Genomic DNA, 71,090 nt, shown 5'->3' on the forward strand with positions numbered 1-71,090 from the left:
TGTAAGAAATGCATGAGTTAAATATGGTGCTGTTTTTTTAGTTTTAGTCATCTGTACTGGCCTTGTTTCTCTTTATGTGCAGTGAAGTCCAAATGTAGAACCCCCAATGCATCATGGTGAAGAATTCTAGTAAATACACTGCACTTGGTCTGCCTATCCTATCATAAAAGTACCAAGAAACGATGATTAATCCATTCATTGACCAAGTTCTGCGTCATTTATATGTTGTCTTCCATCACAAAAACAGACAATAGGAATCAGTGATTCTAGGTTTCTGTGCCATGTGAGACTATTACTTTGGAAGAAAGACTCATACTTCAAATGTTATTGAAAAAAAATAATACATAATGCCTGTAGATAAATAGTTTTAAAGTTTTAATCTGTATTGTTCATCCATTTCAGATATCAGTGTTGATCAACATTAGAAATAGATTTAACTAAACAAATTTTTAGGCTCTTCTTGTAAAGAGCTGACTCATTGCCACAATATTAATGTATTAGCTGCTTACCCAAAGTTGGAATAAATGCTTGAAATTTCAGTTCATTGTGCAGTATTTAGCATTGCTGATGTCTGTGGAGCTGATTTTTCAGTTACAAAAGTAATTTAAATAGTCATATAAATTTTATTTAAGCCTCTTTTTAGAGAGTGTTAGATTTCAAAAGAAATATAAACCCCAAACTCTGGACAGAACTGAGTGGGTGGTTCCACAACAGCTAACTGAGATAAAAGAAGAAACTAGAGTGTGTGTATTGTTAACTTATGTCCATAAATTAAATGAAAACAGAGGTGTCTGTCCACACGGCAAGTCTGTTCACTACTATTGCAGGCAGTCTGCAATATAATCTCACCATACTTCTGAGATTCGAGCTCCAACACAAAAGTATTTAAATTGTTCTCAAACACTAGGCAGGAAAAATCATAATAAAGCTGTGTAAGGAGCAGAGCTGAGGTGGTGCTGAAGGGAGCACTGTTTCTTATCTGGAATTGAGGACAGAGACAAGAACCATAGGGAATGGGATGAGCACAGTGATACAGATGGTGAAAGAAGTTTCCCAGAAATTCATTGTCTGAGTTTCTGTGCTGTCCTATCAGCTGGTTTCTCTTGCTTTGCCTTTGCTTTCTCTAGCAGCTTTGAGCCAGCTTTAAAATTCTCTGCAGCTAACAAGAGGATTTTTCCCTTTATTTGCCAGTCTTTGTGTCTGAGTCCTAAGGGAGAGACTGGGTACTGTTTGTGTTCTGCCTGCAGCATCTAACTTGCTCTGGTATAAATGAGTTTGGTTCAGTGCCTGAGGGTCAGCTCAGTCTTCCTGCCAAAATGCCCCCAAAGCCAGAGGTGGGTGACCTTTTCTCATGAATGGTTTTCTTTGAGAAAGATACAGGCCTGGTCTTTCCAAACATTGTAATTTGTAATTCAGAGCTGAAATCGGTAAGTAACAGCAATGAGCTACATCATACAGAAAATACCACAGAGGTGTTTCCCTCCGACATTTCCAAATCAAACAGGTTTTATTGTCTAATGCTAGATTGCTTAGAGTCCCTTCGGGGCAGTTTGTGGGCATTTGGCACCAGCCCTACCAGGGAACAGAGCAGCTCATCCCTGAACTGTGCTGGAGACAGGCTCTGTCAGGATCCCACTCACCTCCTCTGGAAGCACATATTGCTTCTTGGCTCTCCTGTGGTTCCAGGTCTGTGCTCCAAATGATCCCATAAATGAGAGGTGAGTATGGCCAGACACTCCCTCCAGTTAACTGCAAGATGATATAAAGTTATTTTCCTGTAGTCCTGAGCCCACAGAGGTTATTTTTGGTTTGATCCCTTACTCGGAAGCTGTGCATCCGAGGCTGAGGCATATCCATTCCTTTTAGCAGGCTTTCAGCTCCTGCAAGGGGATGGATATCAGTATCAAAAGCAAGCCAGAGACATTAAATGAGGTCAAGGTGACCTTTCATAAGCCATAGATAACACAATAATTTAAAATGATGAATGAAATATTTTAAAGAATGTTAATTATAGCCTACAGTGCAGACACAGGATGGCCCTGGTAGCACGGGCTGTGCAAAACTGCGCAAAAAAACCCTCTGGCAGCTGGGGGCAGGGGGGGAGCAGCAGGTACACTGACAAAGCAGCTTTTTCACTCTCCTTTCAAAGAGGTGAAATTCCTGCTGTCCTTGGGCTAACCAGTGTGGGGTGGGTGGGGGAGGAAGAAAAAAGAGAAATAGATCACTTTCACAAATCAAACGGGAAAAGACAAAGCTAAAAAATAATAGAGTTACATATTTTTTTTTTAACCTAATGACATTTAACAGAAAACACCTGGAAAGACTGGATTAAAATAATTTTCTTGCTAAGGTCCATTTGTGGTCAATACTGAAGAAGAAATTATTCAACCTAATGGTAAGTAGAGAAGTGTAACTTCTATTTAAGACAGCACTTGTTTAAGACATCACAGGACATCAGAGGCAGGAAACCAGGACTCTGAAGCATTATGTACTAGACTGTTTTATGTTAACAACTGTGGAGTCTGATTCTGCAAACACTAAAACTTGTGAGAATGGAACTATTCTCCTGAACACAATATATATGAGTACAGCAATACAGATTTAACATATATAATTATTGGGGTCTTTGTCCTCACTATAGTTTGAAATTATTGATCTCTGTTTTTAAATCTCTGTTTTAAACTGCAGGAATATACAGAGGAAATACATATCAGGAATGCTGGTTGTGTTTTGTTGCAATAAAAAGAGATTTTGTCCTTTTATACTGCAGCTTCATGAGCTTTCTTTTAAAAAATCAAAATCTTGTTTGTTGTCAGAACTAGTTCTTAACTTTGCTTTTTAAAATTTTATTCAGAAACCCCTTTGACACATAAGATAGAACACATGGAAGAAAGTCTTTCTCTTTTCTTTTCCCGCCCTCTTTTGTTTTTTCTTTCAGAGAAATAACATAAAATATGTGTGTGGTGTAAGAACGTGTGCTAAAGTTTCATGTTTCAGGTAATCTCCTTTAAAATAATGGCAGTCTAGATTGCATCAGTTAGTTTAAAAACTGCTATGCTATTGGTAGGAAGAAAATGGGATTTGAGCCAAAATTTGCCTGTGTTACTGCCAAAGTCTGTATCAGATTTAAGACACATGCTTCTGCAAGCTTCCATGAAGGTTGTGAAAAAAGTTTTCATACAGAGTTGGATTACAGCTCTCGGCTCCAAGCACTGGCCATTACACACCATCTTAACAGCCTGCTGTAACACCGAGCACAGAATCGAGCAGATTTCTTACACTTTCTGGACCACAGATGGATTTTGAATGTCTCCTTGTGTCCTGATGGGAGATATATTACCTTCATTAACTGGAATCCATACCTGATCGCTCGTGAGTGTGTATGTGTACACATACAGATAGATATCTATTTAAAACCTCATCATGATTTTATTTCAAGTGTATCTAAGATCTGCTCTAAGAAATTACATTCTCTAGAGGAACTTACAATTGTTTTGAGCAGTGAAGAGACAGATATTTACTCTCAGATGTTGGAATCCTTTGTGAGTTTATGAGAGAAATTCTGGAAGCTTTTCTGTGTTGGTGGTAGAGAAATGCCTTTGGAAAGAGACACTTCCAGCTGTACAACAACGACTGCGCAGTAACCTGTGGATTTAAACATCAGAATGTACAAACCGTGGGCAACTGTGAATATTTTCATAATTTCTTTTCTACATCTGCTGCAAGGATCTGACTATGAGAATGCTTCTGTGAGGGTAAGTGAACTTTATTTACTGTGATTCTTAATAATACAAATTTCCAGAATTAGCTGCATTTAAAGTGCAAGGTAGTGGGTTTCTTGCTGTTTTGGTAATGGATTGTTGGTTTTTTGTTTGGTGATGGTTTAGTTGCAGAGATGTTTAGCAGCCCTAGAGGAAAATGAATCTACAAAGAATTTAAATCCATATTCTCTGTTTCATATTTTATTACTTTTCTTACTAGTTATTAAGTACTTATTGTATACTTTGCTCTTGAGTTAAAATTTTAGTTTCAGTCATGGAAAATAAAAGAAAATTCTGAAAAAGAAGCCCGAGTCAGAGTATTTAGACTATTTGGTAAATGCACTTTTTTATTTCAGGTATTTATAACTGCAGGAACTAGTATGTTGGCATTGAAATTTTCCCTGTAAGAACACGTGTTCATCAGTTGTTCACTTGTTTGGCAGATATCAGAGAAATATTTTTCTTTCTCTTCATTAGAAAAAGTTATATAGGATTTTAAAATAAATAGCAACTAGTAATAATAGAGCACATTGCCTGGAAATTAACTTTTCTTTTGAATATAGTACATGAAAAAAAATTTAAGCTGAACCCTCACCATGAGAGAAGGATTTTTCAGATCTGGCTTTGAGACAATGTGAGAACATCCATGACAATCATTTAGAAAAATCAGAACAAAAACTGGAACAAGTTTCTACACGTGCAGTCTGTCCAAAAATGATTAATTGTGTGTGGTCCAGAGCAAATTATTTGTTTTTCACTAGCAGAGAAAAACAAGCTAATATTTTTTTTCACTTCAGAAAACCTCCTGCTTGCAAGCAATGACCACACACTATTCTCTGAGCCTGCTGCATGCTGACCTATGCTTTAGGAAAGAAATGCCAGGTTGTGTGCCTAATTGCAGACTGCTGCTGCCAGCCCAGTAAGTCAGCAGTGCTGAGCAGTGTGTGCCTCAGGATGACTGATGCCTGCTGACTGCTCAAGCTTTTAATTTACAACCCCAGCAATCAATGCTTTGAAGGCATTAGGACCAGAGTAACAAGCCTTGTTTAATACATTAACTGTGTGCACTGCATGACAAATCACTGGTTTTGTACCTGCAGGAATCACTTCATTTAAAGCAGAACGTGCTTTCTAACACAGAACAGTAACCATTTCATAATTGGCAGGGGTGATAGTTCTAGCCACATGTGGGATGCAAGTTTGCTCAGCACAATAGTAAAACCACTAGAAAGCCCTTTCTTTGTAAACTTTGAATCCATATCCACTTTGCCTAAAGTAAATGCAAGAGCTCTTCTTGCTAGCTTATACTGGCTTACAGTTCATTCTCTGTGACAGGATTGTCCATCCAACATAGGTGCAATTATGATTATTTTCACTGAAATTTGGTTACCACTGTCAAGCAGCCAGCTTAGCCACAGGCTACTGTTCTTGTAGCAACTCACAGGGAGTTTCCAAGACTATCTTAAAGGAATCTTACAGGTCACACTCAAAAAGGTATCACACTCAAATGCTGTATTTCACTTGCATCGGCTGCTGATTGCCAAAAAGAAAAGACTGCTTGTTCTGGCTCCTTTGGTATAGACAGAGGCTTTTGGCTAAACCATTTGTTTTTCTTTTAATGTTCTACATAGAATGTTAGCTTTCTGGGCTGTTTTCTCCTGTATGACCTGTGGGCTTCTGTGTGTGTACACATGTGGAAATACACCACAAAACTGCATTTTACAGTGTTGGATGGTACATAGGGTTATGATTATTTTTACCATTTACACCTCAAATTGAATTTGCAGTACCCCGAAATGATGTATTGCATTCACTTACCCTAAATCATTTTTTTAAAGTTCTTTAAGATCAACAGCAACACTGCCTGGATAAAACCCACAAGGTCAGGATGCAGCTAATACACAACTGATGAGACCTAGGAAGGGTAAAGCACCAGCAACCTGCTCTGCCCCCTGTTATATGAATCCAAGTTAGGTGAGCTCTGCCCAGGACACCTGACATTTTAAAGCTCTTTATGCTTCAAACCATAGGTGGCATCAGCTTGGTATCATGCAAGAATTTCAGGGGGCTAAGGGTTTAAATACTTTCTTTTCCCCTTCAAATATCCTGATGAAAGGCATGAATGTTAAAAAGCTTATGTACAAGCTGCTGTGATCCAGCATCTCCATGGCAGTTGGCTTTTCCTAACCCTTCAAAAACTCCATCCTCTTCTGAGCACATGAATCTCTTTTCCCCACCATGTACATGTGTATTACTTGCCTGTCAGAGCTCTTCCTTCCCCTCTCCATTCCCAACCTGTTCTGCTCCCAGTACTTGGCCTGTGTTCCCTCACCTCCAGGGCTCAGGGACTCAGTTTTCCAATTGGTCTTTTTGATGTGCTATCCAAGTGTCACCCTCCTTCCCACTTGCTTCCTCCCGGATGGGGACATCCTTCTTCTGTCACAGACCCTCGGGAGTTTTGTCCAAGTTCCTCAGCAACATCCCTAATGGACACTTTTGTTTTCCAGTCATATCTGACCATGGTTCCTCCTTCCCTTCTCCATCCATAGCTTCCTTCTCTGTCCCTGTGGTTTAACTGCCCCAGCTTTCCTTTTCCTGACCCATTTTTGTCCTGATCTCCAAAGAGGATCTCAGCCTCCTTGGCCAGGCCTTGCCCTCCTCCATGGGTATTCATTTCCCTCCCTCCCACAGGCAAATCCAGCAGCTCCCTGTCCCTGGATGCCAGATCCCTGTGGCCTGAGGGGGAAGAAGGGAGGTCCTGTGCTTCCAGCCCCATAGGCTGGACCTGCACCCATGGGTGGCCTGCACCCAGGTCCTGCTCTGCTCCTGAATGGAACCAGCACAGCACCCGACTGCTGCAAAGCCCTGGGAGGGCTAAGTGGGCTTTTTTCAAAGATAGCAGGGTACACATCTGAGGAAAAAAAAAAATTCACATCTGTGATTCACAGTAGGGAAACAGAATTTTTTTTTTCACAGATAAAGGAGGAGGTTTTTTTTTCATCCTCCACTGCAGTCAAACCATTTTGACAGAGAAAGCAAAAAAATATTAAATGAATTTTGAGGCAGACATCTGGTATGGAAAGTTTCAGCCTGAACATCAAATGTGTGCCAGTCAGAAGCCCAACTGGAGCACAGGCTCATGGTGGGAAGCAGTGGGCAGCCTCAGACAGAACATCCTAATCCACACAGGTGTCCAACAGGACTTGGCTCCAGAGCTGAACTGATGTCAAGGGTGGCCCTTGCCTTCCAATGGCTTGGTTCAGGATGCCAACCTAATATATAAAGTCCTCATGGAAGAATTAGATTTCCACGTGGGTTTTCTGAAGACTGAGAATTATTTTTATAAGGTTTTTTTCATCAGGAAATGCTTTGAAAATTCCTTATTGAAGTTCTTGTCCCGCCAGTCTCTTACGTTTTGGAACCTCTCAACTAGCGAACCGCAAATTTCACTGTCTCTCCCCCTCAAATTTTTCCTCTCCTAGAGCAGAAACAGACATAAAGTACTTTTTCCAGAATTTTAAAATTAGATGTGAAGAGCTATGTCCTATATTCATCAGAGCTGAGGCAAATGTTTTGCCAAGCAAAGCCAAGGATCCATCAGAGCTGCTTCTGCCTTCCAACACTAAAACTGCCTCTCTAATGGGGCAGCAAGTTTTGATCTTGGAGAATTAAAATCTCATTGCTTTCCTCCTCAATTCTGCTGTTTCACATTATTAATAAAGCATTGGGGCAAAGGCAAGAGAAAGGAAGAACTGATCAGTTCCAAGTTAAACAGACTCAGAGCCTTTTCCTTTTGCAGAGGTGTTCTCCCCTTGTTGAACCCTCCTTTGGTTTTGTTAGAGAGAAACCCACAGTGGACAGGCCTGAGGACTGTCCCTGAGCTACAAAGCGGCTTTCTGATCAAAATACCAAGGGTGGGCTTAGCTGGGAGGTAAATATGGCTGCTCTCGCTACATGCATTCCTTTTCCACAGCTAAATCTTTTCTACTTCTGCACTAAACATTGTTCAAGCCTCCTGTGGTCGCTCTTGCTCAAACAGATCTTCTTCATCTCCTACTGTCCCTGTGAACTGTACAGAGCAGAAAGCCACTCCAAACCCATCTGGTACAGAGTCCTCGTCCACTGGGGAGAGGGAAGCAGCACTTCCCCACCCTCCTGAGGCCTGGACCACCTCAGTGGGGAATGCCTTGCCCTTGGGAAGGCATGGAAATACTGGAGAGCCATCACACCATGCGGAAAAGATCAGGAAGCTCTTTACATCTTCTTTCTGAGAGCCAGCTGCAGTCTGTCTGTCTGTACAATTGAAACAGAGCTCTGTGAGGAAACCTGAGCAGCAGAGCTGGCTGTAAGCTTTTGTCTCTGTAATTATAACTGACACTGGTTTTCAGACACATCTTCACAGCTTTCTACAATCTGCTTGCAAATGTTGCTCAGTTTCTAGAACAGTTAGATTCTAACAATCTTCTGTGTCATAGGATCTCTTCCTCAAAGGCAACTCCTGAAATTCCAGCAATGTGCTCAACTGCTAGAAAATGGAACTTGAAATGTCATTGGGAACAATTCCTCTGTTTAAACCGGGATTTTCATCCTCAAATCCAGCTTCCTTTCAAAGTTAGGAAACACTTCTAAACAAATATTATGACATTGTGGTTTTCAGAAGTATTTAGTTCTCCCAGTTTTGTCTGCTGCTTTTGATTCTCTGTGATTATCATCTCTGATAGGCACAATGAGCCAAAAATGTGCGAAAATTTACTTACAGCATTCCTTCAGAAATGATTGTGCTTTTCCTTCAGAAGGGAGAAGCTATCAGGGAAGTTGTGAGGAAAGGCAATTTGTTCTGCCTTATCTGCTACTGTCTTGACAAGGTGCACTGAAGGCAAACAGAACAATCCTGTATTGTTTTCATGCCACAGAGCATCCGTCCTTGGCTGTTATCAATTTGGAAAGGCAACTACTAACACACTGCTACTTTATCAAGAACAGCTCTTGCTCATGAGAAAGAGCAAAAAAATCCCTCCCAGCTGCTGATCCAATCCAGTCCATCTCAGCTAGGATTTTAGTGTCTGAGGACAGAGCAGAACTTGGAAAAGTACACCAGGCTGTGTAGATAATTCAGATGCAGCATTTGAGAGACCAAATTATCAGCTGTTTGAAATTAAGCACTAATTAAACTTTGCCATCAGTTGCAGCTCACATCTTAAAGTCTGTGGGACCAAGGGGAGGCAAGAAGGCAGGTTCAGAGGGCAGTGGACTATCTTTTTGGTAATTAGTGATCTGAAAGCAACCACAACAAGCCATCAGCTTAGGCTCAGCAAGTGTTGCTTATTTCTGTTTTCTGCAGCCTACTGGTGCTTTTTCCCCACAGGCATTTTTGTTGTTTATAACCAATGGTGTGGTGGGATCAATGTAGGCTCCCACAGGGGGCAAGCAGAGAAAAGATCTGCCTGAAAACAGGAAAGAAAAACTGGTGCACACTCTGGCTGGTGAGACCTCTGCCATGGTGTCTGCAGTTTTCATTCTTATCAACACTGCTGCTATTCCAGACAAGGTTTACTTGGGTCTTATCTCCAGGGGACACCATACTGGCATTTGGGAAAAATAAATTTTTACTGTTGTTGTAGGTGATAAATCCTTTATTCTAATTCCCACTTTAAAAAACTTATATTATATATTTTATAGTTTTCATACAGTGGGATCTGTGATTCTTTTAGGCCTTTCTCTCAGAGCACGTAAGTCCAGTTCCAAAACCAGCCTTTGCCCTTTCTTGGACTTGGCTTTGAGATCATCCTGCTGAGGGGGAAAAATGACCTGAGCTATGCTGCTGCAGGGAAGTAAATCTGATATGGTAACCTTCCTACAGAAACACTTATTCCTGAGAAATTTCTTATTCCTTTCACTATGTGCCATTCCCTTATCTACTTCTCCACCTGCTTCCTACCTCCCCAGCATGCTTTGCAAATCGTCATACATCTTGCTGGGATTTGAGGAATGCAAACAAAATGCTGAGTGCCCCCAGTACAGCTGCACAGACCCCCTTTGCCTTTGGGAAGACCAAACAGAATTTTTTTTAACATCCTGGTGAAAGAGTGATACATGGGCTTCTGTACCAATGAACAGCAGAAGAACTGCACAGGCTATTTTAGCTTTCTTGCATTAAGAAAAATTCAGCTTCCTTGCTTTGTGAAGGGCAGCTGAGTATTTTTGTGTGTTTTTTGCCCAAATGTGAGTTAAGGTGTGCGAGCACTCAGCTGGTGGTAGGACGCCATCTAGGGTCCCTGTGCTTCCACAAAATCCTACTGAGCGCAGTGTGGAGCTGGACTCGTGGATTTGGCAACCCAGTGTGGGCACCACGTGAATGGGTTTGGAAAGGGGTGAGCACCCTGCTCACCATCAGGATGGGTTTTCCTGAGCCGTGCTTTCATGGGAATCGGGCTGTGCTGGGTCTGACAGCGCACGGTCACCGGCTGCACCGGGCAGGGAATTCTATCTGAGTCACCGTGAATTGCAAAAAAGTTGCATCATGTTACTATATCATATGTCACTTTGCACACAGAGAATGTGCCACAAAGACAGGCAAAACTTCTCACTTTAATTAGCAGCATGACTCAGAAACCATGTTAGGATACTTTTCTGAATTGCTAGGGAAATATTACTCAAGAAAAACTACAATTCCAGGAAAATGTGTGCGTGTGATTGGGGTAACATAAGTTCATCCAGTGTTGGCAATGGCTTTGCTTTGTGAGTGACATTTTGAAACCCAGCTGTCCAATTGGCTAGCCATACCTCCAAAACATTTATTAAAGTGTCTTGGGGAAAGCCCAAAAAACAATGAAAGCACTCACTGAAGGACCCTTCGTCACATTAAATAATATTTTCAAATATTAAAAGAACACATAGTCATCTGATTTCATGCAGGTCTCTGTTACTGAGCCATTCCAAACTCACTCTCCAAACCCCAGTGACTTCCAAAGAATGGGCAAATATCAAGAGACAGTGACTACAGCCTGGACACGCTCTTTGTAAACACATTTAAGATGCTATTTTTGATGTGTGTACCCTGTCATAGTGTTGGGCCAGCACCTAACCTGGTGTACAGTGAAGTGATAATGTTCTAGCTGAGCTCTGTCTTGAGCAGAACATCTGCCTTAACACATTGCAGCAATGCAAGACATCTGAACAAGCTTATAAGCAGAAGCTCCGAAAATGTACTTTTAGACTCCCAAAGCTGTCAGCAGAACTTAGGATATATCGGTGAGTTACCACACTGGACATTTATGACAGATCATCTGTGTTTTTTCAGTTACCAAATGAATGTACTTTGCCTGATCACTGTAGGAAGAACCTAAACTCTCAATGTAGTTGACTAGGCTTGAACAGGAAGAAAATCCATAACTTAGCAGACCAAATATTTTCTTTCAAATACTGTCGGAAACAAGGTGACCCCTGTGGCAGGGAGAAATGATGCATCTGACTCCATGGATATCAGAAGGCAAATTCATTACTTTATTATACTATATTATTCTATATTATATTACACTGAATCTGAACTGAATCTGCAAAAGCACCCAACTCAACTCCAGTGCACAGAATCTCATGACTGTCAGCCAACAGTCCCAACACACACAGGATTCAATTGGTCACTGAATCACAACACTCACACCAGAATCCAATTACCAATTCCCTTCAGGTAAACAATCTTCCACAATGCATTCCACTTGTGAACAAGAGGATCAGCAATTGGATGAGCATTGTTTTTTCTTTCTCTGAGGTTCAGAAAATGTGAATCCCAGAAATATTCTTGGGAAGTTGTGCCTTGTTTTTCTCTGTGAAGAGAAATGTGGCCACAATATACCACTCCAGCTTTCCATTACTGCCAGCAAGCTGATGCACAGTGGATACTGTTACCTTCAAAATCACAATTGGAGGATGTTTCCTATGAGAGCCAAAAGACCTGGCTGTGGGAAGAAGCATCTGTTTAATGAGAGCGACAAAGCTGATACTCAAAATGTTTACTGGCTGAAAGAAAAGTGCATCAATTTGGTGTAAAGACCTAACTGGCTAAAAGTCTATAGTTCTAAGAGGTATTTTGATAAAATATTATCAGTCTCTGCTTTAAACATAAAAAATTATATGAAATTATATGAGATTTATGCTTCCACAAAAATATGTCCAGTTCTGATGTTTTCAGTTATTTGCTTTCAATATTTTGGTTTATTCAAGAGAGAATACAGCAACCAAAATATCTCATCTCCAAGGATTTTTATAATGTAAGCATGCTACTAAAGTGAAAGAAGTCTGATTTGTTTGCTGTAACACTACAAAAGATCTATTCTAGTTAAAAGGCCATTCAAAATATAAAACAGCTGTTCTCTTGAAGCCCCAGAGAAGTTAATATGATTTACTTGTGAAAACATATCATCTTCAGCTAAAGTAGAAGCTGTTTTATTATCGCCTTGACCAAGTTTAGAAAATGGGTAATTAGGTCTCCTTCTTCAGTGGAAGTTAAACTGGAGACCAAGAAGGAAGACTCTCAAGAAGGAATGTCTGGAGGGAGCTTTTTACCACATTGAACATGAGGTGGAGCAGTCCAGAGCTTCCTCCTCCTTTGGTGTTGTGTCTCAGTCATGCTGGCAGGGTTTAGCAGAAGAGGCCCTCAAACATCACAAATGGATCAGTGAGAAATGGGACAGCCTCAGGTCAATGTCCCCCTGTCAGCCCTCTGCCACCTCATACAACACCTGGCCAGACTGTAAGTTGGACCATTTTTGTTCCTCCCAACCCACAAGTGACATGTCTGTCAGTCCTTCTTTGTGTGCTCTGGCACAGTAGAACTCTACACTGCTCCTCTTACAGCCAGGGCTCTATGCAGCTTCTCTTCCAGCAGCCAGGGCACGCAGGAGCTCAGGATGGAGTGCTGTGGTCACAGTCACCCCTTCCTGAGAGGATGCACAGCCCAGGCAACACTCTCTAACTCTCAAGGCAGACTGCAGAGAGGTTTTGCACAGATTCTGGTTGAGGGAAGTGAAATTTTCCTGTGCCTGTTCTTCAGTCCTTGAGCTTTTTCAGGGAAGAAGTTCCACCCCTTTGTGGTTTTTTTTGCTATATACTTGGACAATACAGCTGCATGCTTTCAATATAGCTCTCACTGGAGAAAAACCCTCTTTAAAAAGTGACAGCTGGAAATTTGTCTCACAGGGCCCAAACTTGTCCCCACTATAAACAGAACGCCCTTTCGGGTTATTAATGTGGTAACAGTGATGATCAAATGAATGTTCAGTCTGGACAAGGCAGTGCGCTGAGAGAGATGAAACATTTTTAGAAGAGATTTGAGTATTTGTTTACAATATTTTGAAGTACTGCATGCTCCTGAAATTTCATCCATGCTTTTGAGATAACAAAGACTGTAATAGGCACTTAAAAATCCCATGACAAGCCCATCATGTTTCAGAGAATAATTTTAGTAGGAAGTCAAAATATCTAATTGTTTTGTCTCTCTATGGTCATGTTCACTATAATTAAAAATAGCTTATTTGTACTAATAATGTACACTGATGCTTCCAGAGGGAATATAGCCAGAGATGCAACTTCATATATCAGAAGTTCATAGCTGACAGAGAATCAAAAGTATGATTTTACTGGAGCTGTTGAAAAGTAAATGCTCTTTCTCTCCTTGGAAATGAAAAGTGATGATAAAATTACTGCATGCTAATATGTGTCAGACATGTGGCAGGGTTAGATGCCTCATGATAGATATTTATGGGGTGCTGGAGTTGCTTGTTGATAGGGCAGTAAGTCACTCCTCCAAGCCTCATGTTTTCAAACTGCAGAAGATTCTCTCACTGTTTTATTTCCTGTTATGCAACACCCCAGGATACAAGATGCTGTATTATAGACAATATTTGTTATGATAAAATTTGGCAATGTTTGAGCCCCTGATACCTAAAAATCATGGCTCTTCACTCTGAGTGATATCTCCTGTGTTTCCTTGGTATTCCCTTTGGATAAGTGCCTTCCTCTCTTTTCTCATATATTTTGCTTTGGCTATAGGCACCAGGTTAGCTATCATCTCTTCATTCTGTGTTTTCACCTGACTCCAAACTGATAGGAGACACAATAGTGCTAAAAATATTACAAATAATGATGAAAACCCTCAAAAGAGTTGCCATTCTTACTGGAAAATATAGTTCTTTGTGTTGGCATCATAATGGCAGGAGCTGCTTGGCATTTTCCTGCCAAGAGAGAACCAAACTTTCCATGGGAGCTCCCTTGCAGTTACTTGGCCACATCAGCTCACAGTCTGTGTGCTGGGAGCCACAGCATGGCTGGGCAACTGCACCATGGCTTTGGGGCAGGGAATGGAGTGCTTTTTCCTGCCAGTCCCAGGCCCTTCTGACCCTGGTGCAGCTGCACTTCCAGGATGGTTATATCTGTAGACCCCATAAATTGCTTGTGCTTTTGATTAGGAGAGGTTATTTAATCTCATTTGACTACTCTCAGCTGAGTGGGATTCAGTCTCCTCACTACAGCTAAGCTGGTGATCTGCCAATTCATCCTTCAGCATCAGCGAAGAGGCATTTTGGAGGCACAGATAATTCAACAGGCTTTAGAACCGGAAGAATGTTCACCTAGTGGGCCTATTTTTCTCCATTATCTATGAGAAGAGTCTCAGATAAATAGTTCAGATGGATAAATATTCCATCAGGTGAATAGAAGCATAGAACCAGATTATTTTTTATTTTTGATAATTGTGGGGTGGCAGGGAGCTGTAGGCACTCTATCTCCGCAAGATGAGCCTGCAGCTATAATCAGTTTATACACTGTAAAATCACCTTGGGGAATGCATCATGGAAGAGAAAAGGAGGTTGTTTTCAGGTGTAGCATACATAGAAGCAAAATTCCTTGGTATTTTCTTGTGGTGATGAATCATCTCCCTAGTATTTAAACTGGTTTGAATCTAGTTCTGAGATTAGCCTTCAGGCAGCACTGGAACAGGGAGAATTCACTTTCTGGTTCGGTGAGTTCTGGCATCAAGTCTTTGTCTTCTACATAACTTCTCTTGACCTGAATGCAGTTGCTGCAGCTGCATGAAGCACACAATGCTGGCATAAGGGTTCAAATGTGCTCACATGCTGCCAGCACTGTTTGTGTTCAGGTGCCCTCATTTTGAGACAAAACTTCCACCCCCCAGACTGGTTAATTTTGAAAGCTTTAGTCTGACCTTATCTAAAGCCTGTTTGACCAAGTTTTGATACAATGGCATTAAGAGAATCATCACTGTGCTATGCAGCTACAATCTGCTTTTACTGGCAAGATAAATCTGTTACCTTCTTTCTATTGCTTAGCTGCTGAGGGGATGGATCATAAAACAATGCAAGGTTATCAAGAGGTTCCTTAATCATTTGTCCTGGCCCCAGACACGGTGGTAATGCTGAAAATTTCCATTGGTATTTATGCAGCACTTGCCATGACAGTGTCTGTGACCCTAACTCAGAAAAACATTCCTTATCAGAAGAATTCTTACATGTGTTTAGCTTTAAGCAGAGGTTTATGTCCTATTGTAGAGAAAGACTGTGAGACTGGGGCTTAAGGAAAGTAATCATGTGTAAAGCTTTCAGGATGTATTTCTTGGGTCTGTAAGCACGGTTGAGTACAGAGTGAAATGCAGGCAGATTGAGCAAAATAAAAATTTCTATCAATTTTCATTTTTGCCTCCCCATGCACACAAAGTATTTATTCATCTGCATCAATGCAGATCATTCATGCATCTGTTTTCTTAAATACAACCTCATTTGGTTTTATGCTATAAGTCCTCAAATAAATTTAGGACCTTAGCAGGCCATTTTTTTACTGTTGTACTCCATATCTTTCCTCTGTTGTTCAAAATACCTCCAGGAGCTCTTGAAACACATTGTAAATGCTGCAGAAAAGAGCAGCACATGTCAAGGAAAAAACAAAAGGAGTTCTTCAAAGATAGGTTCTGCTGGCTTTCTTAGACATGATTTTGATTTATTTTTCCTAAGCAGGAAATTAGGAGTTTGTCAAGGACGGAGAAGAGATGCAAACTGCAGAGCTGCAGCCCCTGATAGGGTATGGTCAATACTAATACTCAAGAAAGAGCCCAGTTTGAACAGGGCAGGCTGTCTGTGGGATTGTGCATTTGTATGACATGATGCATAAGCCAAACATTGGACTAGCATAAATCAGCGGGGAAATGAACTCAGTGGCTGATTTTAGTCAGTGTCCAAGGTGGGAAAGGCCACTGAATGTATCACTGCTTTTTCTCCTGTTCCTTTCCAGTGCTGACTACTTTTAGGGTTTTTCTGGCATCTGAGATTACTGGGAAAAAGATAGATAGCCCATTATGGTTTCTTTTGGAAGGACAAGAGTTGTAATTATCCAAAAATCACAATGGCAACTCGCGTTATCATTTCCTGATGAATGTTCATTGCCAAAATAGAGGAAAACAGATATTCCTCTTTGAATTGAAGAATAATTTTGGAACATATGAGAGGTCAGTGTTTTGAAAAACATGTGACTTCAGTAAATTAGGAATCTGGTTTTTATTTTGGGTTATGGGATCTGTTTTTTGATAAGGTACTTAGAAAAATTACACTAATAGCTGCAGAAAGCTGAGGAGATAAGAATGAACTACTTAAACCTGCTACTTTGATATTTGTTATTGATAAATTCTGCTCAGCCATTTCTCACAGGGAATAGCATTATGTCTTTGGTGGACTATGGGCTGTACATTGATGGGTACACAAAGTTTAGGACATCTGGAGCTTTCCAGTAATATGGCTCCACAGGTAATTTTTTTCATTTGGGAGCATGGAAATGGCATTGCCATGGTCCTTTCCCAAAGACCCCTTGTCTAATTTGTTTTTCTCCCAACTCTTAATGTATATTTTATTGTTTCTGGGTCCGGAGTTCATGATTTTGGTCCCTATGTGTACATGCCAAGTGCAGTGAAGTTCTGCTCCACATCTTGGTTGCAACCATTACAACCAACAGCTTCCACAATCATGACAACTCACCTCAGCTGACTACCAAAATCTGTGTCAATGTGAAGGAAAGTTGGATTGGGGCATGGAAGGGAAAGAAAAATGATGTTCCTTTATACTAGGAGGCTGAGCAGCTCGGCCTGAGATAGGTTTCACTAGACTCCCATGTAGCTGAATATGGGGAAAGCAGTGAAAATTAACAACATAAAAGCACAGTGGGATCCAAGAAGTTCAAGATGTTGAGAGCAGAGTGGAGAATGGGAAGGGAATCTGGAAGGAAGGAATGTAGTCATGAGGGAAAGACTGAAAAAGGGAGACTGATGTCTGAAAAGTGGGAAACAGCATGTGCAAATGGCTACAGTCAGGAGAAGCAGTCAGTGGTTCTGTTCCTCTTTTGCTTTTTGTGAGGAGCTGGATCTCCCAGAAATGTCAGTGAAATGTCAGTCTGACATCTTTGTATCTTTGCTCTGCTCTGTGGCTGAGTGAAGAGCTCCCCTCTGTTCAAATGCTAGTTTTAACTGCTTTCCACTTGCTATCAAAGTGAGAGGGCATAAAGTCCTAAATCAAATGGCAGGAAAGTTTGGGACTCTGTTGAATCTAACACCCTCCTCCAGTTTCACATTTTGAAAGATTTATTCACATTTCTGTCCAAAGCTTCACTCTTCTAAGTCTTTTCAGTCAGCCACAGTATGTCTGTATCTAAAGAGAACTTGAATTTAAACAGCAGTAAATGAAAGAAGTCTCCAGACCTGCATGGTGCCCTATGGCACTTCATCCATGGTGTTATCTGAGACTGTTCTGTGTTTTTATTTGGTGCTGTCCTTTTCAAAATAGTATGACCAGAATTGAGCACTTTGGAAAGATTTGATGACAATGATCCACTTGGTGCAGCTGTGCTGTAGGAAGAGGATGGCCAGCAGAAGCAGTTCAGGCTGTAGGGCTTTGTCCTGCTGATGGAGCTGATGCAACTTTGACACTTTTCATTTTTTAAGCTTTTACTTTTGAATGCTTGTAGGTTGTGGGCAGCCACCCCTGTGGTCAAAGTGTATTACAATGAGGATGTCTTTCTGGTGGCTTAACTGTCTGCTCTATGCTTTAGCAAGCTTTTAGAACAAGATTTTGGATAAGAGCGTTGTAGTAGTCTCAAACAAATCAAAAGAAACACATAGGCTTTTCACTGTTCCTGTTTTGACACTTAGCAAAATTTGAACAAAATTTGGTGCTTCTCTTCAGATGTTTTATATCCCAGATAGCTGTGTTGAGATATGTTTGATCAAACGTCTACCAAACTGAAACCTCTTGTGAACAGGTGAGCCTGGCCCTCCTGGTCATCCAGAAAAAAGACTTTCAGTGTGATTTCAAATGAATCATGCTCTAAAAGTGTCTATATTTCTCTGTCTTTGCTGCAGAAGGAGCTCAGGGCAACCAGCTCATTAACAAAGTAGATGTCCTTGCTGTAAAATCCTGTAATTACTTGAGATTGAGACCTCCTGTAGACACCAGCAGTGCCTTCAGCTCACCATCTTGCCTAGTGTCAGCGATGCCCAGAGACAAAGACCATCCTTTATCTCTGTAGTGCTACTGTCATGGGAAAGGGTGCCAGGAAATTCTGTACTGGATAGGGAATCCTGTGAAGAAGTTAAAAGGTCAGCTGTGAAATGCGTTCCCTCTGGGAAGAATATAAGAAATAGAAGAAGCAGGAATACAATTATTCTTGTGTTATCATGGTGGGCAACAGGCAATCCCATCCAGCTGCAGAGCTTGGATAGGTGTTAGGAAACATGGTGAGAGAAGGGGCAACAGATTGACTTCAGGGCTGAATAGCTTAGGCAAGCTCATATTTTGCTCATCTAACAATCAGGGCTTGGTTTAGTGGTGAACACAGTGGTGGTGTTGGGTTGATGGTTGGACTTGATGATCTTAGAGGTCTTTTCCAATGTTAACAATTCTGTGATTAATAAAACCTCTTGATATAGGAGTAAGAGAAATTAAGAAGCTAGTCATCCCAAACTGCTGACTTTTACAAGAAGTGCAGAGATATATCTTCCAAGTTCCAGAATGCTATCATCTCATTTTACAGGTTCTCTGTAAATTAAGTCTAGTTTAGAAGTGTTGGGTGCTGATTCAGCTATAATATTCTTTTGTACCGCAAAGAGAGAGGAAAAAAGTTACTGCTTAATAGAGTTCAGTTTTGATGTCTTTGGTCCCATTACCATGCCAGTTCTGGTCCTACACTTGCATGTTTTGCAAGACCAAGGAGACAGTTTGTGAATGGGAGAGAATGGGAACATAAGCTGTGGTTCTTAGAACAAATAAGTCTTGACGCATTGACCTCAAGCTGAATTTCAGCTTTCCTGGATCAGCAAAATTCTGGGTATCTTGTTTGTAAAACTGTCTAGAAATTCAGTTACTGGTGCTAAGTATTCACATTCCTTCTGAGCTATTTGTTCATAAGTGTTGAGATGGGGTTTCTAGTTTTTACCACATATGAAATGCATGAGAAATCATTCACCTATGAAGCAGCCATCTCTATTATGAAATATGGCAACTTGCTAAAGCACAATATAATGTTCTGTACAGGCATAAAAGGAGAGCAAACAACTTTTTCTGAGTTAACTACTTAAGGAATTTTAGGTCGGTGAAAGGTAATTACCCAAAAATTAACTTGGCCCATGCGTACAGGCTAACATCTGTACTGTTGCAAACTAAATGCCACAGATGTCTTTATAACAAGTAACAGATGCACCCAGTGCTTGGATTTCAGACCTCATCTAAAAATCTTCCTGTTAGAGGTGGCCCTTTCCCTCACTCCTTCCCCAGCCCTACACAGAGCACTCACTAGTGGCTCAGGCTGCTGTCTGCTGCACACCTCATGGACAGCCTCTTGTACTACAGCTTTGCTTTAAAAGATGGAATTTTATTTGTGACAGCTGGCACTGCAGCCCTTTGTTTTCCAGTCAAAAAATACAGTTCACTGTATGACCAGAGTACAGCTGAGAGAGCACCAGCCCAGTGCAACACAGACATTTACAGAGATAACCTCTTACTTGTGTTGGAGACTGTTTTCAGCAGATCTGGTGAGTCAGTGGAAATAAATACTCAGTGCCTTGATAAAGACACAAACACAGATGTCAGAAAGCAGCAGCCAAAGAAAGCACTATTGTTACAGGATGCTGAGCAATATGAAGTGTTAAACACTCATTTTTAAAGTGAATATTAACTTCAAACTGATGGTACATGTCTTTGTAGGGCACTTTCTCCAGTGGAAGCAGAATGGTCGTGAGCATCACACAGGTAGAACATGCAATGACTGCGCTAATGCTGCTGCACAGCCACAGCTCTGAGGCTGGACATGGGCAGGGCCCAAGTGTAGTCACAATGGGAGATGGCAGATGCATCCTGCACCTTGCAGCATGTTGGATGATGTGCTTGCCTGCCACATGGATGGGCCCTTCAACTTTGTGCAGCTTCCAGCTGCATCACCTGCCCCTGCAGTGGTGTCTCTTGGTTGGAAGCAGAGTTTTGGTACCCAAGGCAGCTTGTTGCAGAGGCACATGGGCTGGGCTCACCAGCTGAACTGATCCAGGTTCCCTGTAGGGTGACCTGGGATTCCCTCTGGCACTGCAGTGATGTGACCAGTGTCTGCCAGGGACACAGTACAGTCTGCATTTGTCAAATAGTTCTGAGGGCTGTGATGAAGAGGGTGAAGAAGTGGGCATCTCCCCTTCCCAATTTATGTGGGCACAAATCCTGCACATAAGTCTGGTGCTGGGCACCCTCAAGGCCTGGGGCAGCTCTGTGTGCTGCTGTTTTCCCAGGCACACTCAGATGTCTCAGTAACATGCTGCCCTTTGGTGCAAATGCTCCACGTGCTGTGCTGGGCACAGGCTGTAAGTGCTGCCTTTCTGACCTCCCCTTTCCTTCCAGAGGACATCTCTGTCAGCACTGGAGCGCTCAGAACAGCAGATCAGGAGAGCATCCAGCCTGGAAGAGCTGCTCCACATCACTCACTCTGAGGACTGGAAGCTGTGGAAATGCAGGCTAAAGCTGAAGAGCCTGGCCAACCTGGACTCCCGCTCTGCTTCCCATCGCTCCACCAGATTTGCTGCTGCTTTCTATGATATTGACACACTGAAAGGTGGGTGCAGGTTTGTGGCCAAGTCTGAGCTCAGCTTCAAGGCCCCTCCCTGATTCTTGTGCAGTAAACTGTGAAATAAGTAAGGACTTTCCTAGAGTATACCCATACTAGAAACAACAGGGCATTTCTCAAAAATTACTTTGTATGAAAAAGTGTCAGACAACAGCCTGAGTACTCCTCCCTGTTCTGTGGCCAAATCAGGCTTATTTTCTCTGCATACTCTCCAAAGAGAAGATGTACTCTTCAGGGATTTGTCAGTGCACAAAAGAAAGAGGAGTACAAAAATCATGTCAGAATGACTGGATGAGGGGCTGGAGAGCAGCATTGTGCTACATCTCAGGACTTGCTTGCAGGCAGAAATGAATAAACTTTACTGCAGGCATAGAAATCCCTTTTTTATTAGGTGTGCTCTGATACAAGGCACTGCACCAGCAGCAGTGTCTGTGTGGGAATTGAGAGAAAGAAGGCATTGCCCTAACCTTGATCTGTTTGGGGAAGTTTCTCCAGAGAAAAGACCTCGAGGCAACCAACCAGAAACTAAAAGTGGAGAATCACAACCTACTCCTTCCATCTGGAGCAAGTCTGAATATTGCTGCTTGTAGCTGTGATGCTCAAGAGGCATTACATATTCATGCATGAAAAAACAAAGGATCAGTTACTATATTTTGGTCCAGCAAATGGACATCCTACAGCAAAGATAAACTGTATCCTAATGAAGGACAGGCTGAGATAATCTTTGTTGTCTTTATCCTGCTGTGATATTATCATATCACTTTCCTTTTGGGAAATCAGATATTACTGATCCTGTTCCAATACCACTTTTACAACAACCCCAGCCACATTCACACACCATTACTCAGCTAAATGATGTCTGAACAAAGGCCTTAAATTGCTTCTCTGAGCCACAACACAAAAATGTGTATACAAGTGCCTGTCTGAAGAGGATTTTCATATCACAGGCATGGCTTTATGCTTTTCACAGAAATTTCGTACAGAAAAAAAAGTTAAAACAAATACACACATGAAGAAAAATTAAGACAGCTTTTAATAGTGATAAACATTTTGCTTACAGACCCTTCTAATTTTACTCAAAACCATTAAAAATTCATAGTTATTAGGAGTACCCAAAGTCAAGTGATGTAATCCTCTACTCACTGTTGCTCATTTAGTGAACACCAACATTTCTGCAAAACTAAAACATCTCTTTTGTCAAAACAGCAAGACAAAAGGAGATGTTATTAAATGTTACTGAGGCACGGAACATTGAAATGGGCATTTTTCAATGGCAGAATAGTGTAACTCAATATTTATACTGTAAATAATGTTCAGATAATAAGGTCACTATGACATTTAGTGTGCTGTGAATTATTTGAGATGGTCACTGGGCTTGAGCACCTCTCCTGTGAAGTCAGGCTAAGAGAGTTGGGGCTGTTGAGCCTGGAGGGGAGGAGAGAAGGCTCTATGGAGATCTAATTGCAGCTTTCCAGTATCTAACAGGGAATCTAAGCTGGTATCTCCAGCTGCAAGACAACTGGAGAGGGGCTTTTCCCAAGGGCATGTACTGCACCTAAAAGAGGGTAGGTTTAGATTAGATATTAGGTTGCTCAGAGAAGCCGTGGATGACACATCCCTGGAGGTGTTCAGGACCTGGATGGGTTGAATACTGAGCATCCTGGTCTAGAGGAAGGTGTTCCTGCCCACAGCAGAGGGGTTGGAATTAGATGATCTTTAAGGTCCCTTCCCAACCAAAATATTCTGTGGTTCTATTTTACTATGGTCATATTGATAAAGTTTTCTTAATAGCTGTTCCAACTTTTCTGCTTGGAACTGCTATTAAGTTGCTTGCTATTTTCCCTTTGAAAGTCTAAATTGAGATAGACATGTCAGCTTTCTCACTACAAGTCAAGGTGATGAAATTCAAGTTTAAAAAAGCCCATTGGGGCTGGCCATTCTTCCATTAAAAGTGGAATTATCCCAGGACAGCAAGTACTTTTGTTCTAATATATTAATATGTTCAAGGTACTAAAGCTCCTTTTAAAAAACCACAAGCCCATAAACATGTATTTCTTTCCCACACCCTTTCCAGTCATTAAACAGTGACCTTTCTGCCAAGTGCATCTGTTTTGTTTTAATAAAATGTTTTGATGAGAAGGCTGGGTCAAGATTTATCATTGTTTCACTAGAGTATCTTCCACAGCACTCCAAATTGCATCAGGGAAAATTCAGGACTTTGTTCCTCCTTTCTAAAGCTTTAACAATGAATTCACTGAAAGTTTGTGTCACTTCACCACACCACATTCTCCCCTGATCTGCTCAGTCTCAAAGGACTGCAGCACTTTCAAGCTCAAGACTGTGTCACAGAGTAATTTCTCAGAAACTGCTCTGTGCCTGGTCTCAGAAATGACCAGGGTGACAAGATGAACAAGATGTGACACTCGGTTGCTTGGCAGCCAGTTCCTGTAGCAGCCCTTCTGCTAAACAAGTGGTTAATAAAGTGAGGATGTGTGCAGCTGAAAGGTCATCGCTGCTTGTGCTCATTGAAGTGACATCTGAAGTGATTACATGCACATACATTAATGAGCTTGGCAAACACTTTATTTTCTATTTTAATGTTAGGATTAGATTGGTGTTTTGATAGAACTAACATTACTCTAGAAAATTCTATTAATTTTAATGATTATTCTTCTCTTAATTAATGCCTTTTCTTCACAATTCAGACATCAAACTCTTATTTCTTGTACTCTCTGCATGACTGAAAAATTGAGCAAATCAACCACATTTAAGGACTTTTCAGGAATAAAGAAAATTATTTAAGTATACAAAGTCAGTTGAATAAAAAGTTAAAAATAACAAAAGGAAAGTCAGGAATGAGAAAAACAGATCTTCACCTGAAGGTGAGGAATAGCTTGTAGGTTAAAAGTATTCCAAGATTTCTTTTTTCTCAGAACTTCACTGTAAATATAGGAACTTCTTTTACAATAGTAGGGAGGTGGACTGTGCTGGAAGAGAGACCTCTTTTTTAATAGTTTAAAAGTTGCTTTTCATCTTTCACAAGCCTGATGTAAAGGGTAAAGAAGAAAAATGTTTTTCATCATTTTAAGAAGAACTTAAAGCATAAGCATTGATGACTTGTGAGCAATTCCATAACTTGAATCAAGTAAGCAAAAGGCAAAAAAAGGAAAGCCACCTCCTGAGAAAACTCAAGACTGTATTATGTTTATTAGGTAAATGTCACTTTTTTCTCTGTCTGGCTCAGACAGTTAATGCATTATTCCTTCTCACAGTCAGAATTTGACAAATCAGTCAAGCCCAGTCTACTAGTCTACAGCAATTCAAAACTTGAAAGATGCCACGGTGTTCTGAACAGACGACTCACGCTCGAATTCATATTGCTGTTATTCAGCCTGAACCCCCTGGTGGTGCTGAGGTGTGAGACTGTTTGTCTTGGATTTCACTGGGCATTTTGGAAACTGTGCTCTCTGGCTGACATCCACCAGGAGACTCAAACCCTCTGACCAGAATCTGGTAGTCATTAATGTGCTTTTGCACCAAGGCCCAGGCCCTGCTGAGTCCGTGCTGGGGTGCGCTCGGAGAGAGGATAAAGTGACAACAGGAAAGGATACCCAGGAGCAAGGGGGAACAGGGTGTGGGGCAGCCTAGCCAGACAGACACTGTGGGACTGGGGAAATCAGTGCAGCTCTACCTGATCTGCTGGAATTAACAGAGATTTTGCTCCTTTGCATTGAAAGCTAAAGGCAGATAAATGCAACAACCTCTCTGCCGGCGCAGCTGGTGTAAGTTATTGGGATAATTTTGCACTCAGAGTCCCTCTGGTCCTTAGATTGATCCAAATAAGTGCAAATTGATCCAAGTAAGTGCAAATGGCCTGCCAGCGCTTCATTTTTATTTATATAATGCTTCTGCTTCACTAATCAGGAGGTTTAGATTTGCCATGATTGTTCATAAAAATGCTGTTTTCTCCAGTCATAGATGAAGAATGGCAAAAGACTCAGTGTGTGCCAAGGGAAACCTGTGTGGAAGTTGCCAAAGAACTGGGTACAACAACCAACAAATTTTTCAAGCCTCCCTGTGTGAATGTGTTCAGATGTGGAGGCTGCTGCAACGAGGAGAGTCTCAGCTGCATGAACACAAGTACAACTTACGTGTCGAAAACGGTAAATGAGGCTATTCATCTGTTTTCTTTTTACCCTGGCTCACCAAAAAGGGAGGGGAAGGAGGATGTTTGGTTTCTGAGATCCTGTTATGAAAGATCTGTCTGCGCTATCATAACAAACAGAAGAATTAATTCTTTATCCATGTGGAGTGAATGCAGGAGTGTACAATAGCATTTTACATCCATGTTGCATTATTAAAAATTGTTTTTATGGGTGTAGAGATGGAAAATCAGGTCCTGAGAAAGTGACTGCAGGCTCATGGTGATCAGAGGTTAGATTCTTCTTTAAAATATTGTCACTTGGACTGGGGACCCCTTGAGATCATTGTCTCCTGGGAATCCTCTGTATCCAAGGTTTTACCCCAGGGAATTTTGTTGTGTTGGGCCTCTGCACTTTGACATTCTCATCTGTGCCAAGAAGGCTCTGGCTAATAATTTTGGATGTGCAATTTTGCAAGCCAAAAAAGGAGACATATTCATCAGGAGATACCAGATGCTCTTAATTAGCATGCCTCAGGATCTGAATGTCCCTGTTCACACACCTCTTAGGGAAAGAGAAGCACAAACCAGTAGTCAATTCTTAAATGGGTGCAACAGGCAATACCCAAGTTGTAATTAGCAGTCCCAAAAACTGAGCATAGAGTAGCCAGACAGCTTCTTTCTGCAGACTCCCACTAGAGGCTATGTACAGAGATATCTTGCTCCAGTGGGTGGCTGAGCAGAGCTCCAAGTTTAGTACTTTCAATCCACCCTGTGGATGAAACAATCCATCATTCATCAGCAATCTGGACTAATGGGTGTCCCCCCTGCCCATGGGAGGGGGTAAGGGGTTGGAACTGATTTTCAAGGTCCCTTCCAACTAAGCCTTTCTATGATTCTATGATTCATACCCACAGATGAAGCACATGACACTGGTCCTCTTTGATAAACCTTCATCTTGTGCATTCCTATTTCACTTGGCGTAATAAATGAAATTGTACTTAGGAAAAAGCCTTTTCTTTAAATTGTAATAAAGATCAAGGGCAATTGTTTCAAAAAGAAAATTGAAGCCCTTATGGGGAACAGGTCCAATTCACTTCTGTATTTATTTTGTGTTTGTTGGAATGTAATTCCACTGTGTCTGGTTGTACTGGAATATAGCTGGAGTAAAATAAATCAGGGCCTGTCCTTCTTGCGTCAATGCTCATTAGTTGCTTTCATTCCACACCAGAAGGGGAAAGCTGTTATGAGCTGTTGGCCACACACAAAAGACATCTGATCAGCTCAGGGAGCTAGGTCAGGCTAAGAAGTATTTATTTATTTATGTGTTTTTCGAGCAGCAGTTCATAAGTGTGTTGAAAAACTGCAATTTTGCAGAGTGTAACATTCCTTTAGCATCCTTCAAAATAAGCATTCCCTCCAAAGTCCCCAGCTAAGTTCCATTTCTGGATACACCACCATCAGTCCAGATTTATTAATCTAATGGAATTATTTCCATATTCCCATATTAGTGAGAGGATTTCTTCTCTTGGTATAAAATATCAACTGGAGGATATTGGTGCCACCTAGTTAGACACTGCAACATGTAAGTTTTAATGTCGAAGCAGTCTGCTCAGGAATACTCAGTCCCTGCAGGCGATGCAGCTTTAAGCCGGGACATGCTGGCACACCAAGATGTGCCCAACGCTTTGGTTTCCATGGGAAGGAAGCTGGTTTGAGGGGCAGAGGGAGTGTGGGTTCCTTCAACAGCTCCTACACAGAGTTGCCCAAGGAACCAGAGCCTCCTCAAGCCCACTCAGGGATCACTCAATAATCTGGATGCACTGAAAGCAGGCTGCTCTGCTCCTTCAGCTGCTGCTGTAGTCAACAGAGAGACAGTTCCAGGATGATTCCCTGCAGAAAGCCAGCTGCAGCAGAATGAACTTTCCTCTATTTACTCCTGTTTCTTCCCTGTCTGAGGAGGGTGTGGAGGTTAAGTTAGGTCCCTGAAGATGCATACTGTGATTATACCCAAGGACAGTTAAATAGGTCTCTGTAAGTAGTAGAGGCTCAACTGATGGTACAACCAAAACCAAAGTTCTCAATACCTACCTCTTTCCCATTTTGCCCTAGCATCCAAAAGAGGTTTTTGTGTTTGCTTGCAAATAATTTTGAGTAGTCTTGGGTGTTTAATAGCTGTAATACAGCACCAGGATGTCCATTTTGGCAAGTTCCTACCTTGATGGGCATTGCTTACTCTTCAAAACCCTCAGTGCACTTCTGTATGGTAACTATCTCTAGATAAGAGCAAGGGTGGGGAAAATGCTGGAAAGGAATACAGGATTTTTCTTTAAAATTGTAATTATTAATTAACTATTAACTGTAGAATGGAAGCTGAAAAATAAATGTTATTTGTGCCATCTAGCTGTTTGAGATCTCGGTTCCCTTGACAAGTGTTCCTGAGCCTGTGCCCGTCAAAATTGCCAATCACACGGCCTGTAAGTGCACATCAACCACCCAGCGCCAGCAGTACACCATCATACGAAGGTCTGTCCAGTATCCAGAGGAAGATGGGTAAGTTCCCTCATTTGCAAACTTCTACACACACTGAAATTGTTTTGTCCTGAGTTGCATGTTATAGTGGTCCCTTCTCATTCTGTAATCCCAACATGTTTTCTGGATAACTTGGTTATCACTCAGGGTTAGAAAGGACACCCAAACCATGTCAATTTTAAGTGAATGGTCATCAGAACAAACTGATGGCCAGTTCAGCAGCATCTAGAGTCACTAAGATTTTTAGGTTCTTTAGCAGGAACTCAAAGTGCTCATATTGCCACTGTGCTCCACTGGAGCCATTTGAGAATGTGTGCACAGACATTTTCAGCCTGACACAGCAGTTCTGCTTGTGCATTATTTAGCCAGGGCACACTGAGTTCTCAAGGTAAAGCCCTCTGTCACACTTTATGGCATGTTGGGTCAGAATCAATGTGAATCTTGGCTTTTCACTTTTTGATCCAGTCTTGGTTTGCATCTCTAGGGCTTGTGGGCAGGAGAAAAGCGACCTCACATCTCACTCCAAAATGTGGCATAAAATACAATTACTACTGGTGAGAAAAGGCTACATAAATAAACAAAAAGTCTAGAAACTGAAATAGCTTGAGTGATTCACTGGAAGTCAGCTCGAAAATCTCTGTCAAGCCCTGCATTTGGTCCCCATCACTGCCCTTGAGTTGCACATTGGGGCAAAGGGCCTAAAAGTCAATCTGTTCCTCTGACACTGAAACAGTCTCTTGTGCATCCATGAGCATGGGCAAATTAAACTGGAACTGAACCTCCTGGCAGCAAGGCAAAATTCAGTAAAGTTACACAACATGAATACTGCAGGACAAAGACCACTCTGCCTGGGGTAAAGCTGTTTTATGGAAAAGTGGAGCTGCAAAACTGTAGCTTTTTCCTAAGGCTGTAATCTGAAATAGGTGCTAAACTTCCTTCCTGTGTCACTGGGAGCCAGAGAGCTCCCCCCTGTCATCAGAGGCACCCAGACCCCGTTCCTTCTGTTTGCAGCAGCAATGCACATTGTAATGCCAGGCCTTCAGTGGGACAGGTGGCAGACCCAGCACACCAGCAGCTCATTTTGCCAAATGGCTACTGTGATGCCCCTCATTAACTTTTTTTGATTCCTATCTCAATTTCTTTTTCTTCTAGATGCCCCTTTACCAACAAATTTTGCCATAATGGATGGATCTGGGACAGTGACAAATGCGAATGTGTAATAGACACACAGCACTCCAACAGACGAGAAGGTAAAGATGGAATGACAAAAAGACACTTTTGCATACTCTCTCCAAACTCTTTGTCTCTCATTCTGGTCTTCTTCTCACTTTTTTTACATTGAGAGAGTTAAAGTTTTTATTCTACATCCCTACATAGACTTGGATTATGGTGTGGAAACTCATCTGAAAATAAACATACATATGTGCTTCCCTCATCTCATGAGGTTTTTTTGCTTGGATGTTTTACTCTTTCTGTATCAGCAACCTGAGTAGGACATAGGAAGGTATTTCTATTATTTTGTGATGTAGGCACCCTGTGCAAATTTTTATTTCACATGCATCTGTCATTTCCTATGACAGGCATTAGGAAATCTTCTTAACTGTAGAAAAAAATGCCCTAGAATACACTGCATGGGGCAGGTACTGCTTTTTAAATTATTATTTTATTTTTAATTCTTAAGAAAATAATTAATAAGCAATAAGATAAACAAAACCAGTCCTTCACGTTAGCTGTTTTAATGCAAAAAATCGTATAACTTTTTAAAATACTTAAGCACTTTTAATGATAATCTTAAATTATTCAGGAATCTTTCAAACAGAAATACCCTGCATACTCAGGAGCATGTCTGTATACTTCTTCAGCTCTGTGTAAGGAAATGGAAGAGGATAAAATTTGCAGAAGAATAGTAACTGCCTTTCTTCCTCTGCTTCTCCTGTAAAATTTTAATTTGTCAAAGAAAATTGCAGGAAATATTCTGGGTGATAATTGTGTACGTCTAAACATACTTGTTGGCAATAAATATTAAAAGAAATAAATTTTTCTCCAAGTCCTGTGTAAAGTTTTTTAAAATTGTTTTTCTCAGGAAATTGGTCAAAATAACACAATCATAGCACTAGAGGAAACAGAGAAGGAAACCTTGCCTTTGTGCTTTAAGCTACATTCAGCAAGAGAAAGAATAAACTACTCAAGGCAAAAATAAATGAATCTGGTGAGCAATTCCTGGACTAGCAAACTAAAATAAAGCTAAATAACCTCATAAACTGGTCTACTGATTGCAGTCTCCTAATGTTAATAAGCAAGAAATAATTTGCATAGTGGTTTCTGGTGGATCTTTTCTCACTCTGGATAAGATCCTCTGCCCATCAGGTTAGGCAGTCAAACGCAAGTTAGACTTTTCAGTTCAGAAAAAATTAGTACTCTATTTCAGACTGAGTCTGAAGGACTGAGAATAGCCAGAGCCCTCTTAACTCAGTCTTTTGTATAGTCAGCTTGGAGCATTAAAATCTGTGGCTTGCAACAAAGGCAATTATGGCTTGTGTTGATATACACTCAATACTTCCTCACAAAAATACCATTCTCTGAAGTACATTGTGTTTGGCAAGTAGCTGGGACAAAATAACTTAAAATCTGTCTTTGATGTTGAAACAAAGTGAGATTGAAACACTCAACACCACTTCACACATGCCAGGTTTTATCACCCACAGGAAAGGGTTTGTCTTCCAAGTATTTTGGGCAGACTCCCTCCTTGCTTTCAATAGGCCTTAGGTCTTATTCTGTTGAGATATTGGTTTTTCATCACTGAGTAAATAATAATGGAAGTTTCTTTCAAGTAAGGTGCAAGCCTTTTCTGGCCACTGAGATCAGGGATCAGATGGCAGAGGTGCAAGTTACATTTCACATTCCATAGGTTATGTCCAAGAGCTAATTGTAAAGCTACAGGAAATTACCTTCCCAATGACACCTTATATGCCATGACCTTTAACCAGGGATGTGCTGCTTGCATTTTAATAAAGCTTTCACAAAATGTGTTCCCTTTTTGCTAGGATTAGCTTCATATTGTGCTCCAGATGTGCATTTTCAGGGAAGATATTAGACAGTGAGTTCCCTTGGCAGTTCTGGTTTTTTTTTTCTGAAACGAGGTATTTTCTTTCATCTTTGACAAATATGAATGTGCTCCTTGTTGAAGTGCTAGGTCAGCTTGCCCCATAGTAGACATAGCATTGCTGCTAAAAAAATTCTGCAGGGACTGTGTAGTGAAGCACACATGTGATGGGTGTGGTAGTTTGCATGGATGTGCCTTTTTGTCATGGGTACAAATCCTAAATCCTAAAACTGAAGACTAAATCCTTTTTGAGATTATCCTTTTAAAACTTCCTGTCCAGTAAATATTTGTGCATTCCAAAGCATAACACTAAGCTCTTGCAATATACATCACCCAAAATTTTTTTGTGCTAAGTTCAACCCACAAGAAATAGCAGAATTAGAATAAAGTGAAATAATCAGTGCAATCCTCTTGAGTCCTTTTCTGCACAGGAAGTTGCAACAGAAATTGTGAAGTCTAGAATCTATCAGAAAGTACATGTATGAGTCCGAATAAATATAGAACAGAGTCTCTTCAAAAGCAGGATTTATCCATGTAAAGCTTACTGTTAAAAGATGTATGTGCTTTTGCAGGACTCCCTTCTCTTGCTGAGCTGGCTATGTGTGGACAACATATGGAATTTGATGAAGAAAATTGTGAATGCATCTGTAGACATAAGTGTCCCACAGATTTCTTTCAAAGTAAAGAGAACTGCAGCTGCTATTTGTGTAGGGAGAGCCAGGAGAGCTGTGCTCTAAAACACAAGATATTTCATGCTGAAACCTGCAGGTAAGTGATCCTTGCCATTCAGTGTCTACACTGCAAGAGCTGAATTAGAAATGCAAGTGCTTAATTGGCTAGGAGGTCCACTTGGGATAAAAAGCCTTGCTGAAGCTAGAGAGATGATGATGATAATAATAATAATAATAATAATAATAATAATAATAATAATAATAATAATAATAATAATAATAATAATAATTACAATACTTATAGTATAAAAGGACTCTAAGGTTTGTTTGTATTTTTAAGAAATCTGGACAAGGCCGTTATTCAAGTGTCAATACTTACTACCTTTTTATTTTTTGCTAATTTTTAGGGAATGGTGATTAAAACTGTACTACAACTGGTATTAGTTTTTGCAATGAGATAGAGTCTTGTAGTTAGGCAGGACCCATCCTGTGCCAGCTGTTCTCTGTGCCAGCTGAAGGCAATCTCATGGATGGTTAGGGACAAAGGCTCCCTAAATTTGCACACAGAGCACACAGCACATTCCTTATCCAGTTTGTCCTCAGAGCAAGTAATTTTCTAAACCTAATGCAATTTTGTACACATATAAATCTACTGAACCAGCTCTGACTCCACTGAGAAGCAGGAAAATGGTTCTGGGGCTACTATACTCCATGAATTTCCCTAATCTGTTTTTATTATTAGTTTTGAGGTATCTACTCAACCAGCTCTGACTCCACTGAGAAGCAGGAAACTGGTTCTGGGGCTGCTATGCTCCATGAATTTCTCTAATCTGTTTGTATTATTAGTTTTGAGGTTTCTGTGTCAAATCTCAGATAGAAAATGCCCTCATGGATTAGTTAAATTTTAATTTTTTCAGAAAGCTTTGGTCCAATGTAGAGGCCCAGGAGCATGCAGCAGCTTAGTCTCAAAGTTTATATAAGGATAGTCAGCATCCAGTTTCCCTGGGTGCCTTGGCAGAGCTGTAGCTCACATGGTTTAACCCCCACAGGATTCACTCCCAGTGACTTCATAGGTTCATTCACAGGGAAGATGCTGTGGAAGAATTAACATTTGCATCTTCAGGTTCAGCTTTGAAAACAAGGACAAACACAAAATATAAAGTATAAAAATAGCTAAAACAATTAGCACAGCTAAAAATGAGCATGAAAGAATTGGTTATTTATATGTTTCAGACAGGTGGGAGGGGTGCAATGTGATAATTTGTTTAATGAATTTGGCTTCTAGAAATTCCTGTAACCTGGATGCAGGATACCTTAATGCCAGACTTCCATGCAGTATTTCTGGAGGAGCAAAGCTGAACCATGAAATGAGATCAGCTGCTTTGCAGAGTCTAAGGGCAGCACTTTCCAGTGCTAACCCTCGGGACTTCACTGGTCTCAAGAAAGGAAAGCATCACTTAAGTTGTGAATCTGGACAAATGGACCACTGCAAGACATGTTGCTGTAGATAGAAATTGTGAGGCAGCAAATTCTTGTCTCCCTCTGTTGTAGGACGTCAACACCTTTCTAGTGTGTAGGGAGCATTGCAGTGTTCAATGATGAAAAATTTGAGGAATTTGACAGTGAAGAATTTTTACAATAAAATGCTTTTCTCTTTTGTGTTCTTTCTCCTTAATCAAACAGTTGTGAAGACAGATGTCCATCCCAACCCAGAACATGCCCAACTGCCAAACCAGTCTGTTCCAGGCATTGTCGCTGTCCAAAGGAGAAGAGAGGTTCTCATGGGTCCCAAAGCAGAGAAACTCCTTGACTGAGCTTCCCCTTTTCTTTGAAAATCTACTGCTTTGCAAAGTAGCTGTCACTGACTTTCAAACAATAGTAAACATGAACATCTTCCACATTAATAGCAGAAGAATTAATCCAGTCTGCATTTATTTATTAGAGTAATCACTAACTGCAAGTGAATCCTCTGGGACACTGGTAATTGTTCTCTAAGAGGTAACAACAGCTGATGAATTTCTGGCTGCACAGAAGAAAGATTGGAAAGTAGCAGTTTAATGTTACATTATTGAAGATGAAACTGTGTATTGGAAATAGAGTCACAGTCTCCAGCCAGTCGTTCAGAAATTGAGACTTGATAATCTTAGCCTCTGAATCCTTAGCTAATGCAGCTCCTGGGTAAAACTTTCTTCAGAAATTCAGTGTACAGGATTTGGCTTCTAATAGGTTCAGCACTGAGTTATTTGATCTACTGTTCAGCTTTGATTATCATTTTGTGTTTATTGTACAACTACTGTCAGATGTGCCATATTTAAGTGTATATAAGAAAATAAATACATCAGTTATCCGAGTGGATTTGATTTTTCTCTGTTATTTTAAAACTCTGCCCAACAGAAAGGAAATAAGAAAAACCCCATAGCCATTTCAAGTACAGTTTTCTTACATTTGTTCCACTGGGACTGGATCCCAAACCCAGGTTGAAACAAGGTCACTTGGCCCAATATTTTCAGTAAAAAAGAAGCATTTTTCCCCATGTCTGCTTGACAGCATGTGTGATTTATTTATTTGCTCCTGGTGTAGTGTGTTAATCTTCCTAAGGGGATAACAGCCCACTAGTTCTGACTCTTCAGTAATTTTTTGGAAAAGCACTGTTCACTAGAAGAAGGTTTTCCTTTTAGCCTACCACGCAATGAAAATATCTCCTTTGCACTGAAATTCCTCTCCCCAGTGTGAGGCCTGAGTAACAGTGCTTTAACCAGATCAGAAAAGGGCAGTACTATTTTCTGAGCCACTGAAGTCTGCTGTGAGCTAGTCCAGAGAAAATATTATGAGCAATAATCCTGAACTGGAAGTGTAGTCTTGACATTGGTATGATTTTTTCCCAGTTGCTGAATTCTCCAATTCTACACTGCACTGTGAACAAAGGGAATAGAGTATATGAAACAAAAGCTACAGAGATGGAATGTTTGACACAACACAGGGAACAGGAAATGGATTTCTGATGTGCAACTAAGATTTTTTTTTTATTCATATAGGAAAACCAGATTGCTTTATAGTAAAATTAGAGGCAAATCCCGTAAGGTTGACTGAATGGCTGGACAAAGCACCAAACAATTTAAGATGCCTTTAGTCTCAGTAAGGCATTTAGGCTTTGATCCTGAGTGTTGAGAGTGTTTCCTAAGCCAGCTGGGACCTAGGTCTCTGCAAACATACCTGTAGGCTGTTTGTGCTGCCTGTCCTGTGAGCTGGCCTGGGATCCCGTGACCCGTGAGCATCCTGGGGGAGCCCCTGGAGCATCCTGGGGGAGCGGGGTTACCCTGGTCTGCACTGGGCTCCTGCTTGTGGGTGCCCCTCCAGAGAGAAGGACATGTGCCACCAGCATGAACTCTGCATGGACAGGAAGGGGAAGGCAATCCCAGTGCAGCACCAGGTGAAGCAGTCTGGTACCACAAGCACACCCTTACATCTCTCCTGCTCCTCCAAGAAGCTCTGAATTCAAACACCTGTGAGGTCCCTGAGCTCCACAGGGGAGTGAAAGGAGTGAGTGAACTTCCCCATCACTTCTCCTCTATCCCATATGGGGGCACCCTGACCAAGCGGCTGTGCTGCCAATAAATTACATCTGTAGCACACTCCTCAGAAAGCCAGGGAGCTGCAGAGGCAAACCTGACACTTAGCTGGTAGCAGCAGAGGTATATGAAGTAAAAATGCACCTTTGTGCAAAACCACACAAAGGTATTTGTAAAGCTAACTTCTGTGATAAGAAATCAAGCTTTTACATTTCCTAGCTTATCCTAGAGTTTAGCAACTGGAATGCTGTATTAATTACATCTGTGTCTTGTCAGTGTTGACCTGTAGAGGCTTCCTTAGTTTTATGTCCTGACCAGTGAATAAATTCACTTCATTTTTCAAAACAGAATGCTCTTGCCAGGGAGACAAGTCTGCTTCTACCCCAGAAGACTCTCAGACAAAGCAGCCACTGAGGGGATGAAAACCAAGTCCCAAAGCTCTTCTTACAGAGCTAGAGAGGGATTTGAACATGAACCACCTCATCTCCAGCAGATTACAATGGCCATTAGAACACCCAGGCTGGAAAGACACCATCACTGGCCACCACTGTGAGCCCTGCTCTGAGCTTTTCACATTTCCCCATTCCACTGAAAAAAAGACCAATGCAATGCAGGACTGAATATCCCAGTAGGATGGAGTGAGATGAGATCTTGCTATATCCATATGCTGCTGTCAGTCTAAGGCTCTGGGTGAATTTAACCTTTAAGCTCAAAATTTCGCTCTTAAATCTTGTGGATTACTTTGTTCAACAGGTAGACAAATATTTTTGATAGCATTGTGGTTTAACCCCAGCTGGTAGCTAAGTACTCTGCAACTCGCTTGCCCTACCACCACCCTAGTGAGGAGCTTTGGAAAGACAAAGTAAACCTCATGGGTTGAAATAGGAACAATTTGACAATTGAAACAAAATTAAATATAACAGCTACAACAGCAATGAAAATAATAATGCTACCACTTCTAGTAGTTGTAATGGAAACGAGAGAGAGGAATAAACCCCAAGAAACACAAATGATGTACAACAGAACTGCTCACCACCCACTGACCAGTGCCCAGTGCATCCCAGTGGTGATGAGACTGCCCTTCCATAAATCCCCCAGTTTCTATAGTGGGCATGATGTTCTATGATATGGGATATCACCTTGTCCCATTGTGGTCAGCCATCCTGGCTTTGCTTCCTCACAGCTTCTTGTGCATCTGCTCTCTGTCAGAGCATGGGAAATTGGAAAGCTCTTGATTTAGAGTAAGCACTGCTTAGCAATAGTCAAAACATCAGTGTGTTATCAATATTATTCTCATACTAAAAACAAGACTGTACCAGCTACTCAGAAGAAAGTTAACTCTATCCCAGCCCAAACCAGGACAGATACAAACATGCTCAAGCAACAGAGAATTTGTGATCGTCAAAAACATATCTGGAGGTCAATGTAAAATTCAGTGTTATTTTCACTGAATTTAACCCCCTACAGGTTCTCCTGCCTGTGAGGGATTTCTGTTTTGCAGGAGCAATGTGTCTGAAAGCTTGTGGATTAGGAATGGTTCTTAGGCTTACTGTGAAGATGGAAAAGGAAACTGCTTGTGGAAACAGCATGACCTAAGCAGCCAAAACACAGGTTTTTATCTAGTTTATAGCTTGGATTCTCCTTGGAAGTTCTCAGCCCTAGTTTCTAGAAGCCTTATGAATGTACTTCTGCATGCCTCAAGCAGGGTTGTCGGCTCTGGTGATACCTACAGGCATCTTGTAGCCTTTTTCTATTACAATAAATTCCTACCCCAGCAGATCATCTGCCCCTAAGGCCCTGTGCCAGTCTCTTGCAGGGTGCTGCTCTTTGCTACCCTGCTGTCGTAACCATTAGAAAATTACCAAAGCCAGAGCATGCAGTGCAAATCTGTAACATTCACTGAAACACCATGTGGAAAAGATCAATAATTGAAGCACATTGCTGTGAGTGACAGTGCTGTGTGATGGTCTTCACTGCCACAGCCCCAAGTATACCTAACTCTAACTAACTAACTACCTCTATGCCACTAACTCTATGGCATAGCCACAAATCCTCTATGTGGAAGACCAGGACTAAGAGGAGGGTCTGGGTGAAGATGAAACACATGCAGATAATTAGATTTTGGTAAGAATCTATAAAAATTCAATGCTATTTAGTTGGTGAAATTCTGGATTTTTCATTTAAGAATATTAAACAAACTTTAAAATAGAAATGCTTTATGTTATTTTTCATATTGATATAAAAGATTAACTTTTAATTAGGATATTTAATATAAAAATTCAGAAGAATTAAATGAGGTATGTAAAATTCATAGCAGATCTGTTTTTTGACTGATGTCATTAACTCTTAACCTATGACTAAATGACCCTCAGAGACAGAAGGTTATTGAGCAGTGGAATGTTCTCTTTGAAGTTTAAACGGCCTTTTATTACTGTGTTCAGCATGACTTGCTTTTTAGGCATATGGACATGATTTACAGATTTCATAGGCAGAATAATAGTGCTAAAAATTCCTGGTGTGTCTTAATTTTTATATAGTAAGGGATGTCTTTAATGTGATATTTGTGCTATGTATGTAATAGGAATGACAGTACTTAAATATAAATTTTTAATTCTAAATAAACACACATGAAGTTTCTCAAGCCATCAGTTTTTATGAGTAGCTAGCTTCTACTTATATGTGCTTTCTTCAGGAAGGGGACAAGGAAGAATATGAATATATATCAGAAAAATATTAGAAAATATCAGAAAAATAGCTAAATATGCACACTGCTTGAAAGAGTCAGGAAATATTTATTTACTTGCAAAAACCGTACTTGACTTCCAGAAGGACAGAGGTACCTGTGGCCTTACCAAATGCTGGTGACATGGAAGAAATTGAAGCACGTCCTGAAGCATTGCTCTCATTTACTTCAAAAGCTATCACAGGTCATATGCTGTGACATTGCTTATGGCAAGAATTACTCATTGGAGGGTTGGCAGAGCACACATAAATCCTGCCATACTCATATACACTGCAAACATATAAATCTGTAGGAATCCTTTGGGCAGCCACTCCAGCTGACTTGTAAGTTCCTTTCCTGTATTCCAGCAAAAACAAATGTAAATCTGCTTAGGTTTATTTTTTGTTTTCTTGTATCACTGCAAGCCAGGATTTATGTGATTAAAGTTATTTTGTTTTACAGTAGCGTTAAAAAAAAAGGAAAGAAAAATCTTGAGAACCCAGAACTGAATCTGAGGAAGCTCCTTCAGCTGCCTATTTCCTTTGTATTTTCTAAATAACTGGTAAATGCATTTCAACATTAAAATACCAAAGAGGTTGTCATCTTCTAATTCTGGACTTGTGGAATGAATTGTTCTTTCTGCAAAGAACTACAAGGTGGATACCAGGCCAAGTAAATCTGTGTTCTCATTTATTAAAGTCTTCATTAAAAAACAAACAAGCAGGGGTTACAAGTGATGGACTGCCATTCATTTTATTTATCAGACTCCAACATCAGCAGTTACTTAAAAACCTCACAAAAACGTTTAACTCAGGGGTAAAAAATCTGTTTTAAATTAAGATAAAAGGAAAGTGCTCCTTAAGCCAATAAAACAAAATGAGTACACAAAATGATGTGTCAGGGCTTGGTCTGCATTTTGACTTCAAGGCTATTAACACTCTTCTTTGTTTCCACTTTTATCATACTTTACAATACTACTCAATGTGAAAGGTCATTCCAGGCTGAGAGCAGTCAGTGGGGGATCCATAATTTAGCGTGAACTGTTTCCTCTCTTAAATATCTAAAAGTATTTTTAAAATGTTTATGGTTGAATTAAAATTATTTAATTCTATTCTACATTGGTATATGCTATATATTTAAAAATACAACAGTAATTATACAAAAAATACCTTGCTATGGAGTGTGATTACAAATTAAGTGCCAAAAAAATAAGGTAACAAAGTAGGAAGCATTTCACTTAGCCTTTTGTTCCACTTCTTATGTTAAGTGGTGTTTTTAATTACTGAAGATTATCTCTGATGTGTGGCTTAGGATCAGAGGTCCAGCAGAAAAGGTGATGCAAGATACCTAGACTAACCCATCAGTTTCTGTTAGGTGACTCATTGGCATTTATCCAAAACTTTCCCCTGATCCCAGATCCCACCATGCACACTCATGTGCATCCTTTGATCTTTTTTCTTGGGAAAGTGTATCCTGATTCCTATTAACGGACAAACTTTTCAGAATTGTGTTCAAATATTGAAATACAGTTGCATAGTGGTTATTTTGATTCAGTCCTCTGAATAAAATCACCAACACAAGTGATGAAACACAAGAAAGAGCTTAACACATCCACAATGTGGATGTGCAGTACTTCTTATCAATATTGTCTTTGCAATAAACATCAATATTTTCCTGTAGCTGAGTTATGAAGGCATGTAATGAAAATCCCTTGAAAGTCATTAAATCTCTCTGTTCCTCCATTTCCCTATGCATCCCATTTTAAATCTACTCACAGCTCATTCCTAAAATCTTTCAGAGCTAAGAATGCCTACACTTCTCTACCTGTGCCCTGGAGTACAGTCACCTTTCACCCTGCCCTGCTCCACATCAATTAAATTAACCTCAGAGCAGCACCTCCCAGCCCCACAGAGCTTGCAATCTGTGGTTTGTGTTTCACACCTTGAGAATGCTTTGCATGCCTCTCTGAGTCTTCTAAATTCTAACAATCAAATAAAAATTACTTCTTCCTCCACAGACCTTACCTTAGTTTTCTCTTTAGATATTCAAAGCTACAGTAAGAGTATCAGTTTAAAGAAACCCTTGTCTCATTGAATGGATTTTAAAGTATAATTAAAATTAATTATTCTTGTCTTACAGTTTAAATCTGGATTCAAACTATCAATATAGAGTTAATTATAGTATCAATATATAGAACTATAGATAGCTCATGCTTATTTTTTATAAGAAACTCAGTTTCCTTTACATTCAAACTGTAGAATGCAGGCAGGTACTACTCTATTTGGTAAAATGACTACAGAGGACAATGCTAAAAATGTTCTGGAGCATTTGTGGGTAGGGGCATTAGTAGTAGGAAATAAAACATACCAGGTAAAGGTTCCTCAGCTTTGCACAGAGATATTTTGCAGCACCACAAGGAGGAACACATTTTAAGTTTCCAATAGCTCCATCTACTGTTGTCACTGCACCTTTTTTCTCCTCCACCAAGTCCTCACACGCACTCAACTTTCAGTTAGACCCATTTTAAAGCTGAAACCCACCCAACAGTTCTGCCACTCCAGTTTGTGCCAACTCTACATAAATTGCCAGAAGTTTCAAGAGTTTGTCAAGTACAGTTTTAAAGATACAAACCAAAGACCTCTAGGACAGGCCTTCTCTTCTAGCACAGCTGATACATCAGTATTAAAGTCCTCTGATGTGGCCCCAAGGCTGCAAAAGCAGAAACAGATCTGCAACTACATCGACAGTAAAATCTTGTAAAAAACAAACAAAACAACAACAACAACAAGAAGAAACCAAATTAAAAAAAAAGCAAAAAAAAAATAAAAGTAGAATCAAGTCTAGTATGGTCAAATGGTGTGGCTTCATAACTGACACCAGACCTGTGTGTTACTGTAAATCATTTGATCAAAATCAGACACAGATTTCTGCCAAATTAGTCAGATGGCTTGTTAGGGTTGATAGCAGTGTTATGCTGGATGAAGGACAGATATCCCCTGGGTCTGCCAGTACAAAACCAATTTCTGACAGGCTTAAGATGTCAGGATAAGCACAGACACCACTCTGCATTGTGTGCTCAGGAATCTTTTTCTGCCCTATTTGATGAGTATTTAAGCTGGAACGTCTGGGAAGGCAGAAGACAGGCACCATCCAGGCTTTGTTTGGCATCACTGCTCGTGCTGGGGACCAGGAAGGACCAGAGACCAAGTGTCAGGTACTGGAATGGATCCTGCATGGCAGTGGTGAGTGACTCACTGGCAGGGGGTGTGAAAGAGGATTCTTCTCAGTCACAGCCAATGCACTGGGAGCAGCTGTCCTGTCCTGTCTCCTGCTAAGAGGTGTAACTCCAGAGGACTGGAAGGTACTCCTGGTGTACATCCTTTGACTGCTCCCAAGCCCTCATGCTCTTCTTCACCTTCAGTGACCTGATTTGACAGGGAAGGGAATGCTCTGGGCTCTGGGGTGGAAGAGCATTGTAACACACAGAGGATGATAAAGTGACTGAGACCTGGGGGCATGACAGGCACAGATCACACATGTGAGAGCAAACAGGCACAGCCTTCAGCCTTGCCAATCACCTCTTCCCTTCTGTTAGCAATTGACATCCCACAGATGAATTCCAAACTGCTTGGAAGTGAGAAGTGTCTGCAAAATGGAAAACCAACTCATTTTCTGGCATTTAAGAGAGAAATCTGGCTTCAAGAAAATAAGCCTTTCTCCAGTTTGCATTTAATGGTAATTTCCTTCACAGACAGCACTGCGGTTTGTTAAGACTTCAACTTGAAGCCTGTGTTTTAGAAGTACATTAACATGCAATTTCAGCCAGCTTCTGTGGGATTCCATGAATAGGAAAACCCAAGTGCTTGAATGAGAAAACCATGATTTTTTCCTGGCTGCTTTATGGGAGGTATTCCAGCCAGGTAATAAGATTGGCTGTAAGCAGTAGAAACCAGGCAAAACCAACCTTTCCACGGAATTATAGAAATCTATTAGATCCTGTTGCCATTTCCTAGCAGCAAAAAACAACTACTGAGGTAGAGAGTTGGATACTCACTCCCCCTGTGCAGCAATCTTAGGATGACAAAATCAAGTAAAAGTAAACTAAATGGAAAGACAATTAGTCCTCTTTCTTCAGAGGAAAAATTTCAAATATTGCTTTCCTCTTTGTTTTGGAGCCTATTTAATTCTGCATGATTAAAAACTGCAAACACTGTCATTTTTCACACATTGGACTGTCTCTGGCTGTCCTGCCTGGTTTCATTACCCAGTCTCTGTTTATGATACATCTCTAGGCCACAATTCCCCATTCAGCAGTACTATTTTTCACTGATGTACTTCTTTTGTGGCTTCCAACAGTTTCTGCTTTCCTGGATCATGAAAAGGAAATGTCCTTCACTTGAAGCCACTTGTGCAGTCTCACACCACTATTCCACAAAACAAGATTTCTTTTCCAGGAGCACTGTGTCTCCCTTGTCACCGCATCAGGCTTTAGAGCAGCACTGCTTCACAACTCTTTAGTGAAGTACTCTCTGAATGACTGATAGCTTGTTTTTGTCAATTACTATTATTTTTTATAATAAATGTGCATGTTTTAGACTTGTATGGAGTGTAAATAAATGCATTAATTTAATTCACCCACTTACAACACGCAGCAAAGCCACTTCACCAAACAGTGATAGTCTTTGCTCCATACAGACATGGAATAAGAGCAGTGTCACCCAAGAGGCTGGGGGATAGAGTGGCAAATTCAGCCTGAGAGGAGCCTGAGCGGGAGTGGAAAGCACAGAGTACTTGGCAGAAAGTTTTCCTATATTTTCATGAACACTGAAGATGTCTCCTTGAGGCATGATGGCATCTGCTACCTGAACAAAGACACAGGAGTCTCTTGGAGTGTCCTCCATCTTCTCCCTCCATTAACTCAATTTATGAGATGTTTTAGAGAGCATTCAAGGACCAGGCTTGGAAGTGGCAATTACTCTGCTGTCACAGGTTTTACATCTTTGCTCTGTGCTCATTTATCCTCCAGTCTCACTCTGACCTTGTAGGTGCTCTAAGTGAGGGAGTGAATACACTGAATGCGGGATTTCCAAAGTAAGAAAATTTGATTCTTTCCTCAGCTGTTGGTACCTTCAGTATAGGCTTCACCCCAGATCAGGCCAGGACCGACTCTGGATATGACCAGGATCCGTGACAATTTTATGAATACACACCACAACACCACAGCCAGTGAAAAGTGAATGTTATCCCATCCTTGTGAACCAGCTGTGGAGACAAAATTTAGCAGCACCTTTTTCAGCTTGGCAGTGACAGATTCCTTTCCATTCCATTAAGGTTTGTCCTAGGCTCCTTGGCAGACAAATTTTTCAAGTTCCCTTGAACATGACAACAGGAGAAGGCTGCTGATACAGGGGGATTTACTGGACCACTGACAGGAATGACTTTAAGCACAACCAGACACGTCTAATGAAGAACACAGATGTCAGACCACCAAAGCCAACATGCCAGGCCAAAGGCATGAAGGTTGGCCACAATCCTGATTTCCTTCAGAAGGACATCCAGAGCCTGTGACCAACTGCCAGGAAAGTAAAGAAAAAAAAAGGGCTGCTATGTCATGTACCAGCTACGATTTCTCTTCAGACTTTTAAAGTTTGCATACCAAGAATCACAACTTCTCTAGAGGACACACATGAAGAACTAATCTAAAAAAAAAAAAATTCAAAATACTTAAAACTATAAGCATTTTTTCCCAACAGCTAAAATTGGAGTGACTTGACAGCTTGATTCTGCAGACCAGTGTGACAGCCAGGGAGGGAGGTCACCACTGCCATTTACCAGAGCTCACATGGGGTGCTGCAGTGGAGAGCCCCAGGTGCATTCCTCCTTCTCCTGGCACCGTTTTGGGGGCTTTTTCCTAAATGTAATTGAAGGCCACAGCTTTACACTCAGGCTGCAGTTTCTTCTGAGATAGCATCCTTACAAACCCCTGCTTCTCAAACTCTTCTTCTTTCACACCTTGCTGTTGCTGGTGAGAAGCTTCTCCTCTTCTGGCCTCACACTCAGCTTCTCCCCCTAGAATTCAGGTTCTTGACCCACCTGATGATGAAATCAGATTTGCCAGTGCTGGTCCCATCTTTCTGAACACATGAAAAAAATTCCATCAATGAGCAATGCTTTTCTTATTCAATACAGCTGGGGTTTTCACATCTTTCAGTCCCCAGAATGAAGTGCCTGATTTCTTCAGTCCTTCCTGGGATCAGTGCCTCCAAACCACATCTGTCCAAGCTTCAATTAACAGGGACCCAGCCAGCACTCAGCGTAGGTCAGCTTGTACTGTCACTCACAACAAGCACATTTGCATGGGAGTCATGACAGGCAAACCTGACAAAATTCATATCAGGAAATCTTGGCAAGAAGAAGGAGCTGCCAAATGCAATTTTGGGAACATACAGGAAAGGGGTTCTTGGCAGCCAGCAGCAGTCAGGAGCGTGTTGGAGCTGCAAAAAAGGCTGATGGTAAGGCTCAAGAAGACCAGGAATACACAGCAAAGTGATGCCAACCCAGCTCCTTTCTTTCCCAGTGTTCAATCTCCCGGGCCGCCTATAAAAAACATGGTTTTTAAATTTATTTTCATTTAGAGACAATAAGCTTTCAGCACTTGTGGCAGAACAGTCTAGAACATTGCGGGAGCTCCAGCTGTAACTGAGCCAAACCCACCAGAAGAGCTTCTCCTTTGGGGGCAGAGCAAAGCCTTTGGAATTTTGAGGCAATCCCATCTCCATACGGCATTTATGCCACTTTTTCAGCAGCTCCGTGCTACACTTTTTTGTCAACAGCCGTCCGGGACGAGCTTCCCACTCCCGCAAGGACATCGCCGCTGCCTTTGCGCCGGGCCCGCGGTGCCTGGTGCCGGGAACGGGGCGGGACACCGGGATAGGGATCTGGGGCGGGATCCTGGGAGGGGAGCTCAGGCGGAGCTGGGACGGGGCCGACAGCGGGGCTGGATCCCGGGATGGGAGCGGGGCGGATCCTGGGGTGGGAGCTGGGCGGGGCCGGGAACGGGGCTGGATCTCGGAATAGGACCTGGGGCGGATCCCGGGATGGGAGCGGGGCGGGGCCGGGGACTGGGGCGGGGCCAGGATGGGAGCGGGGTGGAGACGGGATGGGAACTGGGGAGGAGTCGGGAACTGGGGTGGATCCCGGGATGAAAGCTGGGGCGGGGCCGGGAACTGGGGTGGATCCCGGGCGCGAGGCCGGGGCAGTCCGGCGCGGAGATTGGCGCTGTTTTTCCCGCGTGACACCGCCCCGCGCTGTGATTGGCTGCGGCGCCGCGCCGCGCGGGCGTGGCCGCGGCGGTGACGGGCGATGGGGCCATGGCGCCGGGCAGCGCGCAGGGAGCGCCGGCCGCCGGCAGGTACGTGCACGGTCCCCCCGCCCTCACACCGCCCGCGCTCCCCGGGGCCGCCGCCGCGGGGGCCGGGCTCTGCAGGGGCCCGGCGCCGCCCCTCCCCGCGTGCGGCCTGCGCGGGACGCGCGGTGGGCCCGGCGGCGCCGCCGACACTGAGGGGGCCGGGGGTCGTCGCGGGCGGCCGCCGGCGAGTGATGGCGCCTTGTGGTTCCTTCCCCCGTTAGGAGCGGGCCCGGCATGGACGGCGGAGGCCCGGCGGCGCACAGCGTGTGCATGGTGTCGGACTTCTTCTACCCCAACATGGGGGGCGTGGAGAGCCACGTGTACCAGCTGTCACAGTGCCTCATCGAGCGCGGCCACAAGGTGCTGGTGGTCACGCACGCCTACGGCCACCGCAAGGGCGTCCGCTACCTCACCAGCGGGCTGAAAGTCTACTACCTGCCCCTGAAGGTGATGTACAACCAGTCCACGGCCACGACGCTCTTCCACAGCCTGCCCTTGCTCAGGTACATCTTCGTGCGGGAGCGGGTGACCATCGTGCACGCCCATAGCTCCTTCTCGGCCATGGCCCACGACGCCCTGTTCCACGCCAAGACCATGGGGCTGCGCACCGTGTTCACCGACCACTCCCTGTTCGGCTTCGCCGATGTCAGCTCGGTGCTGACCAACAAGCTGCTGACGGTGTCCCTGTGTGACACCAACCACATCATCTGCGTCTCCTACACCAGCAAGGAGAACACGGTGTTGCGGGCAGCCCTGGACCCTCGGATAGTCTCTGTCATCCCCAACGCTGTGGATCCCACCGACTTCACCCCAGACCCCTCCAGGAGGGATGACAGTACAATAACAATTGTCGTTGTCAGCAGACTCGTTTACAGAAAAGGTAATGGGGGGTCTAATGTAAGCTTGTTTTGGTTTCCTTTCTTTGGAGAGGTCTTGGTCAGGTACGGCTTAGGCTGTGTCTGTGGTATGGTTGGAATTTGCACTGGGAGTGGTGAGGTGGCCGTTCCAAGCTTTTGTGTTTGTGAACTCAAGAAGAAGAAATGTACATTGTTTTTGTACATGGTGGGTTCAGAGGTGTGTTTCCTTTGTAATACTGAAGAGACCAGAAGCTTTGGTCAGTTTGTGAAATGGAACGTTTGGCTTGTATTGGACATAAGATTTAGGGCCTAATCTATATATTCTGTTAGAAATGTTTTAATTGTTTTTATGTAATCCAGTGACAGCAACTTAAGTGATTTTTTTTTTCCATTTTTGTCTCCTATGAGGTCTCAAGTTGTGGTTTTTTTCATATCTTTGTGGGCAGCAGTTTAACTGTCTTCAGGAGACCTTTTTTTTCACTTCTTCTGCTTCTGAATATAGTTGTAGATGTGGGCTACATCATGAGAAGTTCTGAAATCAGATAAAATAATGGCTTGCCCTAAATTTTCTCCTCTTAGGTATTGATTTGCTTAGTGGTATAATTCCTGAGCTGTGTCAGAAATATCCAGAGTTACACTTCTTAGTTGGAGGAGAAGGACCAAAGCGAATCGTACTGGAAGAGGTCCGGGAGAGATACCAGCTGCATGACAGGTTGGTTCTGACCCTTCGAGGTACTTCAGGGGTGGAGACCTGCCTGCCTCCCTCCCCCAGATAAGCCCCAAAGCCTGAGGCTAAAGGCAAGGCAGATAAACCAGACACTGAAGACTTTGAGAGCTGGACTATGGTCCAGCAAGTTAATTCATATTTCTATGATTAGGCCCTGAATGAGCCTCCATTGAGACATAGAAAGGTGACTTAGATATAAATTTATCATGCCCCTCTCTGCAGCCATGATGCTTGGATCTTATATGGCATCAGGTGTTAACAGCTCATTTGTGCTATTGCATGTCATGGTGACTGCTAGGCATTTATTATTTTCACTATGAAAGTCTTCAGCATAGTGCTTGTCTCATATGTGTTCTCGTGGTGCTACAAACATGTTCCGTGGTGTTACCATGTTACCAGAATGTTGCCATGATACAGATACATTTATGTATTTCCATTGTGTTTTCTTGATCAAGAACAGTTTCATAATCTTGAATGTTCATTTTATTTTCTAGGTTTTTTTGTTGCCTGTTTTGTGCTTTAGTCAGTGATTTCCCCAATTAAAATTGTCAGTATCATTCTCATTTTGCCCTTTATTGTTTTCCAGTCTCTTCAAGATGACATGTCCTGATCATCATATCTTAAAAACTTTTTCCCTTGTCAGACTCAGATTGGTCAGACCTCACATTGAAAATTCAGATAATGCATTTGACAAATCTTAATTATTAACTGAGTGAAGCCATCTTTTCTTGCAGAACTAGAAGGCTCAGTAGCAATGTTCTGAAGGCAAATGTCATTAAAACAGCAACTTCTCCCACCAACTTTATTTTCAGAAGTTTCTTTCAGTGTGACAATAAAAAAGCAAGATTTTTTATTTCTCCATTGCTGGAGAAATTTAGAGAAAACTAAACTGGCGTGCCTATCTTTGTTCTCTCACTTTATAAGTGTGAACCATTGGTACCTTTTTCAGAATATGTGGCATTATTATGTTCCAAATCTAGTGCTTATCTCTGGTTTTTTTGGTTTTTTTTTCCTCTTGTATGTAGGGTGCGTCTTCTAGGAGGTTTGGAACACCAGGATGTCAGAAATGTCCTGGTCCAAGGGCACATTTTTCTCAACACTTCCCTCACTGAGGCCTTTTGTATGGCTATTGTGGAGGCAGCAAGCTGTGGTTTACAGGTAAAAAAAAAAATCTAAAAAATCTCAGTATCTAGAAAGCATGTATCCATTTTAAACAAATTTCACAATGAAGTAATATGTGCTTATCACATTGATTTCATCTGAGGCTCTGTCTTGACAGAGGTAAGCAAATGTTATCCCCATTTACAGATCACCTGGAAGCTGAGAGAGAAGGGTTAACTCCGAGAGAAATTTTGTGTAGAATTTGCAATGACGTGTAGATCTGCTCTCGGTTCTCTGAACTAGCCAAATACTGTTTTGTATGTGCTCCTTTACAGAGTTTTGGGGTAGTTGATGTTCACAAAGGTTTATTTTGAAGGGAGCTGCAGAAAAATTGCCTTCCTGTGTAGGATTCAAGATAAGTTGGAGAGAGAGAACAGTAAAAGCCCTGGCTAATTTTCAACTCAGACTGACAACTCAAAAAAGAAGTTGAGTCAGTAGCCATAAAGAATTAGAGTTTCACAATGAAAGATAAAGGAACCTTATTAAGAAGACAGACTGATAAGAGTACCTAATTTACAGTAAGTATAGAAAATGGGAGTGACTTCAATTTTTTTTTTTACTTCAGTATCCTTTGACAGCATTTACTACCTAGTTGTAGTTACTCTCTTGCCATCTCTTCTCTAGAGGTGAGGAAGTTCTGCAGTTTCTTATTGCCCAATGTTTAGAGATGATTGCACTATGTGAGTCTTAGTAATTTCTGATTTTCCTTTAAAAATAATAATTCAGATTAATGTAAATAAATTTTTGCAAGTGTTCAGTAACCTAGGAAACTGAAATATCAAGTATGTGGTAAAATTATCCTCTGCAAGTAGAGGTAACAGTTTTTTTGAGATACTGTGGAAGAAATGTCCAAAATCTGATTACACAGGTTCAGTTGTGTATTGTGGCACACGCCTTCAGGAAAGGTGTCTCATAACCACTCATTAGACCTGTCTGGTTAGTCATCTGTTTTATCACCAAAGAATCATTCTGGACAATGGTGAAGGTAATCTGCTGTGTTTGTCTTCTCTGGGGTTTGCATTTTTAGTGCACACACAGGTCAAGTTCCCAAACCATGATGTTTTCCTATTCTTTTAAATAGCTGCATCTAAACAATGTAATAGCATTGCTGTCACACAGTTTCATTTTTTATGTTACTATTTCTTTTGTTTGTTTCAAAGGTGGTGAGCACAAGAGTTGGTGGGATTCCAGAGGTACTTCCAGAAAATCTCATAATTTTGTGTGAGCCCTCTGTGAAATCTTTGTGTGATGGACTAGAAAAAGCTATTGCCCAGCTCAGATCAGGAACTCTGCCATCTCCAGAAGCTGTTCATAATGAAGTAAAGACTTTTTATACGTGGAGGAATGTAGCAGAGAGAACTGAGAAAGTATGTATAATCACTTCTTTTAAATTCTCTGAAAGTAAATTTCTGAAACAGTTCTTGCTTTGAAATATTACTAGGCACATTCACCATGAATATTCCAGTTTAATTCTTCAGCATGTTTCCTCTCAAACATACATGGTTTTAAAAGGTCGAGAAAACGTTTTTTTCCCCCCAAATAACTCCTGGATATATTTTCTATTTGTATTTGTATTTTCTAACATGCCATGACTGCTGGTAAATATTTCAAAGAAAAGCCTAGATCGTTAGTTAGATTTCTACTCTATTTGTTCAAGTCTTGACATGAAGTAACTTTTCTGGCATAACTGGAAAATGTGCTGCTAAGGTGTATGGCAAGGTAAGAGCAGTTCATGACAGAGCTTCACCATGTGCTAACAAGTAGTTTAAAATTATGAGAAGCAGTTTAATGCTGGAAGGCTGAACACAGCTGAGTTTACATAAGCTGTGGTTGTAATGAAAATTTATTTTCATAGTTTTGAATTCATATTCCAGAACTAGAGCTGCACTTCTGTAGAAAAGCTGCACTTCTGCCTTCAGTGAAGAATGTTGGCTGCAGTAATGTTACAAACACTGTGGAGCTGTGTCACTTCTGCCTTCACCTCCTGTGTTTTAGGAAGGAGAGAGTAGCTGAACCCCATGCCTCTTAAATTGTACTGCACTCAACTGTATATCTCTCACAAGCCTCCTTGAAGCGCCATGTACAACCAGTTTATTTTAATATTTTTAAGTGCCATCAGTATAATTCATTTTATGATTTTGTAACTGCAGGCGACATTTGAATTGCAAAGTTTTTACAGACGTTAGCCTAGATTTGAGTTTGCTTTATATAGTATTTTCTTAAAAAAATCCACCAATACTTCATGAAGGAAAATGGTCATAGAATTGGTAAAAGTATGCATAGATCTTAAATTGTGCAGAAGATTGTTGTTTGTTACCAAATAAGGTTACCTGTAGAATGGAGTCTGTAACATTCTTAAGGAAATAAGGAAAATAACTGTGTCCTTCAAGCCATTTTGGAGTGGTTTGTAGTGGGTTTGTTGTTGGCTGTGATTGACCTGTATAATAAGTCACTAGTAGCAAATATTTGCTTTGTGCAATAATTGAACTACTGTTTCTTTAAACAAAAATCCAGGAGCCTATTAGGATTTGGTTCATTGTTCAAATACAGAGATTTGGAATAGTGCCAAATTCACCTGTGAGTTCATCCATCATTGTGTTTAAAATCTAATAATTGTATGTTCAAGCTCTTCCTGGGACTGATATGAATATGAGATTACAACCCTTTCAATCTATTAAAACCTCCAGCCCTTTCAGTATAATATTACATGAGAGAAAAATTATGCAGCCTTCCTAGTTAATGAAATACTTCTGAAGTGTGTAAAAGAAGAGAATGTTTCGTATTTCTCCTTAAATGAATGAATGAAATATCTAGAACAAGACTCATAAATCAGCACTTAGGATCTGCAAAGCTTTTTAGGGGGCAATATTTGTCCCATCTGGTAGCTAAGACTAGATCATTGATTTTGTGGAGTGATTATAAAGTACTGCCTGATTTTTGAGGTAGAATCAATGCATTTTTAAGATGTTACTTTCTGTCTCCTCTTTGTTTAGGTGTATGACAGAGTTGCAGATGAAGTGGTTTTACCAATGAAGGAGCGACTTGACAGACTAATGACTCACTGTGGTCCCGTGACCGGGTGTATTTTTGCTTTTTTTGCTGTTCTGAACTTCCTTCTCTTGGCATTTCTGAGGTGGATGACTCCAGATTCCATAATTGATGTTGCAATAGATGCTACAGGACCTAAGGGTGCATGGACTAAACGGTATTTTTTTGGAAAAAAAAGAAGAGTTAAAGAAGAACTTCCAAACTCCTAAATTGCGCAAGGAAAGAAATGTGTCAGTCACTAAAGGTTTTAATGCTTGCTGACAGAGACATTACTCTTAAAACTCTTCAGTTTCTTTCTGAAGTTCTTGGAAAGAAACTTAGTTCAATGTGCTACCTCAATTTAGGATGATGTTCTTAGTTCAGTTTTGGATTAATGCAAATGTATGGGCATCTCTTTTGCACTGAAAGCTGGGAGGAGAATATGTGTTTTTATATATGTCAGAAGCCTTGGAAACAAAAATACAAGATTTTCCTTGATAACTTGAACATTGCAGAAAGGGATTTAAGTGTTTGGGAAAGCAAAACACAACAATTATTAGCTTAATGTAATCCCTGCTAATCCCTGATATTTACTGTGATTTTTATTTTAAGGCCTCTTTCAAAATAATTAAAATCTCAACAAAATACACCTTTTTTCTCCTAAGATGAAAATGGCACTTGAAATTAGTCATAAAGTCCATTACCATGTAAAGTTCAGAGACTTAGTTCTAGCAGTTGCGTCCCAGTGACAGTGTTTTGCCTGCCTAGCATTATTATTTTGAAGTTCTTCCCTAGTCAGAGTTGCACATTCTGTTGCTGAATCAACATTCCATAATGATTTTCTGATATTTTCAGAGGTGCTAATTTTTTCCTGTTCCCTTACACTTGTGAAAGTGATGTAAATTTATAGTGATTTTGGGTTTTGCTTTTGTTTTTCGGTACATAGGGGAAGAAATAGTATTATTTAGAGATAATACAGCCTTTAGAAACATCTCAGGCCTGAAAACTTCCAGCAGTCTGTGCCAAAGTGTGAAGTAACACGTGTGTGAGAGAGCAAAAACTGTGAAGGGCTTAATAAGCACACTCGTGCTTACCTGCTCTCTCCACCTCCCACCCACCCACTTCTTTCCCCCTCACTTCTTTCTCCCTCCCCTTTCTTATGACCAAAGTGGCATTTCAGTCCATCTCTGGGAGGGACAGCGTTCAGGGTGAGTGATTTCACCTCACCCGCATCAGAGACACTGGCTGGCAGGTGCTGCATGTGAAATCTCCCAAGGAATACCTTGGGAAGGCATTCCTTAAGTGGAAATAACAATGGCTGTGTTTTTCATGGAGAGACAGAGAAGGAGCAGCTCTGAGGAGTCTGAGTGATTTGTTCTGGGGCAGGAGGCATCACAGCATTGTGCCAATGGGTGTGAGAAGAGGTGTTTGTTTCATTTGTGTCGGCCACCTCTCAAATTGCCCCTTGTCTGAGGCACTGGGTTAGTTTCTTTTTCAAGCATCACTAATCATGACAAGCTTCCTATTTTATGACTCTGGAGTATTGTGTGCTGTTGGACACTGTATTAATATTAAAACTGTGCAATATGAAAACACTGTTTCCAAACCCTTGAAGAGCAGTATTTAACACACTCCTTCTGCCAAATTCATCTTGTTTGGGTAGAGATGTAATTACACAAGCATTTTATAATTTCATTGAACATATTTTCATGAAACACAAAGATAATGTAAATAATTGCCATATGTAAAGTCTATTCTTTTACTAGAATTTTTAGCCTTTGATATGTAACATACAGCGTGTAATATTACAATTTGAGTTTTTCAAACTCTGCATTAAAAGTGGACGTCATCTAAAATGGTGCCACAAGGTTTAAGGATAAATGGGTAGAATTAAGCTAATATTCTACTTTTTTAAGTTATTCTTTTTTTTTTTTAATATTGTTCAAGCATTGAAATTTCTAACAACCTTTTGAAAATACTGATTGCCACTCCAGGGAAATGTTATATATATATATGTGTGTGTGTAATTTTAGTAATACTTTGTTCTCTTTTAGTTCTGTTTGGTTTCCTGCAACATCTGCAAACACAAATCAAAAGGATTGCGTGTATCTATTCAAAATAAGTTTTCTTTTGTGGAACATTGTGTACTTACAAATAACATAATAAAACCTTGTTATAGTCTTGTTTACAAGCCAAATGTAAAGTTTATCTAGGGGTTTATTTACCTTTCCATAAAAAATGGATACATTTCATTAATGTGTGGGAGGATGTAATTAGAAAATACAGAACTACAAACCATAATGCTGCTTTTCACCACTGGTTGTTGGAGTTCCTATGAGAATGTTTTTTAATAATCATCTTTCTGTACAAGCTGCCATACAAACTTAACCCATAACTGGTTTCTCAAATATCACCACTTGTATTATGCAGAGCTTTGTGGGAATGATTTGCTCACTGGCTTTGTGCAGTGGAGTAAAGGATGATGCCACAGAAACATTTACAGTTTTACAAAATATCAGTGGGTAACACGAAAAAAGTTAAATAAAATAAGCAGGATACAAAGAAAAATTACTGAGATAATGAATATGGTTAGAAATTAATAAAATAACTTGTTTAAAAAAATAAAATGTTTCAGTTGTGCTTGCAGGTAACATTCAATTGTTGTGAAATACCGGGGAAATGTTAGGAAAGGGAGAGTGACACTAATTAAGCAAGGTCTTGCACAGAGCAGAGCCTCTGGTGTGTAGGAGGAGCAGGAAGACCTGTGTAGAATGTCCCCCTCCCAAACTGCAATGAAATTCCATCCCCAGGCACAAGGAGGAATGTTGTTTCCAATACATGATGTGCAGACACTGTGAATCAAGGTATTGAAAATTGTAGATTAAACCATGCAATACACCATACAAGCATCAAGTAAAGTATAGATATAAGATTAGTCTTTCAGACTGTGTTTTAGTGGGTGTGGATGTATCTGTAAGAAGGTATCTACTGTAATTTACTTGGTTTGTGGTCAAGTTTTTCTGCATCTGTTTATATTTTTTCCCTGTTTTATATTTGGTCCCTTTTTCATATATGCCTAGGCTTTTGAAAATTAATTGCAAAAGTCTTTCTGGTGCTTTCTGCTTCAGTAAAAAACAGACTTTATGTAAATAAATAAGAGAATAATCAGTCTTAAAATGGCTTAATATTTTGATTTTTTTAAATTAAAAGTATTTCAACATTTTTAGTGTTTAATTGCTGTCATTAAACTACTCTCATGATATTTGCTGTGCATCATGACATTTGGTAGTATGTTGACTTCCACAGTTTTCCCTAATGACTTGAACGTTGGCAGAGATAAAAGGTGGATATTTTTTAAGGGAATAAAACGAATGACAGGATGTGGCTATGTGTCTGAATTTATTATGTTACCAAAATTAACATTTTTCTTGTAAACCTGACAGGTAGATCAGGTTGCTTTCAGATCCTGACATGCTTCAACTCTCTCACAACTCTAGAGATGCTACTTGTGCAGGATTCATTGAACTTTAATTGTGCATGGCTGCTTGTGTTGTGCATGCTGGTTCTTCAAGCTGCTTGTTTAAGCAGGAGGGGCTGGTGCATTCCCTGGGAACACAGGGAATGCTGCTGGAATTTGCTGTCCTCCTGCCCAGGCAGCAGCAGGAGTTTCAATAACCAGGTGCGATGGGTGGCAGATAGGTGAGATCACTTGCACATTGGCTTGAGAGCAGCCCGTGAGTCACTCTCACATCTCTTTTCAAGAGGAGTGTTGTGAGTGTGCTCACCCAAGGATGCCAATAAGGCAAGGCTTGTGTGGGAAGTAGTGTCATTTATTGGATCAAACTGATAGATAAGAAGTAGCCAGGCTCTGTATGGACTCCTTTGTTCTCATCTCTTCTGTTTGAGCGTTTCTGACTCCTTTTTTTCCCCAGTTGCCTTACTTTGATTGAATACATTGGATACTCTAATCCCAACTAAATATATTAGAAATACACTGCTGTAATTCAGAGTGTGTGTAGCATAAGAATAGACCTCTTTGAAGTTCTTTGAGATCAGCGTTCCTCATCCCTTTATTTCCTTGCCAAATTCTTCAGGTCATATCTGATGTTTCTCCTTAGAAATTGGATAAAGTTAAGGTGAACTTTACTGAAAATGAGCTATTTTCTAAGCTGGATTGCCCTTTTTTTCTGCTTATTTCTTGCATGTGTGTCAACTAGCATATATAGACATTACTTTTCATGTTTTTTGGAGGATGTAGCTAAACTACATCTATTTACCTCCTCATGACAATTTTTTTGAAGGATTAATATATTTTTTGATATTTTGATTTAACAATTTAATATTTATCCTAGAGTTAAGGAAGAGTGATTCACAGAATAGTTAGGGCATCTTGCATAAATCAGTGAGGTGTGTTTTTTCTACAGGGGGCTGACTTGTTCACTCAAGTCTGTTAATGGAATTGCATAATGCACCTCACTCAGCTCACAGCAGTGATGCTCAAAAGAGCAAGGGAGAGCGATGACAATCCTGTGTCTGCACTGTCATTGCTCTTGTGTTCCGCCTGTTCTCACGCCTACACAATGTTGCTCATCTCTCTAGTTTCAAAAATACCAGAGATTTCTGAGTGATCACACCCAAGCTTGCTGTTGTTTGCCTGACTACCACCCTCACCAGTATTCTTACTTTCCACCATGCTGTTCAGCTGCCTTCCCAATGATAATTTTACATCCACTGCATTAATTTCCCTAGTGCTCTTGTATGCTAAGAGCAGATTAGGAGATTACACAAGTTTTTCTCAAATGACTCACTGAATAATTTAACTGAAAATCTTTATTTGTCTTGTTCTGAAGCCAGGAGGGTGATTTTGCTGCTACACAAAGAGTTAGTCCTTCTGGGAGAGTCATGTTCCAGTGACTGCTTCCAAGCAGTCAAACTTTCCTGTGGTTTTCTAGAGCACTTGGAGAGCTCTTTGGTATTATTCCATTAGGGATAAAAGAATTTCAGCTGCAATCACCTGATTTTCTTGTATTTTTCTGAGTTTTATGGACATGTACAGTTCCACAGGCTGATTGTGAAAGAAATCAATGATTTTCCTTTGCAACCAAAACCCTGGTTTTCTAGTTTTTTTTCTCTTAAAAGGTGTTCTTCCTTCCTGCTTGTCTCCTGTTGAGAGACAGTTTTGTAAATACTACATGAGAAAGATTTCTCCATTATTCAGGCTGACTTTACTTCGTAATGGTCTTAATATTTTTTATGTGTTCTTTTTTTCTGCATGCAACATTTTGTTCTTTACAGCTTTTACTATTTCTCTGGCTCCAGGAGGAATGTTTTCATTATCTCAGATTTTTCTGGGCTGACCATTCAGGTTTTTGGTCCACCTTCATTTGCTAATTTCTCCTCTGTTTCTTAGCTGAGGAGAATTAACTGCCAATAAACCAATATTTTGGTTTTTCTGTGATTCTTTAACTGAACTTTTCTTGTCCTGTAATCTGTATCTTCAGCTGTCTGTGGCAAACAGTATTAAAGTGATTAAATGTATTCACAAGTACCATAGCTTCTTCAGGCATTTAAAATTACTGTGTAAGGAAAGGTAGATGTAATACTTTTGTAACGGGTTAAGTTATGTAAGAATGTAATAACTTGGTTTTATTCAGAATTTTAGTAAAATTGTTTCACTTGAGAAAGTTGCTTGGAGTGTTTTATCTCTGCACATATTTTATACAGCATTTTAGTGCACCTGGGGGGGCTGAACACCAAAGACAGCAAGGTACTAAACCAGCTGTATTGCTATAAACCAAAAGAAATTGCATCTAAAATGCTCAGAGAAATAATTTGCTGTATAATTTCCGTGTGCATATCCACCATCTCTTTGAGATCTCTAAGAGAGGAATTATCCTGCTCTTTTCCTTGACAGATGTTGGAATTGAAGGCTAAGAGAACCTGGGCAAAGAGGGGAATCAAGTAAGAATTAAATCCTCCTCTTGTGGTACATATAGGAAAACAAAAATAAATAAAAGTTTAAAATAAAAAGAGATGGGGTGTTCTACATAGATTCAAATAAATACATAGAGAACCCTTTGTTCTCTATGGAAGCCATGTGCCTTCAAAAAGAAAAAAAAGGGCAGTTAAAGAAAGGGTACATCTTGTTCATTTTCAAACATTACACCTTTGAATCAATGGAGGATAATGTAAAAATATTTCTGAAACAGACAATGCTGTTTGCAAGAGATATCTGTGGACACCACTATTTATCCCTGAGTAATGGAAAAAAATGATATGTGTCTCTTGTTGTGCGATTTCAATGCATTTTTCTCCTCCTAGAATAACTTTTACTTACTAGCCCTGGCTTTGGCCACATGAATTTATTTCAAATTCTTTCATGATAATGCTTTTCTTTGATATGTTTGCCTTTGTTCTGTATCTGAGTACCAGCAAGGCCTGTTCTCTAGATGGAAAAGACAGAAAAGTATTCTTTTTGCAGCATCTGAACCATTTCTGCAACCTTCTCTATGTAGTCTTTGTAAATGAACTGCTACCTTTAAGAATAAATCTAATGTGGATGTATAGGCTTTCAGATGGTATGGAGAGCATCTGTCTGAAAACTTACTCTCATTTATGTAGGTTTGGAAAGGATTTTCTCAGTTGTTTCCTGTATGCAGAGATGTTCAAAATATCTTATCCTTGATATTGTTATTTAGCATCAAACACCTCATACCAAATAAAACCAGGATGTATTTTTGGTAACTGAGGAACAGCAGGTCCTGAAGGGTTTAAAATAGATGACATATGATACCAAGAATAGCCCAGTGCAACTTAGCCAACCTGAGAAACTATTCAAAGAGCAAACCAAAATGGAGGGCACTTCTATACTCCATTCTTTCACTAACATTTACTTTGCCATTTTTGCTTTGTTTTGCTTCAAGCTTTTAATTAAGATTTCCTTGGCTTTGCTAACCCATTTCTATATTGTTAAAGGCAACAGAAAAGAAGCTGCCAGGATAGCAGAAGAGATCTATGGAATAGTCCCAGGTAAAGTAAAAATATGGACTCTAACATTTAAATGTTTATTTGTCACATTTTTGTAACTCAAGGATTTAAATCGGCAAATTGCCATGAAATGAGGGATTTTTTGCTAAATGCAGGGGTAAATGTTTTAACCTGAAGTGCTTCCCATTTCTGGGGTCTCTGCAGTGTCAGTATGTGTTGGCATGGTTTAGGTGTGCAAAATATGAGACTCCAACAATTACCCAGCTAGAATGAGGATGACATTTGGTCAATGCACTATATATGATAAATAAAAATACTGCTCTCAGTACAAGGTGTTCTTTATCAGTGGTTACAGATTGTTTTACTAAACATCCAGTTTTACTGCCAGAGAATATTTAGGGAAAATTTTAGCACATTGATTTTCTGAAAGGAGATGCTAGGAGGATATAACTCATAACTTTATGAATCCAAGCAAAGAAGCCTTGTTTTGTTAAATCAGATGATAAAAATGAATGCAGCTAAAATTGTTCTGAAAAATACACTGCACAAGAATATGTTGTATTTCATAGGTTACTTAGCAGGTCACGGTTTTGTTTTTTTCAAGTGATTTTATTCCTTCAGATCACTGCCATAATAATGAATAGGCGTGTGATTGCATTCCTGTTAATTCCACTAATTAAAATGACACGGTATTTTCAATTTACTGCTAATGAGGGCTTATTTTCCTAGCTGCAGATTCTGATCAGCATTGTGACATCACACATTTCTGTGTGACTCATTTGCTGGGCACTTGCTTTGTGATTGTGCCATCATGAACAGGCACAGGAATGGCATCAGAACACAGATGGTGTTCTTTGGGATGGGCACCCAAAGCAGGGAGATTAACATCTGGCCAACAGAAATACTGCAGCCAAGCATTTTTGACAAAGCCTTTATGAAGCCTGTATATATACAGGCATGTTTTGGTTATTAATTTATTTTTTATTCTCTAGAATATAATTCCAGTCATTTGTTACTGTCATTTTTTCCCAAGCACCTTTATGCAATCACAGTCTGACACGTGGTGAGCAGCAGTTTTTCCTTCAAGCTTTTCCTTCAGGTACTTATTGAGGTGCCTTGAAATTCAGCGGGCTGTAACATATTTTTATCTGCAAGTTGCCATTTGCAGAAAGTCATTAAGGATAATCTTACAAAATGTAAGATCATGTGATGTTGTTGCTGGGGCACTATATCATATTACAGCCAGAGCTTCACAACCTTTTCTCTTTGCAGTGAAGTAGCACAGCAGCAGCAGCAGCAGCAGGGCTGCATAATTTATCTGTAGGCATTTGAAAAGAGCACTTTCAGTCATGTCACTCCCAGCTGAGCAGGGGAGAAGTGCTCCATATGGGAACTATATTTGCCACACGTTTCAGGGAGGTAGGTTGTGGTGGGAGTGTGCAGAGTGAGTGTTGTCCTGAGGCTGTGTGTGCACACACATGCATTGGAAATGCCCTGGAAATGCATGTGAGAACATGCACTGCACGAGCTATACTCTGCATTAAAGGTTAAATAAGGCCCTGGAGCTCTGCTTGAGTAACTCCTGAATCCTCCTGCTGTATGAGGGCTCTGGGCTTTGTCACTTGCAATGTTTTCTGGCTTTCTGAGCCGAGCTTGCCTGTTTTAGTCACCAGCATGATGAGAGGTGTGGGGTATTTGGGAGGGTTTCAGGAAGGCTTTTCTTGGTTCCTGTTTCCATCATTTTGACTGATGTGCCATTCAGAGCCTTGCCATATATTGTGCCACTGGTCTTTCCATGCCAGTTTCCTGCCTTAGGAGCCCAGGAATCGCTCTGTAAATAAATCGAAACAGAAGTAATTACTACAGTTAAAACTGTAACTCCATTAGCTGAAGAGCATCCTGGTCCTTGGGTAACAAAAGGAGACTCCTCTGGCCAAGAGTAAAACCTCTGCTGTGTCCTTGGCCTCAAGCCCCCATGGATGTGTCCATGCCTCTCATTGATTTCTCCCTGCCTTGGGTAGCATATGAAATGGAGATAAATCACCCTTTCCATTCTCTCTGGTGTGCTGCATAGCTGAAAAAATTAAACAGGACAAGGGTTTCAGATACAGTGCCCATGGACTTGCTGTACAACAGAGCATGAATGCAAACACTGGTTTTGCTTCTGTCCTGTGGCACTGGAAATGCAGCTGGCCTTTGGAGAAACACTACACACTGTGACACAGGATGGTTATGAATTTTAATATAGGACAAGTAAATTTGCTCTCTATTTGAGTGGCAAGGATTTAACCTGAGCTGAATGTCTATGCCTGTAGGTAGCAGCTAGGCTAAATAATTATTTTTCTTGGCATAAATAGATTAGGATAAGAAAAAGGTCAAGCAAGCCTACGTGAAGGAGTCTGAACAGTTCAGCATCTCAAAATAATTAAAGAAGAAAAGTAAAGCCCTCAGGCAGAATTTGTTTTTCCATGTATTTTCTGAAATATTTCAGTGAAGAGAATGATTAAACCTGTTACATGGTAGTCTGAGAGGGAGGATGTTATTTATGAAATTGTCAGTTCAGGAAATAAAACTGCCAAGGACATGCCAGAATTCATTTGATGGACAAGTCAACCCTGCTATGAGGCTCTTAACAAAGTGTCAGAGAAGCTGGGATGCAATTTGTGACGAGAGCTCCCAAGGAAAGGTGGAGGCTGATATAGTTTTGAGTAGGAGAATTGCAGGGTTCTGAAGACTCCACATGAGACCCAGCAGCATTAAATTCGTGATCTTTGCTGAAACATGTTTTTAGCTGTTCTTTTAAAAGTTCTGCCAAGAAGCTTTTGTTTAGATTTCTTAGTGAGCAGCCAGCTTTCTCAGGATTGCTGATCGCTCAGCTCTCTGCTGAAATTAATTCATCAAACAGTTTCACCACTAAGCCCACACTGATTTCAGTCCTGATCTGCATTTACACGTGGCTGTGCTTCCCCTGTGCTCCCAAGATGTGCTTTTGCTGCATCCCTGAACTAGCTCCGTGCATTTGCTGTTTCAGGCAGCTGGGCAGACCGGTCCCCTCTCCACGATGCTGCCTTCCAGGGACGCCTCCTCTCTCTGAAAACCTTGATTGCACAGGTAAAGGCCCACAGGGAAAGGAAAGGCTGGGAAGCAAGGTGGTTTCACATGAATTGCATTTATGGGCTGGTGAGCTGGTAATAGACTGCAACAGGGCATAAAAAATATGGCTGTATGAATAATATATCAGCACAAACACCTCTGGGCATGTTTCAGTTTGCTCAGTTAAGAAGCTGGGAACAAGTCTGGGACAAAGACTATCACAGCTTGCAGCTTGCTATATAATAAAAAATGATCCTTGTGCTCTTTCTCAATGATGAACCATGCAACTAGGCTTGAGAATAAGGACAACAAATATATAAATGTTTGGCTATAGAAAATATATAAATGGCTATTAGAAAAAACCCAAAAAGTAACAGGCATGCCTCATAGAAGGCATCTTGCCTTTCATAGTCAGCCTGAAACCCTCTGCTCCAAAAGGAACTGAGAGTTCAGGCAAAAGGAAGAGAGGAGGAAAGAATACATGAGAGGGAAAAGAAGCTGGATATGAAAAGAGGTTATGGTTCTTTGTGCTCTGCCCATCATCTTCCTTCCCACCTTTGCTTAAACTCAGTGTCCCCATCTAGCACAAATAGTTACTGTGCCCCTCTCCTTCTTGCCCCCAAGGAAACTGCGGGGAAATTAATTCCCTGAATGTAAAGCTTTTGACTTGGCTATCAGTCTTTTTATAGGCAAGGTAAATAATTATTACCAGAAACCAGATCTTTAATGGACAACATCCTCAAGGAGTGGAGCCGCCAGTGGGAAAACCTCCTCTTCAGACACCTCTTGAGGCATTTAGCTGCAGATAAATAAAAGATGCTATTTACAGACAGCATTTTCCCTCCCATTTTCTGATCCCTCTTTCTTTCACCTGCTGACATAAAGTGATTTTTATGGAAAAGGAAGAAATGTACGTTAGAGATAAAAAGAAAGAGGCTTTATTCATTTAGGGATTTGATGGTTTTCTGACCCCTCTATCTCCATTTATGCTGACCTTACACCACTTGCTTTGTGGAGCACCTGGTGTTGTGGCTGTTCACCAGATGTCCTGGTTATGCACTGTTCATGGTTGTACACTGAGGAAGCACCCAATGGTGTGGTTATATAATTTAGTTAATCCACTGTTTCTCCTTTTCCTAAAGACATTTAATTTTGGGAATAAAAGATGAAGGTCCTTGCTGATGAAAACAGATCAAGGCAGCAATGTCTGTAGAGCCTGAATTGGAGCTGAGTCACCACAGATTGATAAATGCAGGGATGAAATTGTTCATGGAGCAGCATAATCATTGCTCATTGCTTCTAATATACCAACCTGAAATGAAGTATGGGACTGTACTTGAGTGTCTGGGACACTCAGAAGTCTCTACTGCAGCACCACAGCTTTCAAGAAAGCCTCTGAGGCTCTGGGAATGCCTGGACACAGGGAGGTGACGTAGTGCTGCGGTTTTCAAATGGCTCAAGGACTCAACAACACCTGTTCCAATGCCTGAAACAAGAGTTTGATTCTTCACGTACATTGAAAACAAGGTTTATCATGAGTGATGGTTGGCAAACAGCCATTGTAAGATCTACAACTAATTCTTCATTTTGTAATAGAAGGAATTGTTGTTTTTCCCAAGATATCAATGCTTATTCTGTCACTTGATATGGTTGAGTTTTATTTGTTAAAAATATATATACATGTATATATGAATAATGATTGACAATAAGTCTCCTTATTAGGAGTCTCTAGAATAAATAAATCTTGAAGGAATATGCTGATCACAAAGTATGAAACCACCACACAATTAGAAAATGGAATAATCTCTATTTTTTCAAGGTTTTGTCTATTTCCCTAGCACCATTGTAATGCATGAGAAATTTTACCAACAACTTTTACATTAATAATATTTTCACATGACTGAAAAAGATTGTTTTCCTATCATGTAATGTTTAGCCTGAAGTGTTTACAGTGGTGTTAATGCTCATGGTGTCAGGACTGCTGCCTTTTTTGCTGTGTGAGGTTGCTCCCAGGTACTCCTTTCTGCCCATTGCATTGGGGACTGTGTACCAAAAGTGCATTGCTGCCATCTCGTGAGCTGCCCTGACTATAGCACGTCAGGCAGGCACCAGCTGTGCTTCAAAACATGATATCAAGCAGAAAATGGAGCTGCTGCCAGGCCTGTTCTCACACATGGCTGTAAAATTCTAATTACCAAGAGATTTAGTTGCAGTCAGAGGAAAGCACATGTGACAACTGCTTTTCTCTTTGTGAATATGTCTGGTTTGTCTTTGTGCAGGAATAGATATGGCAACTGCTAATTAGGGAAACACCTGAAATAAGGCATTCAGCAGAGATCAACAGGAAATCAACAGAGATTTGTAAACCACTGTTCTTTCTTCCAATGTAAAACATTTCCTGGATGGTCAGATAGGAGGAACTGATTTGTGGGTGGGATTTGACTCATCTCTCTTGTAGGTTTACCAGGTACTCATTACCTCTGAGTGAAGCACCCTTGGGTACCCCATGTAGTGAATGAAAGAACTTTCAGGATACAATTTGTCTGCCCTACTGGAAACAGCTGCTTTAGCACAGGATGAATTACAGCATCAGGAATCCTGTTTCTCCCCACTGAAGGAGCTGCCAGCTCCAGCTGAGCTGCAGATATCTGTGTCAGAAGTGTGAAAAACACCAATCACTTGTTTTTAAAATTGTAAAAAGTTTAATGATAATAAAATGGTTATAAAAATAGCAATATAATTAGAGTAATAATAATTTGGACAATTTGGATTAGAACAATATGAGACAATAGAAACAAAGAGTTACAGATAAGTCCAGGTACCTTTTTCTGGGCAGCACGAGCACGAAAAGGACACAGGTTAACAGAGGATTAACCCTTAAAAGCAATAGCCTGTTGCATATTCATACACCTCGTATATGATGCATAATTTCCATTCAAACACAGGATTCTGTCTGGTCAGAGTCAACTTCTTCCTCTTAATCCTAATGGTGTCATCCTGACTGTGCGAGGTGGGAAGAAGTTAATTTCTTCTGATAATGGAGCAATAAATTCTTTTTCTCTGAAAGATTTAGGTGTCCTGTGGCTGATATCTTGGTGCGAGTCCTTTCTTTAAAAAAAGTATCTTACATAGCATAGTTTCTATTTTAACATTTTGTTATAACCTAAAACTATATTTAACACACTACTTAAGAGAATTAATATAGCATAACTTTCTAACACAACACATATAATATTCATTTTAATATTTGCAAAAAGCCAATCATAAAAATACACCTTTTTCAAAAGAAGCATCCTCATTCAGGGAGGTGAATCCCTCCAGCTGTAGCTCCTGGTGCAGGACTAAATAGGGAAGGAAATGACAGCCATATAAATTAAAGAAATGTGAAGCATTTCCTGCAATTGACAGTGCATCATAAAGAGCTAGAAACAGAAGGCATAGCTTGTGATTGCTCCCTCTTTAACCCCATATCCAGCTGTGGTGTGTGGGGACAAGAAATCACTGAACAGCACCAATGTGACCTTGGCCCTTTCCCTGGCACTCAGCAGTGCCATGACTGTCCCTGCCATGGGCCCCCAGCAGCCCTGCAGGAGCTGGGCAGGGCAGGGCAGGGCTGGCCCCTCACTCCCTGCTCCCTTTGCAGGGTTTCAATGTGAACCTGCTCACCACAGACCGAGTGTCAGCTCTCCATGAGGCCTGCCTGGGTGGGCATGTGGCCTGTGCCAAGGTGCTGCTGGAAAATGGTGCCCAGGTAAGTCCTGGGGATGACTTTGGGACAGGGCACCTGGGAATGGATGCTCCCCGCATCAGTGGGGAGGTTGGATGTGCTGTCCAGGTGGCAGGGCCAAGATGCAGGTGGACATCTCCGATAGAAATGTGGAAAAACATAACAGTGTTCTGTTTCCCTGGGTGATTTGTCCATAAGAGTGTTCTGTTTCCCTGGGTGATAGATTTGTCTCCCCCTTGTGTCATCCCTTTATTCTCTTTTGTTTTCCCTTTGTGTGTGAAACATGGTCACGGTTGATGGAAAATGAATGAAAGATGCTAAGTAAGAAATAACCTTGAAGAAAGTAACTCACACCTTTGCCCTCCCCCTCCCCCCTCAGCAGTGATCACTGGAATTACACCTGGTTTTCTATGGGAAGGTTTGGGAGTCTCATGTAAGTAAAAACGGATGTGCTTGAAGCAATGAAACATTTTATCTGCTAATAAAATAACAATTCCTACAGCTGGACCTAAGGTAGAGTACATGTTCCCAAAAAAGATTAAGGAATGTGTGAAATATATAAGGATATTTTTATGTCAGCTGGGTTTTCAAGTACAATTTATAAGGCAAGAAACCAAGCAGCCCAAAATAGTCAAGAGATCTCCAGTGCTTCCAGCAGTTCCAGCCACATCTGCCTGATGACACTGGGAGGAGTGAGGGTGGTGGAAATTTTACAAATTGACATGTGCTTGCATTATCCATTGCTCCTCTCCAGTGTGCCACAGAGTTAAAGACACGCAGATTTGCTTCATAAATTGGCCCTGAGGGCTTGCTACACGGTTAAACATGGCATAAACAGGGGTATGGTATGATTCCTGGGGTGCCTTCTGCAAGGCCAGGAGCTGGACTCCATGATCCAATGGGTCCCTTCCAAATCAGTGTATTCTGTGATTCTGTGATCTACAGCTCTGCTGTCCCAATGGAGAATGGCAATAGTGGTTCTTGCCAGGTCTTTAGATCAGAAGTTGGGGAAGAAAATTTCTGTCTTGCATAGACACACATGCATATAAATTCCTTCAAGCTCCTTTTCTGTTTGGGATTATGTTTTTATGAAAATTTCTTCTGCTGGAAGCGTGTTCTCAGATGAAAATATTAAACAGAAAGTGAATGTTTTCATTTAAAAAGCAAAGCCATTTTCATTTTAGGGTGTTCCACCTTGAGGCTGGTGCGAACGAAAAAATCTTGAAGATACTCAGCTGCTTCACATTAAAAAAAAGAGAAATAATAAAATTGCATTTTTTAGCAGTTCCAGCAGGAGCATTCAGAGCAAGGAGGTTTTCTGCCTTATGGCACTAACTATCTGGGAAAGAGGGCAGACATGAAAGGAGAATGCTCTGTATGTTATGTCACAACATATAACTCAGAAAGCTGTAAATAAATTAGTTCCTGCAATTAAACAAGGCAAGTCTCACTCTGGTGCAGTTCTAGGGTGCACAGGAAGCATGTTGCACGGGCATTCCTGTTAGACAGGAAGATCCTGAGTGTGCTGTCCCACACAGGTGAATGCAGCCACCATCGACGGGGTGACTCCGCTGTTCAACGCCTGCTGCAGCGGCAGCGCAGCCTGTGTCAGCATGCTGCTGGAATTCGGGGCCAAGGCACAGCTGGGGAGCCACCTGCCCTCACCCATCCACGAAGCAGCCAAGAGAGGTGAGAGAGGTGATGTTCTGGGTGTGAGGGGTGTGAGCAAGCCAACAATAACTACGTGACAAATGCGCCTTTTGTCGTTCACTAGGCATTTAAAAAAGAATTCATTCTATATCAGTAGAGATAAACAGGTTTGGCTTTTCACAGCTCTTGTGCCTCACAGTTATACCTGGGTGTGTTCTGCTCTGCAGCAATTCAGTGACAGCTCTTCCCTCCACAGGTCACAGGGAGTGCATGGAGACGCTCCTGGCCCATGGGGTTGACATTGACCAAGAAGACCCACAGCATGGGAGCCCTCTCTACATGGCCTGCACCTACCAGAGAACAGAATGTGTCAAGAAGCTGCTGGAGCTAGGTACACCTGGAAAAGGGGCTGGGGGAGAGCTATGGTGGTGTGAGACAATGCTGCTGGCCTCTCTGAGCTGCCTCTTTACTTAAAACATCATGGGTCACTTCCACAAGAGTTGTTGGGACCCTGACTCTGTCAGACTCATTTGAGGCCATTAAAAATTTCCTGTGTTGTGATAAAGAAATTATGATTTCCTAAGTGAAAAGCATTCTTAATTATAGACACCTCCCCGAGGCTATCTGAATGTGAAAACAGAATCCTTTTAGTTTTCTAGAATGATAACAGGAAGAACAGAAAATGCTGGCTGATATTACTGACCAAAATCAACTCTTGCTTAACATAGCAGTTTATCAGAACCATTAACTTCACCTCCTCCTCAGTGGATGATGAGAGCAGCAGTAAAGCTGCTTGGAAGAATAATCACTGCAGGTCTAGGCACAGGCCATGAACTAGCACAAATTTTTGCTGTCAGTGTGCATTAGCTGATTTACACCTGCTCAAAGTGTGGCTCTGCTGTGCCCAGCCAGCCTGGGACAAGCATTTTGCTTGCTGTGCTCCCAGACCTGTTACAATGAGATACCTAAAGGTTTTGGGGGCAATTCAATTAACATAATCCATATTAGATTTTATGCCATTAAAGAACACATGGTAGGCTTTGAACACATTTTGGGTTGAAGGTCAGGCAGCTCAATCCTGAGCACTGCAGGCAGGGTTTGGTGGCCCAGAGCACTCTGCAGAGCCGGTGTGACCTGCTGAGCTTTGCACAGCTGCTGTTGAGATCCTGTGTGCCATCCATCCCTTCATCTATTGAGGCTTCTGGTGGAAACCAGCCCGTGTGGTGCAGGTTCAGACAGCCCCTGCTGCCCACCAGCTCTCACCAGGAGCTTTGTTCACCCCAGGAGCCAACGTGAACGTGGGGAAGCGACTGGACACCCCCCTGCACGCGGCAGCGAGGAAATCCAGCGTGGAGATCGTTATCTTGTTGATAGACTATGGTGCTGACCCAAAATGCAGAAATGCTGACCTCAAATGTGCCCTGGATCTTGCCACACCCCACAGCAAAGTGGAGCAGGCACTTCTGCTTCGGGAAGGTAACGGTTTCCTTTCTTCTCCTTTTTTTAAGTAAAGCAGTATTTGTATACTTTACCTAAGTATATTTTCTTAATTGCTTTTATAAGTAATGCTCTACATACATTCTCTTACCTTTTCTGCTGCCTTCAAACCTCCAACTCATGACACAGAAATCTGTTTTGTTGCTAGATCTGCCACCTGGTGCTATGGTTTTTGCAGGTAAATCAGTCAGTTTTTCTGTGCTTCTTTTCCTATCTACTGAAGGAAAATCATACATATTTACCTCGTGGGACTCCTGGTGTTAAAAACTGCCATGAAAATTTATTAACAGATAACATTTTGGTACCATCATAAAGTGTTCAGCCTTGCACCATGGCTCAATGGGTGAGTGTGTCCTTGGCTGCCAGGAGAAAGCAGAGCTCTGTGCCAGGTGACTCCTCAGCTTCATAGCTCTTCCGTGTGGTTTATGGGGCTGCAATCCCAGAACAGACCAGTGGATACTTTCAGTTTAGTTGAAGAAAGAGCAGAGACAATTTTTCTCTGGGAAACTTTGAGAAAAAAATTAAAACCATTATTATTTTTCTTTTTGTAACTGTTCTCCTAAGTGCACAATTCATAGTTCACCAATAGTGTGAGAAGTTTTTACTTTGAGACCAATCAAGTCTCACCTTAGCGAGTCACATTATAAAAAGCCCACTACCTTCATTAAATTATCTCCTAATTCAGCTTCTCACATTATAAAAAGCCCACTGCCTTCATTAAATTATCTCCTAATTCAGCTTCTAAAACCCAGAGTCTTTTCTTCTATCCCTAACTCAACAACATCAGACCAGCACTTTGCTGTTTACCTCCAGGCTTCCTGTAACTAATTGTCCTTCCATTTTACTGGAAGAAACCTCTGAGCAGAAACAAATCAGGATCCTCTTGTGCTGTTTTCACCTGCAGAACTTGATGCATCCAAGAGCAACATCCCTGTGCTCTGGGCTTGCTGAATTAGCTCCCTCCTCCTCTAATCTCTCTTTTCCAGCTCACTGGTGCCCTCTTAGCTGGTCTGTGTCCCCTGAGGCCCTTCTGACTCAGAGGGTGAATGGTGCTCCCCCATGCAGGGCCTCCCACCTTCCTGAGCCTGCTCACAGCCCACCAGGGACCAGAGCATGATGTGCACAAAAAGCCCAATTACAAAAGCTCTTGCATGGTAAATTAATAAATGTCACTGTTGCACACAGGCTTTATCCCGACCCTCTGAGCACAGGTGAGCTTTATGGAAGAAACAAAACATTGGCTTACTATCCTTCTGTCCTGTTCTCTTTCTCCATGACTTTTCATGCAGAGCTTTAATTTGCCATGTCTAAAACCTTCTGGCAGGAATTTTGTTTGAATGCTTCTCACCTTGTGTGACTTCTGTCCCCACACCTGAGCTGCCCAGAGCTCAGTGGCAGACTGTGGCAGCAAAGGCAGTGCTGCCAAGTGTCCTGCTACCATTGCCCTGTGTGAATCAGAGGTGGTGTAGATAAAGAAATATCGTAATATTAATAATTTTCTCTTCCTGAACTTTCCTTTTGATTTCCATGCTCAGCTTGTCACCCTGTTCTCCTTTGCAGTCAGAAAGGCTCTAAAGGCATTTCAGTTCCTGCTAACTCTGTTTTTCAGGCATGAAATTTCCTCAGTTTCCTCACCTTTGGTCCCATTTTCAGATATTTTGCTGTGCTTAACATGCAACTACTCTTTTCCTCTACTTCTATGTTTTCTGAGGTCCTTCTGTTTGAAATAAGTACCCTGGGCTGAAGAGTTACTCTACCCCTAACTTCTCCACTGAGGTTACTTAGATGGGTCCCTTTAATTTCTCCTCTCACCAGCTATTAAGTGATGTGAAATACAAAACGTGTCTGTTTTCCTAAGTGCTTTAGAAGATGGTACTTTCTTTCACTTCCAGTGACAGTAGTACAAAAGTTCTTTTTTATATATCCCGTATTTTTCTATTAATTTCTTAGAGGGGGTATTATCAGCCTGTTTAATCTCCTAAATTTTCTAGTGGTAAAAGCACAGATTATGAAGCTTACTGTGAGATATAAGCACAGGCCTTTAAGCCCGCATCTCTACCTGTTACTTATCAAACTCTGCAGTGATTGTTACTGTTTGGACAGAAACTGGAATGGAAGGGCACAAGAGGGTTCAAAGACTGAGCACCCCTGGGCAGGTGTAAAGGGGGCACCTGGAGCAGCTGTGGCAGGAGGAAAGTGAAGGGAGGCAGGGACACATTCACTAGCAGGGTGCATTTGCATGTGCAAGCTTGTAGCTGCAGAAGCAATAGAGCCTCATATCCAGTGGGTTTGTGCCTGGCATGCCCCTCAGCTGATCCGTGGTGGGGACAGCTCCCGGTCACCCTGCAGGGAAAACCCAGGGCAGCTCCACTGTGGGCAGCACTGTGCCAGCCAGTGCCCAGGATGAGTTCTCTGACAGCTTTCCAACCACTCAACCTCTGATGTGTAACAGGAGTTCTCACATGCAGAAAGGAAAGGGCAAAAACACTCCCTGACCTCAGCCAGTCATTATGTAGTGCTTGGTCTGAGTTGCAAATCTTGCTGGTGTTTGTTGCCTTGACTCATACAGGTGGTGGGTTTGAGGTGCTTATTCTTGCTTTTACCTCCCCCAGGTCCTGCCAGCCTGGCCCAGCTGTGCAGGTTGTGCATCAGAAGGCGCCTGGGCCGATCGTGCCTCTGCTCAGTCCCCAAGCTGCACCTGCCTGAGCCACTGCAGAACTTCCTCCTGCATCGATAGCTCTGACTGCCTTGGACTGGGAAAGAAAGAGGAACAAGTGCTTGTTTACTCCAAGTTTGTATATCAAAGGAAAAAAAAAATCAAAGGCATCATTTACTGTCTTCTGTGGCTACCAAACACTGGCTGCTATGTGACAGTGAAAATTCGAAACACCTTCTCACAGGCAGTGAATGGTATCATGGATACAGGTCCCTCACAATCTGTTGCCACATGGACTCACACTAGCCTGAGAAGTTCTGGTACATAAACAGCTCACTTGGCACATGTTTGTAGGTGCAAATGCACACATCCACTCACCCACTTACACAGAGATTTCCCCTTCATTTGGGGCTGTATTTATTTGTGAAATATTTGTGCAGCTTCTCCCCTTTGTCTATCCAATCTCAAAGTCAAAATCAAGGCAGTGATTATTTTTCTTCCATTATTATGAGAAAATGAAAGCTTTCAGCAACGGACATCAGACGTATACAATTTACTGCGCATCTTTTATTAGCTTTGATTTTGCATCCTTTCATCTCCTTCCTATTGTCTACTGAAGCCCTATCAATTTCCAGCAGTGTCTGGCTGTC

The 71,090-nt window shown here is 41.3% G+C and overlaps 3 protein-coding genes across 4 annotated transcripts; all 3 read left to right on the forward strand.

Moving 5' to 3' along the window:
- Positions 1 to 3,132: 3,132 nt before the first annotated feature.
- VEGFD (vascular endothelial growth factor D) lies at positions 3,133 to 33,714 on the forward strand. The gene is made up of 7 exons (XM_064708321.1): positions 3,133 to 3,755; positions 20,690 to 20,900; positions 24,885 to 25,075; positions 27,458 to 27,606; positions 28,738 to 28,835; positions 31,261 to 31,456; positions 33,043 to 33,714. The coding sequence occupies exons 1-7, from the start codon at positions 3,666 to 3,668 to the stop codon at positions 33,167 to 33,169; spliced, it is 1,062 nt and encodes a 353-aa protein (XP_064564391.1). The 5' UTR covers positions 3,133 to 3,665; the 3' UTR covers positions 33,170 to 33,714.
- Positions 33,715 to 45,002: 11,288 nt separating this feature from the next.
- PIGA (phosphatidylinositol glycan anchor biosynthesis class A) lies at positions 45,003 to 54,091 on the forward strand. Its single transcript, XM_064708086.1, has 6 exons — positions 45,003 to 45,061; positions 45,280 to 45,938; positions 46,495 to 46,627; positions 47,668 to 47,800; positions 48,964 to 49,170; positions 50,797 to 54,091. The coding sequence occupies exons 1-6, from the start codon at positions 45,021 to 45,023 to the stop codon at positions 51,058 to 51,060; spliced, it is 1,437 nt and encodes a 478-aa protein (XP_064564156.1). The 5' UTR covers positions 45,003 to 45,020; the 3' UTR covers positions 51,061 to 54,091.
- A 3,590-nt stretch (positions 54,092 to 57,681) lies between these two features.
- ASB11 (ankyrin repeat and SOCS box containing 11) lies at positions 57,682 to 70,521 on the forward strand. 2 transcript variants are annotated; one of them, XM_064708458.1, is made up of 7 exons: positions 57,682 to 57,859; positions 60,849 to 60,928; positions 64,554 to 64,661; positions 66,176 to 66,326; positions 66,544 to 66,678; positions 67,572 to 67,763; positions 70,397 to 70,521. In XM_064708458.1, the coding sequence occupies exons 1-7, from the start codon at positions 57,682 to 57,684 to the stop codon at positions 70,519 to 70,521; spliced, it is 969 nt and encodes a 322-aa protein (XP_064564528.1). The 2 variants fall into 2 exon arrangements, with proteins under 2 accessions (XP_064564528.1, XP_064564615.1); XM_064708545.1 differs by having other exon boundaries at positions 64,605 to 64,661.
- Positions 70,522 to 71,090: the final 569 nt, after the last annotated feature.

Source organism: Zonotrichia leucophrys, chromosome 1 (genome assembly GCF_028769735.1).
Source record: "Zonotrichia leucophrys gambelii isolate GWCS_2022_RI chromosome 1, RI_Zleu_2.0, whole genome shotgun sequence".
In the NCBI taxonomy this organism is placed as follows: domain Eukaryota; kingdom Metazoa; phylum Chordata; class Aves; order Passeriformes; family Passerellidae; genus Zonotrichia; species Zonotrichia leucophrys.

Excerpts from the sequence above, each read along its gene's own strand:
- VEGFD (XM_064708321.1), top strand. The coding sequence starts at position 3,666 with ATGTACAAACCGTGGGCAACTGTGAATATTTTCATAATTTCTTTTCTA. Across the intron at positions 3,756-20,689 it reads ATGAGAATGCTTCTGTGAGG|AGGACATCTCTGTCAGCACT; the intron begins GTAAGTGAACTT and ends CTTTCCTTCCAG. Across the intron at positions 20,901-24,884 it reads TGATATTGACACACTGAAAG|TCATAGATGAAGAATGGCAA; the intron begins GTGGGTGCAGGT and ends TGTTTTCTCCAG.
- PIGA (XM_064708086.1), top strand. The coding sequence starts at position 45,021 with ATGGCGCCGGGCAGCGCGCAGGGAGCGCCGGCCGCCGGCAG. Across the intron at positions 47,801-48,963 it reads CAGCAAGCTGTGGTTTACAG|GTGGTGAGCACAAGAGTTGG; the intron begins GTAAAAAAAAAA and ends TTTGTTTCAAAG. Across the intron at positions 49,171-50,796 it reads TAGCAGAGAGAACTGAGAAA|GTGTATGACAGAGTTGCAGA; the intron begins GTATGTATAATC and ends CTCTTTGTTTAG.
- ASB11 (XM_064708458.1), top strand. The coding sequence starts at position 57,682 with ATGGAGGGCACTTCTATACTCCATTCTTTCACTAACATTTACTTTGCC. Across the intron at positions 60,929-64,553 it reads TGAAAACCTTGATTGCACAG|GGTTTCAATGTGAACCTGCT; the intron begins GTAAAGGCCCAC and ends CTCCCTTTGCAG. Across the intron at positions 66,679-67,571 it reads CAAGAAGCTGCTGGAGCTAG|GAGCCAACGTGAACGTGGGG; the intron begins GTACACCTGGAA and ends TGTTCACCCCAG.